Source organism: Manacus vitellinus, unplaced genomic scaffold, assembly GCF_001715985.3.
Source record: "Manacus vitellinus isolate BGI_N305 unplaced genomic scaffold, ASM171598v3 scaffold_39_pilon, whole genome shotgun sequence".
NCBI classification, from domain to species: Eukaryota; Metazoa; Chordata; class Aves; order Passeriformes; family Pipridae; genus Manacus; species Manacus vitellinus.
Genome location: NW_021940534.1, coordinates 2,311,541 through 2,383,629, shown reverse-complemented (window position 1 = coordinate 2,383,629; position 72,089 = coordinate 2,311,541).

Here is a 72,089-nt window from a genome sequence, read left to right as displayed (position 1 = left end):
TTAAGGTAAAGTAAGATAAGTCTCATAAAGGCCAAGTTAATTCTGAAGGAGAATATGTACTTGGAGATTTAATGCATTTTTAACTAATCCATTTTGGCAGTTAATTCTGATTAACTGTACTCGGTTTTCCTCTCTGGCAAAAATATTCAAGGGAACAAGACGTGGAAAACCAGCAGGCTGAGAAGTACAATGTTTTTAAACATCCAACACTGCCGATTACAAAGCACCCTATTAGTGCCATGGTACTCCTGAATTGAATGGCTGAATGCAAACCTACCTGTATTGGTGCTGTCAGAGGGGGCAGCAGTCCTCGGAAGGACTTGCCAAGAGCATTCTTTCTTCCAGGAAGGTGCTTTGGGAAATGGTGTAGCACACTGGTAAGGTCTTGGCTAACCTGCTACTGCAAGGAATTTTGGTTATTAATGAGATGTTTGTGCTAGTAAAACACATCCTCCTCACAATGAACATGGAGTCAGCTGGTACTTGTGCCTGCCCATTGTTTGTGTGCAAGAGAGGCAGGATGGAGTGTAAATTTTAATTGTTTCCCTCCTACCTAGAGTGATGTATTCTTGGGCCAAATCCTGTCTTCACTTTTATGTGTAAAAGTGAAACACTGCTTAGCCTTGCGCAGTCGCTAGTTTAAAAAGGCAAAACCTGGAGTTTAACCTTTATTATTGATTTTAAAAATATATTGCAAACAATAACTTAAGAGGAAATGGGAGATTATGAATAAATAATAAGGTGCATAGGTGTACAGGGAAAATACAACAGTTCATAAATATAGTTAAGAACTCAGTTGTACAGTAAAAAGAAAGGGTATAAAAGTGTAGACGACTAAAGCAATATGTGTGCAGAGAAATAATAATCTACCATGAATTAAAATATGAAAATATTGGGGACTAAATTGCTTCTACTACTCTATATATTTTTTTTAAAGTACTGAGAGGCCTTCAGATATGAGTGTTAAAATAAAAATATTATTATTATGGATTTTGGGGGGCAGATGAGTTGGAACTCAAGGATGTCCCCTGTGCCTTAGTTGTATTTCATACGGTTAAACACACTGGACCAAATTTATTCCCTTTCTGCTATATTTACTGTTGAAAGCACTTTGGAAAAGTGCATATTAAAGCCATATGTAAAAAAGCACTGAATTTTGAACAGGCATTTAAGGTAAGGTAATAAAATCAAAGAAGTTCTCTCAGGTCAGTTTAGTTTTGGGTGAAGGGAGCAATAGCTCAGTCATATTGATCCAGTGAATCTGAAACAACAGTGCGTGAAAAGATATGGTGGCAAAGTAATGTCTCCATGTGGGATAAATGCTAATGCTAATCACTGGCTAGGCTACTTCTCGGTTTTTACTCATGGAGTTTTTCACTGATTATTATTCTGCCTCAGTGATCACTAAGGTAACTTTCCTCCCCATTTCCCAGGGAAATTTGAGACCAATGTTTTTGCTGCAATATGAAGTTCATGTAAGAAAATTTTTCATACAATCATTTAGGTTGAAAAAGACCTCTAAGATCTCCAAGTCCAACCATTAACCTAACACTACCAAGCCCATCACTAAACCATGTCCCTCAATGCCACATCTATATGTCTTTTAAAGACCTCCAGGGTTGGTGACTCAACCATTTATCTCGACAGCCTGCTCAAGTGTTGGACAGCCCTTCCTGATAATTTTTTTTTCCCCTCAGATTCAACTCAAACCTCTCCTGGTACAATTTAAGGCCATTTGCTCTTGTCCTATCACTTGCACTGGGGAGACAAGACCACTCTCCACCTGGCTGCAACTGACAGAAAGGAGGTGGCACACTGGGGCTCAGTGTGGCGTTTGCTCAGCACTTGTGGAAGCAGCTTCTTTAGCATGTGCTGGCTACACTGTGTAGCGTGAACTTTCATACCTGAGAGGAATAAAATGTGGTGCAGGGGTGAGCTCAGCATGGCTGAGTACCCAGAGAGAAAAATGGTCAGGGACAGAGCTGGAAACAGGCTTCACCATAATGAAGCTATTGCATAAAAACTCTAGCAAAAGACTGAACTCGTCCATGGTAGGCCACAGAGTTGGAAGAGGTTGTGCTCCCAGCCTTCTTGCTCTCTGGTGGAACAGGGAGCCACACATGGACACTTTGAGGCTTCTTCCTATTTTTGTCCCCTTCATTTAAATGTTGTGCTCTGCAAAGTAGGAGAAGGGAGGGTTCAGTCTTGTCTGACCCTTGTTTGCATCTGTGCTACATCATGATTTGTGTGTGTGAGACTTAAAAGCTCTGTGGGGATTTAATGGGGGTACATATATGAAAAGATATCTGTCTTTTCTAGATTCTCTCAGATGCATTGACACATAGTACTTGCCTTTTGCCTTTTATTTCTGTTTCTGGTAGTTAAAAACATCCCACTAGTTGCTGTGCAGCTTGTACCTCATACAGCTTTCCTGTTGGAAGAGGCTCTTTACCTCTGTGCAGAGGCTGTGTTTTTATTGGCAGAATGGCTTCAGTGTGCAAACGGTGTGAGGGAAAGCTCGATTTTCTGTTTCCTTTACAGTATAGGGATCACCCAGGCTAAAAAGGGTGGAGGTGTTTTCAGAAGCGCACAGACATTTTTGTAGTGTCTGCTGTGCCTTCTAGGAGGTTTGAGTCCAGTGGATGATACCCTGCTGTGCTGCTTCAACACAAGATGCCTCCCAGAAATCAGTTCTCTCCTAGTGAGATCAAGGTAGAGCTGCCACTGATTTTTACGGCTGTATGGCTACAGACTAGAACAGGTGTTCGTATCATTCCTCTCAGAAAGCTTCTTTAAGCCCCTCTCATTCTTCAAGTGAAGCAAAGCCCTTTCTTACCATATCGGTTTTTTTACTTAGTGTTTCCTGAAAAGAGGAAGCTGAGTATGGGGGAGTGGGGCTGTCTGTATTTTGCCTATGTAGCAATGCAATTTTGCAAAAACTGTGAATCAGGCAATTGGAACAATAGAGGAAAAAATGACCTGAAGTTTCCATGCAAAACTCAATGACACAAGAAGGGCGACTCTCCATCAGCTCAGGGCCTGACCGTGTTCTCTTTCCAGTGAATCAAGCAATATCAGTACTTTGTCCCTGGTGAAAGAGTTCCCAAAACTGAGGAACAAACTGAAAGCGAACTACCCTGATGACTCAGTTTGAGACCTGGCATCATCTGCGCAGTGGTGCCGCACTGACTGGGGTCTTGGAGGAGCAGGTTGAAATGCGACATTGCTGCCCATGCTGAGGGTTCTTGGATGCTTCTGATCTGCTGTTCTCAGTGGTGGAGGAACCAGCGCTGACCCACTTCAGCACAGCAGGAGAAGGGCAGCTCAGATCCTCTGTGCTGCAGTAGGATTCCCAAAATATATCCCTGCAAATGGCATTTGGGGAACCCACTACCTGTTCAGAGGGACCGCAAGCCCTTCACTGCCATCCATCCTCATGTCCTCTAATGACACAGGCATCGTGAGCTCACGTCTGGGTTCAATAGATCTTTCCCTTTGGTTGCTCCTGGCATTGAAGCCTGTCTTTCTTCTCCCATTTTTGTTCCATATAAGGGTTAGTGTTATTTTGCCCATTCAGTGGGTGGGTTGTGAAGACAGGAAGATAAAGCACTTTGGAGGCGATAAGTCCTGCTGGTATCTTGTTTTGCAGAACCTTGTGCCTCATGCTGGATTTGAAGTACTGAGATCTGCCAGCCACTTTTCCAAATCAGGGGCCCGAAACATCTGCGTGGAGTGGGACTGACATATCTTGGGCACGGTGCTAGGGAGGTAAATGTGGGGAAGAGAGAAGAAAAAGTAATACCCCCTCACTTTTACCCATCTCCTGTATTTCAGGTGGTAAGTTTTGCTACCTTCCCTGTTACAAAGATAATGGAGGGCAGCACTGTTGTGCCCAGTCTGCCCTCCAGGGTCACAGCAGCTGCTGCGACTAACGGGGAGCATGGAGGGCTGGCTGGATCAGGGAGTGTACTTGCAGAAGGCAGTAAAAGTTTACATTTGTGAGAGCAAAGTGAAGAAGCATGAGATTGGAGAACACTGGGTGCTGCCACATAAGCGCCACAGCCCCAAGTCTAATGGGTAATAGAGTCATTAATTCTGCTGATTAACTTGGCCTTGGGGTTCATGGAAATGACATCCACCTCCTTTCTTTTTTTCTTTTTTCTTTTTTTTTTTTTTTTAAGCTCAAACTGTGGAACGAGGGAGCACAAAAAAACAAGCTAATTAGAGAGAAATCAGGAGAAAAGAAGCAGGGAGAAAAGAGAAGACAGTCTGAGCATTAATGAGACTGATTTGGGAAGAGGATGTGACAAGCTCTTCAAAAGCATTATTGTCAAATGTGTCACTGTTTCATAGATGGCTAGCACTACCTTTGAGCTTCATGCTGATAGTTAATGATTTGAAACTATAAAAAGATTGAAAAGGTAAAAGGAAAAATGGCAGACTCGACCGGATTTTAATGAGAGTCCCCCCCTTCCCACTTTTCTCTTTTTCCGTATGAAGCAGCCTTGGAAAGTATAAAAAAAGTTAACTTTCCCCCTTCTGCTTGCCTCTCTCAAGGCAAAAATTGTTTACAAAGGATAAGGGGGAGTGCAGAGGTCCATCCGTTTCACTCTGACCACCATCCATCTTCCGTTCTGCAAACCCTCAGCTCTCCCTTTCACTGTCAAGCAGTGGCGGGGTTGTGGCTGTACAGGCAGAGGACTGACAAAAATAAGCTGAGATTGATGGAAGAGACAGCTATAGCTCTTGTTTGTTTTTTTGTGACGTGCTGAGCAGAAGCAGTCTTCACACTGTGAAATGTAACAAAGAAATCTAAAGTGATTACACAGGTTCATTTGTCAGTATCACTGCTCCAGCTATTGCTGTGTGCAACAATGAGATGACAAGGCATTTATTGCTGATGGTTGGTTATTAGCTGCATTATAAGAAACATTAGCACAGTCTAGGATACATAGACCAGGGAGACAATAGCTTTCTGGGCTCCAAACTCAGCAGGGTAGCCTTGTCATTAAATTTGGTGGCACCAATTTAGTTTTTTTTGCAATAAATTGAAAGGAAACTTTGAAAACTAAATCTGTAACCCTGCATTTACCTTAAGACTGATCAGCATGTTCTCTTTGGATATTACATCTCGTATCAGAAAAGCTATGCAGCCCAGCAGGCCAGCAAACCTACAAAGAAAGATGCATTGGAAAAGCCTTATGATACATGGGCTCTTGGCTGGTCCCATCACTACCTTCCAGCCCTGACATCCAAAGTGCCTCTCTCCCACTGGGATGGGCCAGGCTCTTCTCAGCCAAGTCACATGCAAACATACTATGAGAAAAAGTAAGAGGTTTCTGTAAACTTTTTTATTACCTTTGTCTTGCTTTTCTTATCTTTCCCAGAACTATTCATTTTTTCATGTCTTACCTGGATCCTTTAGGGATGGATTTTGGTAGCTCTCCCATCCTTGCAAATGGCCCTGTAGAAGTCACCTGAAGTCACAGAGTCATAAAATGGTCTGGATTGGAAGGGATCTTATAGATCTTGTAGTCCCAACCCCCTCGCCAGGGGCAGGGACACTTTTCACTAGATCAGGTTACTCAGAGCTCTATCCTGGCTTTAAACAGCTGTCCTTGAACCCTTCCAGGGATGGGGCATCCACAACTACTCTGGACAACCTGTTTCAGTGCCTCACCTAAATTAGGTACCTTCAGTGTCTAATTAGATATTAGATTCCTAATGTCTAATCTAAACTTAATCTCTTTCAGTTTGAAGTCATTTCACCTTACCCTATCACTACATGCTCTTGTAAATAGTCCCTCTCCATCTTCCTTGTAGTCTCCCTTCAGGTACTGAAAGGGTGCAATTAGGTCATCCTGAAGCCTTCTCTTCTCCAGGCCGAAAAATATCAATTCTCTTAGGCTTTTTCTCAGGCTAGAGGTGCTCCAACCCTCTGGTCAACTTGGTGTCACTTCTCTGGACTTGTTTCAACAGGTTGATATCCTTCCTGTGCTGGGGACCCCAGAACTGGATGCAGTTCAAGGTGGGGTCTCCACAGAGAAAAAGTCTTTGACAGTGAGGGCTGACTGGAGAAAGCGAAGGTTTGGCATCCATGGGACGTGACTGGATGACTGCCATGTTTACTAAGCTGTAAAAGAACATGCCTGTTCTATGGTAAAAGCTGTGTTTGCACAGTGGTGAGAAGCCAGCCCTCAGTTCTGGGGTGACATGCCTACTTTTTTGCAGTCTTTCAGTATTCAGTTTTGTAGTAAAACCAGAAATTCTGGTGGTGGCCCCCTCTTTTCAAAGAAGGTTTTTCATTATATAATTCATTTTCTTATTAACAGCTCAGTCAGTGAGCAATATAGTCCCTGTTCCATTTTTTCTGTCACTCGGCTTCAGTTTATTTTGTGCTACCATCAAATTTTCAGAATGCCCCAGATTTTGGCACTGACAGCACTTAAATAAACTGAAACAGTTGTCCTGGGAAAGTTGGAGGTTTTGACAGCTGCATGAGGGATTGTAGGACTTCAGCCCATAAAATACCAGTGTAAGGGGAATTACAGTGTTTTAAAAACCACTATCACTTGATAACACTGTAAATAGCAACAGGAGCTGGAGTTAAAGAGATTCAGGCCAAAGTTGTGTATCTTTGAATGTAAAAGTGAAATTTTGCTGGAATCTCTTCATCACCAGCTTTGTGTGAATCAGATGGGATTTTTTTTTCATGTTAAGAAACTTGTCAGATTCTGTGCCTTATATGCTGTCTGCCTAGCAGTGAATTTAATCTAAACTGTTTGTTCTAGATTCATTGACAAGAGTGGTAACCCAAAAAGATTCTGTTAGACTCAGACCTTTAAGATTCATAAGCTGTATTGTAAATTTTATAGCATTTTTGAGGTTGAAAAAGGTAATTTTCTTTCTAAACTGCATTTACTAAATGTGTGAGAAAATTAGTACTGTCAGCTCTCTTACATTTATGGAAAAGATGATTTTGCCCCCTACTAGACATACTTTAACGTACATCATTTGTCTCTTCCCAGCAATTAATTTTGCCCTGAACTACCCAAATGATACTGTTTCCTCCAGTTTCTGCATCACTATGCCCTTCTCTCACTATTTCTGCTCTAGAGTTAATTTTGTCTCAAATTCCAACTTTCTGCTCAAATCCTGTGATTTCAGTGAAACTGAAAAATTAAGAGAGATGATAGCACCATAAATCAGTTTCAATCAAAGAATGTGTGCCTGCTGAGCTAGGGTTCCTTAGGAAAAAAATATCCCCCACAAAATGGACAGATAGAAACACTTGGGATCCAACTTTCATAGGAGGATATTTTGTAAAAAAATGGAGCAAATAATTTAATTCAACAAAAAATAAAATAATAAAATAAAATAATAAAATATGATTATAATAATAACAGTAGTTATTAAAATAATATAATAATGTCATGCCACTCTAGCCATAAGAAGGTTTAAAAGGACAGCAAATAGGTCTAAATCTATGGTGGCAATCCAGAACCAAATAAGGATGAAATATCTCATGAGACCATAAAGCTTGAAACTCGTCACAGCAGAGGCATCTAAACTCTCAGAAAAGAAAACAATCTCTATTTGAGAGCACACAGGCGTTTCTGACAAGTAGGGTCTGATGAGTCAGCATTTCAGCAAGTGAGTTAATGCAGCATTTGGCAGCTAACAAAAAAAATTATAAAAAAGCCCTTTGGCATGAACTTTGCTTCTGAGATACATGCAGTGTATCTTTGAGAAGTAGGAAGGTTTTTGAAGTTATAACAGAGGCTGTTTTAATTTGTTGTTTAATTTAAAAACATAGATTTTGTTCCCTCTGGCTGTACACTGTGCTTCACACTAAACTTGGCAAAGACAAAATACAATCCAAGAGAAGGTATCTGTATTGTAAGATAAAATGAGTCAAAGACTGCCTGCTTTGTGGCTGGCTCAGATCAGATAAGGGCTGCATCTATCATGCCCACCTCACTGTGTAAACTAGAGCTAGAGGTATTAAGGGGTATGCCAGGATGATGTGTCCAAATGTAATTTAAATCCTACTGAAATCAAAAAGGCTAAACCTTTCAAATCATCAGATGTTAAAAAGCAGTTGGGCCCAATGGAGTTCTGTTGTCTAAAATTGAAATGGTGGAAAACAACATAGAGAAACAGCAACCCTGCGTATTGGTCCCATCTTTTATCACAGCTGTTTTACTCAGGCAGAGACATATCTTGGTCTTCGTAAAGACTGAGCGGTGTTTCTGCTCGCTATTGTCACGGTTTTCATATGGAATGATAAGTCTGGCTTTCAATATACAACTTATGCAGGAAAGGCAATGTCTGCATTTTAACTGAGACTGAAATGTTAGACTAAAACTTAGGCTTCAGGTTTACAAGAATTTCTACACAAGAGAGCAGCAAGTAGCTGATGACATACTGATAGAAAATGGGTTTAAAAAAAAGTAAATTGTTCTTTCCCCTGGAGGATGTTAAATTTGCAGAGTAAAGTATTGACCAGCTACCCACTACAACTGAGACACAGGTATTTCAGAAAAAAGTTTTTCTTGTTAGGATTAATCATTTGTGTCATGACTGAGCCTCCGAAGGCCTAGTGAAACCAGATCACTGATGAACCAGCATGACAAATACTAAGAATTCGTAGCTTAAATGCACAAAAGAGCCATGAGAAAGAGCTGTCTTATAAAAGAAACACTGTGGAGAACACACATCCTCAAAACTGCAGCAAAGTCCTTGTGGCAGACCCTGTCTGAGCACCATGGATGCTGCCCCAAGCCAAGCCCTGTTGAGGCTGAAGGACCCAAGTTAACTTCTCTGCCCAGCACTGGGCTGGAAAACACGGTTGAGTGGCTTGGAGGTGCTACAGCAGTCTTTAGCACAGTACCATGTATTTGTGCACCCATAGCACATCCACACATGCAACCAATGGGCTATGTAGGGGGTGTCTTCTTCCCTTGGGCTGTGTTGGCTTTCCTGTATGCATGTACAAAAAACACCAATGGAGAAAATCAAAGTAGCGAACAAACATTCAAAGCTGACCCTGAATGTTTGTGGCTGGTAGATTAAAACAAAACTCATTGCAGCAGAGTTGCTCAGGATGACCCTTGGAATTTCGCTTTTAAAGGTCACATGGTAAAAAACACGGCTTTGCTGCTTGTAGGAAGGAAAGTTTAGCTGTAAGGTCACTTTGTTTTCACAGTCTCGGAAATGTTACCTCCACCCTTCACAGGGAATGTAAATCAAGTGAAAAACCACCCAGCAGGGTTATCAGGGTAACACTAAATCAACACCAGCTGCAGCTGCTAGGGGTGAATGTAGAATTTACAGTGAGGCAAATGTCTATTGCTACTGAGCGATTAACACTATTTCCAATTAAAACATGCAAAGACCAAGATGATTTTCATTTTATTGATCTAAAGAAAAGCAAACTTAGAGGCCAAACTAATCCAGGTTTTCTATTCTGTGTTCATGGTGTCTCTAAATCAAGACCATATTGCAAGCTGGAAGAGGATAAGGAGGAGGGCAAACTTTCCTTTCAATAGTTTCAAAAAACTGCTGACTAAAATCTGCATCTATCATCTTGTTATTGAAAAGTATAAGGAAAAGGTGAGAGAAAATTGTGTCTGATATGGGATGTTTAGTTGACAGACAGCTCATTGTAACAGATGTGGCTCCTTTTAAATAGCACCGTAAATGAGATCCCAGAAAGACAAGGACAAAGGCTAGGAGAGAGCACTTAGTCTAATTAGACAGAGAAATCCATTTCCTTTTTAACTGAATGCTCTTCTGAATGTGCAGAGATTTCCAAGTTATGAAGCACAAGCAAAGGATGGAGACTACAGTTATCAGTTCATAATCTGCAAGCCATGGAATAATAATGGTCCTCATTTTTCAAGCACTGATCTTCAGTAGTTTGTTAAACCTGCACATCATCTCCTCACTAAAGCACCTGCAGATTAATGGCATGGCTAGAAAGCTTTTCATCTGGTGTGTATGTGGGGAGAAATTGTAAAGAAAGACAAAGAATGGCCTGAAATTTGTTCTATTAAAAAAATTCATGAAGGATGGGTAGTCTAGAATTTTACTTATCCCAAACTTACAGGAGAAATAAAAATCGAGGTAAAAAACACAGAAATGGTACTATAGTTTCTATAGCAATCAGCAAACCAGGCTTGATGTGCCTTTCTGTGTGTGCTTTATGCTAGCCTCAAGATATTAAAGGCAGCAACCCACCCACCTGGCTTCAGCTCTTTCACTGCCAGTCATTCATATATTACTACCCTTATCAATGTACATGAACTAAAGCTTTCCAGGATCCTCCTACAGTTAACTTTGAGAGACAGAGGCATCTCCAAACTTTCTTTTATCTTGTCCAAGTTAGGTATCCGAGTCTGGCACCTCTAGAGGGTAGATCTGTCAACCTATTGCCCCCCACTGACTACAGAGGACAAATGTTTCAGGTCAGCAGATGTGACTCTAGACACATAGAGTTAAGTCACTATTTTACAAGAAGGGATTTTGCATTTTTCACTAGAAAACTTTGAAAAAAAAATTTCAACAGAGATCTGTCCACTTGCTTATTTCAGTTCTTTCTCTGTTCTACCCAGGACCAAAGGGGAAGAATCAAGAAAGGGAAACTCAAGGAAATGGAGAACATGACTAATTTTTATTGATCATTTTTGAGCTGAGCAGGCAGCCAAAATTTAGTACCTTGGACATTATGTGGAATAACTAGTAATTGAGTCGGGTATCTTTGGTGCAATTTTTGTGTACATTTTTCTAAATAAGTAGTTCTGCTTTTTTGGAAGCTGGGGGAATCAAATGAATGGAAAATGTTTCTCAGCTCTCACCTCTATAGCTCTTCTGCCAGCATTTCCCTGGCCTCCCTGAGAGCCCTTATTTGCAGTCCTGTTCCAGTGCTTATGCAGATTATGTCTTTGCCAGTGGTTTTTGATACGTTTTTCTGCACTCCAGCAGTAAGTAGCATGTGTTAGCAGGGTAGTAGCAATGAAGACAGAGCAATGTGGTTTTCAGAGAGCCACAGGAACCACACTGTGGACCAAGAGTCTGTGGATCATCTTTAATCTGATTGCTGTCATGTAATGTAGCATGGGCTACAATATAAAACTGCATTTTCACTGCTGTTGCCCATGGCTGCATGGACTAGGATGGATATACTAATATCAGGGAAAGACTAACTAAAAAGTCTGGCAAAACAGTTAAGTGAGGAGAAATAGAAAGTAATCGCTGTCTACAAGGGGAAAAGCCTGGACTGTTCCTCTTCTCCTTTTCCACAGCCAGCTCTTCTATAGAAGAGTAGGAGTGGGAGCAGGGAACAATGAACCCTGCTCCTTCCTATGTCTTCAAATACAGGAAGAACATCTAGGATAGGAATGTTGGTTTAGGAAGGATTTGGTACCTCTGGGCTGTGCTCCTTGTGTGTGAAGGAACGTTTCATTCACTTGAAGGGGAAAGCAAAACCTTTTGCCAGTATGTCAACAGCAGCTTTCTAGATGGTCTGAAGAATAGTGCAGTGTCTTAATAACGTCTGAGCCAAACAAATGCAAGGTTTTTTTGAGCATAATATCTGCCAGACTCTTGCCAGTGGTGTTTAACAGGCAAATTGCTTAACAATTACAGGAGGAGTTCTGCAACTGGGATCTGTGCAGGTGCAGACTCCTGGTTATAGGCCAAGCAGATTTTGCAATGCCACTGGCTGAAATTATTTTTAAAGAAAAAAGATGATGAAACTATGTTTGTGTTGTTTCTGTGTGTGTGTGTACACCCATATATTTATATACACACACCTTAAAGTGTGTGTGGGCATGTGTGAACATAGATACGGGTGTGTTTGAACAGTATATTCGGGGTATTTGGAGCAGCATAAAAATCCTGCCAGCATTGCTGGTGACGAATTAACCCCAGTGGACTGGAGTTTAGTTTGGTGACTGAAACAAAACAAAGTCCTCTTCAGCACTGAAGATTAACAGCCCATAGAATGATGAAATAATGGATGTTAGAAACTCAACAGAGTTGTTCTGTATTTTGAAATAGCATGGGATAACCTGAGCACAAAAGCGTATTGCAAGCACAAGCTGGGCATGGGTCAAGACAACAATCTCAGCTGGATTTCTCTGTGCGTCTTGACAGGTTGTCAAGCACACAGAGCAGTATTTTCCAGACTTAGTAGCTTGTGGATGTAACTTGCTTACAAAGGTAGAGAACAGGAAATGTAAAGAGTTATTTATCTATGATTGTGATCAGAGACTGTTTTAATTGAGATATTAAGAGAACTAGCTGTGGGACAGATTTTGGTGACAGATGTCCTGTGCTCTACTGTTATGTAAAAAGCCACCTTACCTTCTCCGTCAGCTGTAATATCTGGATATAATTAGAAGAAGTAATATCTGTCAAATAATTGGTTATGCACATTTTGATTAATTTCCTGAGACAATTCCACTCCTGTACCACTTCTCAATCTCCCTGTGATTTCTTAATTTTCTCATCTGGGGAGAACTTTTGGTTAATTAGACTCCTTGCAAGCAACTCTGTAAATATATGTCGTAAGATTTATTTCCTTACATTTGTGAGATACTGGTATAAGCAACGTAGAAGTATATCAATATCAATATATATAGTAGATAAGCAATGCATGTTATTCTTCAAATGTGTCTGTAAGTTATATAACACCATTGCTACTGAAAGTGGGGAAAAAAATATGGTAGAGCATCTTTTTTGAAAGTTTGAAATGATATATAGAAGGACTGTACTAGTTTAGGATTGCTGTAACTCTGCTTTGCTGGTTGGTCATGCTTCACCAGTTAAGATTGTGAAAGGTTTTTTGGTGAGATGAAATGTTTTAAAATGTGAGACTTGTTCATCTCATCATGGATTTGTCAAATACATTTAATTTTATTGTAAAGAAATTAACCTGAAGAATTCTCAGAATTGTGAATTTTGAATACCTGCCAGAGACTGATGATTATCCTCTTCAAAACATAAAATCAAAACAAACAAAAAGAGAACCAACACTTTAAAAAAAGATGTTGTCCCAGGCATGGGACCAGCTGAAAAACCAGAAAATGATGTGGAGAAAACCAAGGAAATCAGTTCCCAGTCTTTCCTAGGGCTACTGCTTCGATAGCATCTGCACGTGTTGCGTTGGCAGGAGAGCTGCCAGAGGGGCTGCAGTCGTCTCCAGCGGATCCACAGGTGTGTGAGCGTGAGGCTCACTCCGGATCCATGCCAGGCGCCCCTGTGCCTTGCCTGGCTGTGCCGCCCGCGGGCCCTGCTTGGGCAGGGGAGCGCGGTGGCAGCTGCAGTGCCAGCCCTGTCCCTCCCGTGCCTGCTGCTAGCAACAGGCACCAGCGTGCTGGCATGGTGGTGGCCTAAAGAGCCTCCAGGCTCAGGGCAGAGTTTAGGATGAAGATGTGATTTTCTGTGGCTTTGCATAGATAAGAAAATATTAAACATCCAGTACTTCTCTGGAATAAGGGTAAGAGAAAAAAAAAAAGATTTTTTTTTTTTATCTCTTTCTTTCAGCATTCCCTTTCTGGCACGCAGTAGTGACTGCAACTTATCCCAAATGTGCTTCATATTCAAGCACTAATGCGATATCTTCATGGAGCATATACTGCTGATAATTATTCCTTATAAAAATTTTGAATTAGATCCACCTGCAATTTGGGGAAGATACAGTAGACTCTGATGCAGGGCAAATATCATAAAAATTAGATCAAAACTCAAGATGTATTCTAGGGCCTTTTGAAACACTTTGGAGATTTTTACTGGTTTGAAAGAGGCCAAGATTTTTCCATAATATGTTGTAAAAATGGGTCAGACTTGACTTTGATCTCACCATTTGATGCTGAGCCTCTTCTCAATCCAGTCTCTACTTATTGTCTATGTGAGTTCATCCTCCTCTAAGGACAAGGCAGAATTTTTACTGCAGAGCTGATCTGGGCATGGATTTACTGTAAACAAATCTTGTTGGCCTAGGAATTTCCCTGCCAACCTGACTGTTGTTCAGGAGATGGAGTCTGTAGAGGAACCCTGGGATCACCTCAGAGGGCAGTGACAGGTTTTTCCTGGGGTTCTGCTGTTCCTGGGGTGATCAATCAGCAGTGTGCATATGTGCACAGGAGGGAATTGCACCAGGGTGATCTCTTATGTGGACTGCCTCCTGTCTGGAAGGTCTGGCAGGCATTACGTTCATCAGTGCTCTTCCTATTCACATCCTGCTTTGGGGAGCGTAGATCTGTGGTGTTGCATTTCTTAGTCACTTTTCAGTTGTTGAAAGCAGAGCACCAAGAACAAAATGCACCCCACCTTGCTCCTCCAGACCATTTCCCACCCCTCACTAAGGTGTTTTGAGCCATGCAGTACTGAGCACTTCTCCACGCTTCATATACCTTTCCTCTCTGCACTTTTCCTCCATGGCCCTGCATGTTGGTCTGTGCCTTGCATTCCTTGCAATCTGTGATGATCCACTTCTTACTTAGGCTCAAATCCCACTGGCTGCATAATCAGCTTCTCACCTTCCTGCATATCTCCCACTCCGTCTTTGCTGTCCCATCCAAGGGTGTTGGTGCCTCACCTGGAGAGTCCCTGATGCCTTAATGGCAACATGAGACAGCACAAGGAGCAAGGAGCAAGACCAGTCCCTCTGAGTGTTCAGAAAGTGGAATGGACAGTGCCTCCTGCTGTGCTGTGAAGTGCCATGAAGTGGATGTGATGTGGTTATTAGGCTGTGATTCAGTTCATACTGAGCGGTATTGATTGGTGATGGTTCAGCGCTTGTTACGTATTTAATCAATTGACCTTTGAGATTGTATTCCTGCTCTGCTTCTTTTACTTCTAATTCTCTTTACCTCCAGTTTCTGTAACTCCTAATCTTTCAGTGTTTGATTTCTCATAGTATTTCTTTACTATTCTGTTACAGAAAGGCTTTTTTAGTGAAGCTGTACTTTCCTTCCTTTGCTTCTCTTCCCTTTGTTTACTTTTTAATTTTTTTTTTTTTTAAGAAATCCACCTGCTCTTCTTGATACATCAATTCCATTAAGAGATTCAGCTTCTAAAATATTTTTGCCCTCAGCAGAGGAAAGAAGTATAAATGCAGGTGTTTCGCAATAAAGCTCAGGGGTGCAGAAACTGGTTTTATAGCAGATCTTGTCAAATAGGATTTACAGAACCCAATAACATAATAGAGTTCGATAACATAATGCCTTCATGAACAGTTCTCCTGGCCATCTGTGTAGCCTCACGGTTACACCAGCTGAAGATCTGGTAGCCTGTTTCCAAGATGTTGTTTGTAAATATGCACTGAAAACCTGAAAGAATAATTGTCGCTAAGTGTATTTAGCTGGTGCAATTCACTGCGGGTATTAATTTTGGACTTTTACTGAAAACAAGGGATACCAATGTTGTCTGCTGGGTTGTTTTAGCACTGACTGGTAGTAAAACAAGGTAGGGAGCTAAAATATCTGCCTAGATCTATGCAGCTGCCTATATGGCAAAATCAGCGTTGAAACTATAGAGTTTCTGACTCACAGCTCTGCTCAGACCAGGCATGTCCTACCTCTGTGTCACAGACCTCTAACATACAAATCTGCCTTATCAAAAAAAGTGACTCAGATTGCAAGAAACACAACAGAGGAAAAAAAGCAAGTTTGTGTCTGTCAAAAAAGCAAAAAAATAATATGTTGTTAAGCCAAAATGTGTGCAAAACTTACCTTCAGCAAGGAGATGCAGAGCATCAGAAAGGAGGCCACAGGATTTTCAAACCATTTTGTTAGTTGGAAGGGATATAAAACATCTAGTAGTAAATGTGATTCCCCAGATATGAATAAGGATAATTTGAAGATCTCAGATTTATATTTCTGGCTGAAGTTCAGAGTTATCAATTAGAAAATGCTTTCTAGGATCTTATCACAGCCTTTGTGTAGGAGTGAATTTGAAACTCACAGCCCAGAAGAGTGGTGGTTGATAGCAAAAGGGGGAAAGGAATGTCAAAATATATATTAGGGAATTGTGATGAAGTGCCAATTTTTAGAAATCTCGCCTTGTGGATAGGTCACAAGTGCCTGTTCTCCATACAGTTTCATGATTTGGATCACAGGAGACTTAGTAAGCTTGAAGCTAAAACCAATCTGAGAAAGACTGCAGGTACAATAGAGAAAGAGTTAAAATTAAAAGTGATTCTGAAAAACTGAAGATTTTTACTAAAAATAGGATGAAATTCCAGAGTGCCTGGTGAAAGGTAAAAAAAAGTAAAGTAGATCATTCAATAAATAAGAGATGAGAAACTGTTGGTTTCTTCCAGAAAGAATCTCAGAAGCCAAGCAGGTGTGAACAATGTCAGCCTCCTGTGAAAAATCCATCCTGTAAACAACAAAGACATGAAATAATCCGTCCACTCCTAAAGCTATTTCATGTCCAGTGTCAAGCACTGTGCTTCAAGAAAACTATTGATCACTTGGAGAGGATGAAGTGAAGATTAAGATATTCAGTAAATGGGATCTAAACACATAGCCTAAGAAGAAAAAAGGCAAAGATTTGGGTTATTCAGTCTAAGAGAGAGTAGACTGATGGGGGAAATTGAACAGGATAACAGTATTCAAGTGGAAAGAGAGGAGACTGATCTGTTCTCTACATCTATTGCAGACAAAGCAAGAGGTAGTGGTCATGAGCTGCAGAGAGAAGGACTTCAGAGAGAAAGCAAGAAAAAAATATGAGGCTATTGAGGAACTGGCCAAGAACATCTCTGGAGGTAGGGAGCCATCCTCCTTGATGGGTTGTTTTTCAGACCAGGGGAGACAAACATCCACTAGGAATGGCACTGAGATATAGCTTGTCCCACCCTGGGACATCTCAAGGTGTATTCCAGCTCTGCCTCCTGTGATTCTACTATGTCTATTCTGGTGAAACCTGCAGAAATAATGCCATACTCGCAGAAAGCATGGGACAATTAGATGATAAACTGGTTGTACAACACTACTATGTCTGCATTAATGCTAGTGAGAATTTCTCCCCTGATAACCAGCAAGTACAGCACTCTAACATTTACCTTAGGAATACAGAAGTTCACTTTGGTGTTGTGCTTTGTGGTGATAGAAAAAAAAATTTGCAGTCATAAGGATGCCCTTGAGTCTGCTGGGGTTTTCCAGAGCTTTCTTGCACAGGCATTGTTCTGAGGAGCCACCATCCTTGTGCTGCTGTCTCTGAGTAGGTAAATTGTAAGAATATTTATGCTGCATCTAATACTGTTGTTTTTATTTGCTTGATGGCCCTATAATGTTTGGTGTAGACACACTTTTCCATTATAGCTTTCCTTTATAGCTTTCCCTTGCAGCTATCCTACAGTCAATGTTGCTCCTGCGCCTTTACTTCCACCACCCCCATTAGATGAACCAACATGAGTGACCTGTCTTTGAGAGCAACTGGGTACACATCAGCCAAGGTTCCCATCACTGGCCTATCCCTGTCATTTGGTAGATGTTGTTATGCCAATAGGAAGAAGTGTTTTAAATAATGCGGTTTATACTGGGAAGCAAACATTGCTAATGACGCCCCCATGGCAACAGGTAGCCTGGATGCATTTTGAAAAGATTCAATTGCATGGACACAGGCTATTCTCTTCCAGTTGGTCTTACTGCCCTAGGATGATCCTGGTTATCCTTCTTTTACATCCTTGATGTAACCTCTCTTGCCAGCAAATTCCTCTAAAGCAGTAGCTGCTATTGTAGGGAGATATGCCATGAGAACAGTGATTCTGCAAGCTCAATCCAACAATCAGCATGACTTCAGTTAGAAAAAGGCAGTCTTAAAAAGCTTCCATTTAATTCCCAGAACAGCAATTCATCTCTTCAACAATACATGGTGATAGTAATGAATTACCCAAGTTCCGTCAGCTTCAGCAGATTCTCAGCAACTTTCCAACCTGTATGGCCATTTCCAGACTATCTGACCGAGATGAAGCCAAAAACTAACAGACAAAAGAAGATAAATCCCTTTTGGTCTAAGCTCTGAATACAATGTGGAAGTGTGATGTCAGGTCTTTGCCCCAGCATGGCATATGGGGCATGCAATGTGCCTTTTCAAACCCATGTTTCCAACACTAGAAGGAAATAACATACACTTTGGAAATTGCCTCTCATTCACTCTGGTAATATTTGAGTGTGTCTGCAAAACCACTTCAGAATTACACTTAAACAAAAGGAAAAAAATTCTTACTTCAATTCTGCCTGAACAGACCAGCCTACCTGATAATGTTACAGTATGAGGGCAGTGAGAGAAGTATTTTCACAGCCAAATCTCTTACCAGGAAAGTGATATGGTCCATTTTCTTAAAACTACTCTAATTCAATAAGACATATATACTCCTTTTATCATTTCCCAATGCATTAGAAACAAGCTGGCCATTGCCATTAATATCTTTGAGATTTTAAAGGGAATCATAATGGTCACCCCAGGGGGTTGTGGTTTTTTTTATTTAATCCACTTCATTAATTGAAACAATTTTCACACTTGTGTTATCTTGTACTGCCATGACTGCAAATGTTTGACCAATTTTGGAGTCCAACCGGAATCCTTTCTCAGTTTAGATCTTTGTGTGTCTCAATGATAATAATTAAAGTTGGAAAGACAGTGAGGACTTAGTGAGACTTCTAACAAAGACAATTTTATTAAATACAAAGAATGATGTGGAATATATCTACCTTGGCATCCCTCTAGGATGCTCTCCCTCCCAAATTTTGCAGCTCAGCTCTTTTACTACCTCAGAAACTGCAAGGGTTTCCTGAGGGGGTCAGAAAGATACCATGAATTTCAAAATATTCTGTAAGCCCCACAAAGTCCAGAGAGTCTCTGGAGAGGCAGGACAGCTGAAGAGGGTCTGACCAGGGAGGCTGATGTCTGAGAGAGTATCTTTTAAGACTGTTTGAGGCAGACAGAGAAAATTTATAAGGTGATAATGAGAAGGAGTTCACATGCACCAGAGAGATAAAACAGCTCGTGGGAGGAAAGGAAGAATGAGAGATGCAGTAAAAGCATTTTCCAGAGCAAGAGGAGAAAGAGGATGTTGGGGTAAAGGAAGAGAAAAATAACCTCACTGGTTTTATTTTTGGGGCAATGATTCTGGATCTGGAGTCTCATGATACTTTAAGTAATTTGTTTTGAAATTATTTATCATTGCAACTTTGCTTCCATTCAACTTGAAAAAGATGGATGGTAGATAGCCAAAGACCATTTCTATCATCTGCCATGTTTGATCACTGGCCACCAGGGTAGTGAAAAGTAAATAAGAGAAATTCTGCATTTTTTTTTCTCCCAAGAGCCACAAATAGCAGAAAACCATATGCCTTCAGTCTTAAAATCTGAGGGAAAGTTCCCAAGTGGAGTGACTCCAGGACTGACCGCATTGCTGGATCAAGAGACAAACCAGTCCGTAATTGTGTGGCCCTTTGTTCTTTGAACCCATCACAGCACCTCCACACACTAGCACTTAGTAACCTTGAGTACTGATGCAGCAAGGATTGGGTTTTGCTCTTTTTTTTAATGATCCTTTTGAACACTGATAAATTTCATTCAATCTTCTGCAATGTGAACAGGGTGTGAAATCCTACATTGCTGCACAGTGGAAAGGGAACAGCACTATCTTGTAATGGACTTATTTGTCTCCATGAGGGATTGCTGCCAAGCTTCTGTGAATAGACTGTTTTTGGCCGCCCTCCCTTAAATGAGCAAAAATGCTGAAAATTTATTCCCACAAACCCCAAAACTTCTCTCTGGTATTTCATGACATTGAAATATGCATACAAACATGTATACACACATGAAAAACTTTACCAGGATTAAAACCACTTTTTTTTTTTTTTTTTTTTTCTACTACCGCAACATCATCTTTACCAAAGCCTCAGAAAATACTTGAAGGTATCTAAATTATCAGCTTAGTCAAGCCTTCAGGATTTTTTATATCTCTGTAACTCTAAAATTATTGCCATTCTGACAGACAAAAATCAAGCATAAGAAATATGATGCATATTCTTTGCAGCTTTATGAAGGCTGTTTCTGAGATGGAGGAAAAAAGAAGAAGGGAGAATAGTTAATTCCGACATTTAAGAAGTAGGCAAAAGTTTACATTCCATAGCTGCAGTAGTTTTTTATTAAAAGAAAAGTAAATAAAAATGACTGATTAAATGTTTCTAGCATCTTTATAAATCTGCTGCTCTCCAAAGAAGGCCAGGCAGTTGCTGGGAGTCTGCGCACATGAGTAAGTGTGTGTGTGCGTGTTGTATCTTTTTCTATGTACAGGACATATTTCCAGCAGCGGCAGGTAGTAGAACTGATGAGTACAAGATGGGAAAAGGCCTTGGTGATAAATGATCAAATTTTCAGAAACATCTCACCTCATTTGATTTGTTCATAAAATCCATTACAAGAACAAATAGTATTTTCCTACCTCAGGCATTCTGTGGTCCTTGGTCACAGGATGATGGTTTTCCGCTGTATCTGAAGTTGGAGTTTTGTTGTCTTTTGTTAAATGGTATGTCATCAGAAAAAATACCTGCATTTTTTTTCTGGAAAAAAACAACCCATTTTGGCATTGGGATGGTGACAGCATCATCAAACAATCAGCAGTAGTGTAAGGTAAGGAATTTGTATGAGTAACTTCCTAGCTAGACTGATCTATTTTACAGCCGGGGTTGGGAGAAGGAGGGCAAAAGAGCCAAAGGAATGATTGTGCTGATATAAATGTTTCTCCTATAATTTTTCTTTCTCTAGAAACAAGAGCTTCTTGAATAGCTGGTGCTGTCCATTTCCATTAGCTTTGGTGAGGTGGAGGTGGAAGCTGATCTCCAACAGAAGGCATTTTTTGCGAGTCCACCTTTCTGTGTGGGCTTGTAGGGCAGTTGGTAAGGTTTTCTGCATATTACTTGTGCATATAAATATAGCATATTTCTGAATCCAGCAGCCCTTCTGGGTTCCTGAGCCTGAGGACATGTTTTCTTAGGATGAAACTCTAGTGCACACTAATCTCTGCAAGGGAAACCCAGGCCCAGTGAGAGTAGAGTACACCACAATCCCCCAGGTCCCCCAGACTCTGTGGTAGATAGCTCACAGCAGGTAAGGTAGGTGCAACCACAGTGACTGACATTTGCATTAATTATGGAATGTTAATGATTAGGCTCCAGAGACTCACAAATAATTAAGCTTATTAATATATGGAGGGCTTTACAATACTGGAAGCCTTTATCAGGGGCTAAAATACAGCTTTTAGGACATTACAGTAAGGAAGTTTGTGTGGCTCTTGCATCATTCAGGTGCTGTGGCTTTTCCTTCTCAGTCTTGGCAAAATTAGCAATAAGCAACCTCTTCAGTGCTCTGACACAAGAATTTCCACGCAGCACAACTGGTGCGTAGGTTCCTGTAAAATCTTCACAAAGACATGCTTGTGCATGTCTCCCTCGCCAGGGCCAACAGGACAAGGGCAATTCTCAGCCAAGCATCATCCATAGAGACTCAGAGATGCTCTCTGCCATGCTATGGCTCTGAGGGTGCCCCAGCAGATGATACAGCATCCCATCTGAAGCATGAGACTTCAAGTCATGTTGGAGTTCAGGTTGCTCTCTCCCACGTGAGATTGCAGCAGGGACAATAGGCATGGGCCAGACTCTGCCTCCCTCCCACAAGTATTTTGGACAAATGTGACCTTGAGATACTCTGACTGGTGACTTAAGCTTGCCTCTGGAAACCACACTGTGGATGCAAACCTTTCTCCCCCTCTGGTTACTTATGGTGGTGTGGTCATGAAATGGCAAGAACTGCCCAGCCCTCTGCACTGACTGAGATGGAGTTAAAAAGAAGAGGGGAGCTCTGAACTCTGTATTTCTGCTCCCCATTAGGTGCATTGAGCTTTTTACATTGCTGGAGGAGTGTAAGCTCTGGTCCAGACTGGGCAATTTTCTTTGCTTGGCAAACTCTTACTGTGGCCTCAAGAGTTTGTTCCCCCAGTAGGCTCTAGCTGGAGGTTTTGCTGCTGTTACTGATCACTCTCTACTCCCTTGACAAGGAAAGTTTAACTCTCTCAATATTTGGTGATCAACTCCTCTACCTTATGTACATAAGAAATTCTTCTACAATCTCAGTTTCTTCATGTTCTCATCTGCTTTAAAACAAAATTATCTTCTGTTTGTTTTCCAATTTGCAGTGAAACATTGTTCTAGACCCTTTCCACTTACTCACAGGTTTCCAGAGAGTTTAATCTCTATTGCAGGTTTTACTGCTTCATTATCTTTGTAGATACATGTTTAATTCTTCCGGTAGTTAGAACCATATGCTGTGCGGTAGTCACTGAGATAGTGAGTCTGAGAGAGGTTAAAAGTGCATGTTAAAAATACAATTTTTCACAGGTCTCATTGGGAAAAACACTATTGATCTTTTGTTGGCCATTTGGGCTTTTTATGAGTAGTTGTTTAAAACACCTTCAAGGAAGTCCTCTGAGAATGAAATTTTAGGTCATGAAAGACTGAAAGCCCAACAACTCAAAAAAATAAACTCCTTTGTTTTTTTAAGAGTACTGCATATCTCTTGCACTGGGTTGGTAGCAATATCCATTTCCTCCTGCCCTCCCATCAAGGTACTGAACTGGAAGGAGCTGTGGGCTGCTCAGAAGACATCGTGTCAAAGGTGGATCAGGCCCTCTCCTCTGTAGTGAGCCTACGAGAAGGAGAAGAGGGGAGGGCTGGTCAGGCAGGACTGGGCTGCAGGATCAAGTTGTTCAGTAGCCTAAACCACCCAGTTTATTTGGAGGAGGAAGCAACAAACTCCTCAAACAAAACCTATTTCTGCAGCTTCTCAGGCTTGGCCCAGGGTTTGTCTTCTAGCAGTTCTCATGGATCACTTGTAGGTGACAGGCAAAGGTACACTTCAGGAAGGCTGAACTCTGCTGCCACTATTTGGGTGTCATGCTGTTGGCAAGATTAAAAATAAACAGCTCCAGTGTCAGCTGACTGAGTTAAATACTTTAAATTTTATTGCAAGTGGGTTGACTTGAAGTATTTGGACACCAGGCTCTCCATGCAGAAGGAACTGAACTTACCTCTTCACTTCTCCTTTCTTAACTTATTTTTTGGCAGTAGTTTGCAGAAAAGAACATCTGCTACCCTTGGCAATTAAAGGTACCTTTGTTTTCAGATAAATTCTGTGTAAATACCAAACAAAACGCATATTATAGTTGCTTGGTTTGGATCTAGTATAAAATTTGCCTCCTAAGCTACCTTTTTCTCCTCTGATTTATGCAGACATAAAGGCATTTCTGCAGCTATGTATGATTTTCCATCTACATGCTATTTTCATATCTAATTGAGGTCTAGTGGCCACCATCCAGCTGCCCTTCCTATGTGCAAACACATAATCTGAGTGAGCACCACTGCTGCTCATTTGCCACAGAAACAGAAAGGAATAAACCCCATTTCACCTCAACCTCGGTGGAGCTGTGTCAGGCCCTGACTGTACTTCCTCATTCCAGCAAATGTGATGGGCACACTGAGCAAATAATTGCCAGGAGTTGCTTGCTTCATACATTTTGTCCTTCCTCTCTTTTGGGTTTTGGTCTGCTCACAAGCAAGTTGGTATTTTATCAGCTATCCCCCTGTCCTTCGGGGTACCTCGCTGAAGGATTCTTTGTCTGCAGAGCTGCTGGGCACCTGTCCGGCTGGCTGGAGGCAGAGGTTGCGTAGTATGTTTCTGTCTTGTGAGTGGACTTCTAGAATCCTTTTTCTGTGATAAATATTTGGGTTTGCAGTTTTGAAAATGGCTTACCACAAATATTTGCCTAAAATTTGCCAGTGCAGGGAATGTTTCTTCAGTAAACACATTTACCAGCATGTTTTCAGTCAGTAAACACCACCGAGGTGTGAACACAGTCTAAGTGAATTAATTTTTAATGCAAATTTTTATTAATATAAAATAATTTGGAGAAGGCTGGAATGAGCTTTTTGTCTTCTATTTTGGGGTGCACTCTTCAATCCAAACCCAGACACACTCCATGCAAGCCCGTACCTTTGGGGTTGGGGCTGAAAAGAGGAGTGTGCTTTTAGAGAGTGGGTGGTGTATCTCTGTGCACTATGAACCAGCCCATTTAACTTGCCTGGGCATGAATGATGAATCAACTGTGAGGGTCCTCACAGCTGTCCTTGTGACGAGCCTTTTTTGTGGGAATGAAGCGGAGTTAGGAAAGGTGAGGTCTTGCTGCACTGAGCCCCACTGGAGGTGGGGTTGGGAACCAAAGAGCTGGTGGGACTCAACCCGATCCTGTGGTGATCTAGCCCAGGAAGATGAGCAAGATGAAAAAAGAAAGACCTAGTCTCCTTCCTGCTGAGGTGGCAGCCCCTGGCTAGGCCAGCAAGATCGACCACTTGTGTTTTGAGCTGCCTCCTTGGTGTCCTTCCCTCCCCATTCAAGTCGTCTCCCATTTGGTGGCGGGGCACCTTATCCTGTGATCTGTTTTCCCTTGCAGGTTCTCCTGCCCTCCTTGGTGGAGGACAAGTGCTTCACTGGTGCTGGTTGTCTGAGATGGTATAACTTTGGAAGGAGACAACAGGTTGTGTCTGCTCTCTGCCTCTGTCTCTCTCACTGGGGTCATCTTGTGATGGAACACACCGACTTACCCTAGTGTGGGGTCTTCTCCTGGCCTGTGACTGGTAAGAGGAGAGTTTGCCCAAGGGGCTGGTATGTGCAGTGGTGTGGCCTGTGGCAAGGATGTGGCTTGATAGTTATGGATTCCCAATCCAGTATTAGAGATAATTTGCAAGCTCTAGAGAAGTGATGAGTTGGCAGAGGGGAGTTGTCGTTATTCTTGTTAGCACCAGTAGTTTTAGACCAAACTCTCTGTCCTCACTCCCTCTGAGCGTCTGAAGATTTTCAATAAAGAAACATATGACCAAAGTTGGGTAAAACATTTATTTCTAGGTAGGGCAAAATCCTCTCTGAGTGACATGGCCTGGAACACGAGCAAGAAATCTTATTTTCATTCCATGGCTGTCGGAAGGTTGTCAGGATTTCTGAAGGTAATCAAACCCCTGTCTTATTAAAGGTCCTTTTCTTCATGAGTATGTTGTCCACTAGCAAAGTGGAAGGCTCGGTCACTGATGTCAGAGCAGACTCAGGGCTTCTCATAGAGAAGCTAATTATATTTTGCCTTTTTTTTTTCTTTTTTCATTTTAGAAATACAAAATAGTTGTGAATAAATTGGAAAAGGGAGGGGTGAGGAGAACCGAGAGTTCATTAATATTCATATTTAGCCACAAGTACATAGAAAAGGTGACAAGGAACTGGCTGCCCGGAAACCTATGCACCTTGGCAGTAGATATAAATTGAATTTAATTATAGTTACCTTTAGCTCAGCATCTAATGAGCTTGTTTGAAATCATGCAGGGGTGCCATATAGCAGAGGAAGATCTAAGATTCAAACAGAAAATGCAAACCTTCCCTCCTTCTTCCCTTTGCTCTGCAGAATTTAAAATAATTCTGTGAAGACCCAGAAGACCAAGTGGACCTTTATTCTTGTTTTTTTTTCAGTAATTATCACAGAAACTCATCTAGTAAAGAAAAAAAAATAATCAAATAAGATGGTCAGTAGGGGGGAACAAGCACATTTTAATGGGAAGTAAAAGAATAGAGACTTATTCCATTCTCACTTTCCCTAGTGAGCACTGCTAGAGTCTTGAGGTCTTTGTTTTCTCTTTTTTTCCCTCTAATTTCCTGCTGGTTTATCTATTCTTTGATAGCTCTTAATGTTTTTTTTCCTCTTTATTTTATTTTTTTGGAGACTACTGTCCGTGAATTTTACTACCTTGTTGCTAGGGAAGAAAGAAGGCAAGGACATTTCTTACACACAGTTTTCCTAAGGTTGCTTTAGCATGTTGGTTCCCATGAGCAGTTTTAAATCCATAAAGCCAAATCCTTCTTTACAGAGCACAGGCATGGGCAGAGATGTTAGTGGAGATGCTCCATACTAATTTATGTGAGTTTAGGGAAAAGCAGAGTGTGGTCTATACTTGTCTGTTAGTCTAGTATCTTTACCTTACTGAAATATGAGTTGAACAAAACATTTGAAGTTGCTTTTAACCTTACAGCAAGGAACCAATGTTTGTAGCATAAGCCCTGCAGAAATTTTGGTGGCCGAGGAAGAAAAGTGATTGTCACAAATTATCTCTTATATTTTCAATACTTGCTGAAATCTGGCTTTTCACAGTCTAGCCCTGAACTGTAGCTAAAGACCTAACAAAACACTGAATTTGTCTTTAAGGGGAAACTTCTTCCAATGTGACAAAACCTTAAAAGGTCTGGCAAGTGAAATTCCGTGTTGACACAGGACTGCATTTGAGCTCTGCAGTTACTGGGCTGCTGATTAATGTCGTTACTGCTGAGGGCAGATGGAGCACGTGTTGCAGTCAGGGGTGCTGCTGGTTTGTTTTCATCTTGACCCGTGGAAGCCTGGTCAGCTTTGGCTCATCCCATGAGGTGTGCCAGGACTGTGGTGCAGGAGAAAGGAGAAGCTGAGGAAGAGCCACGGCATGCAGCTGGGAGCCTGGAGGTGAAACCACACAGGCTGGCAGGATGGAGGGCAGCTGGCATGGGCACCAAGCTATGAAATGATGGTCACAATCTGTCCCTCAATCTCTCAAGTTTAGGCGAGATGCTTCTCTGCTTCTATTTTTCCTTTAAGAAAGCACCGTGTTTTCTTCTTTCCCAGCTCTGTTCCTGAGGGAATTTGGTAAACCTTGGGAAAACCAGAAAATCATGCAGGTTTCCATTTGGTCTCTCTTCTCTTTCGTTCTTTGTTTGGAGAGACCTTGCTAACAGTTCATGATACTTAAATATCTGTATACTACTAGCAGACAGATAACACTGGAACTTCTCTTATGGACATACAGCAGTTACTACACCATGTGTTTTCTCCCTCCTGCTTCTTTGGCATGCATTTAGTGATTTGTTTGTTTGCAATAATTACTTTCAGCTTCAAAACATATCCATGTCTTTTATTTCTTATTTCCTCACCTGTGAATGTTTTCTTCTGCTCCTGCTCTTTTAGGATTCATATTGTTTTATTAGCAATGTTACAGTCTATTTTGGGAGATTTAGAACAGGACAGAGAGAAATGCAACAAATATTATTCCCTGGCAAATAAGCAACCCTAGATATGCCTCAAACACATTTTAAAATATTTTAAACTCTTATTCGCAAGCAGTTTAGGTAGCTGACTACTGGGTAAACATAAATCCCTAAATCCTTCTTTTCCTTTATTTTGATCAGCATTGCTTTGTCTTTCTTCTGCTTTTCTTGTCAGCTTATTTCTAAGGGGCGGTAGGTGCCAACATGCTTTAAAAAATCCTTTTATTTTACTTTTTTAGACACCTGCATACTACAGCAAATTTTTACCTCAGTTGCCGCTTGTCTTTTGACTGAAAACAGCCTTTAATTATGATCAAGAGGGAAACCTTCTATGCATGTCTGTCTTTAAAGACACGATAGTTAGCTTGGCTGGATGCTGCTGCCACTGTGCTGTCTTCTGTTTATTAGAGTCCAGACCCTTACTAAACTGTCTGCTGAGCAGAGGAGATGTAGAGTGACAGGCATTTCTGAGTAGACTTCATGGATGTGCCAGAGTCCCAAAGTGAGTCATGGAGTGTAATGGGCATCCATAATTTTTCACCTATATGTGGAGTTTGAAAAGCTGCAAGATGGTTTTCTTTGGGCAAAATAGCTGCTGTCTGGAGGAGAGTTCTGCCTGTCGGTGCTGCAGGGAATTAGATGCTGTTGTGCAGGCTGGTACAGCCCTGTTAAAAGAGAGTTATGGGAAAATTTCCTCTGACTTCTTGGTCTTTCATGTGTAACTGTCATGGCCATTTTGACACCTTGTGATGCATAGTGAGCATCACTTTATTGTGCTTGGGGAATGAGAAAGGATGTCGTTTGCCCACTATCTGGCTTGTGAGTAAATGTGGTCTGAGGAAGTGTGGGGACAGGGAAAAATACAGAGGCTGTGCAAATGTGAGTGGCTTGTTTTTTTCTACACTCTTTTTGTGCAGACTCCTTGTGGAAAAGGGAGTCAATGAATTAGCACGTCTCTTGAGGGACTGCAGCTATATTACTAGTCAAAAAATTTTGGTTTTCAATGAAATGTGTGTCAGAAATATTTTGTATTTTTACTTTCATTGCAGTATGTGGCAAAAATATTCTTGGTTTTGAATTTTTATTTTTTTCCTGGTGAAAATGCAGCAATTTTGTGGGGAAATGAGTAGGCTTAGCTCTATTTGTGATACTATTTTCTGTCAAGAAATTAATTCATCCTAATGGAAAAACTATAATCAAGCGTGGGAAAAGAAGCACTTTTCTAGGCAGCGATCCTGTCACCTGTAGAGAAGAGATTTGGGACCTGGAGTGCTTTGCTTCTATTTTGAGCTTTAAAGCTTATATTTTCAGGCTCCTCAAGTCAGCCTTATGCTGTGCGGGCATGCACAGCTGGAGCATTACGAAAAATAAATAAAAATGTATTTTTAATAGAGTAGCCAGAGTTGGTAAAAGTGGTTTCACCTGCTCCACTGAGATGTTTGTGAAGCAATACTCCCCCGTGGCAACCGGCATGCACCCATTCTTGCCATCATCTGTACAACTTCATGCATTTCCTTTGAAATACAAATCCTTTATGTCAGCTATATCTTTATCAAAGAGGGTTGAATGATAAAGCGCTAACACTGAGATGATAAAGTGAATTTAGATTGCAGTTACCACTGATACCCACCGACTGATCCCGAACCAGTGTGTAAGAGCCTGTAGGAGGATGCAGGGAGGTGTCCCTGCAATAGCATAGATGGAGTATCAGATTGCATCAGGCACGAGAATAACTGTATGTACAGAATGTATTCAACCCTCAGGCACATATCCATATGTTTGGATGCTGGTGGGTGTTTTTTAAAGTTACTGTTTTAAAGATATCCACACAGGTGGCTAACAAGCGTTTCTTAGATGGCACAGCACAAATGCTGAAGCAATCTGACTACTCGTGGGTGAGGAATAGAAGGAGAAGCAGCTCTGGCTGTCCAGGCTTTTCTGGATAATGGCTATTTGCCTTAAGAAAGACAGGACTAGTGTTTTCCAGTTAGCTCTGGGGAAGTGCACAGGGCTGTGTGGAGGCTGACAGCAGACTCTTCTGGTGATGTGATTTTTTTTTTACAAATGATATTTCATGCCTGTATGCAAAGTGGTTTTTTTTTTGGTCCTTCAAGGGAAATTAAAGCAAATGGGTGTAAGGTGTATGGGGAAGGCAGTGTTTTGGTTTTGAGGTGTTTTTTGGTTTTTTGGTTTGCCTTTTTTTTTTGATAATTGAAACATATGCTGAGGCCAGAGTGTGCCATTGCAGAACAACTCTGTGATGAGCAGAAGGTTGAAGTTGCACAGCCTCAGAGGTTGGGCAGTTGGTTTGCAAAGGCCAAAGGCTCACCAGAGAGACACAGTCCTGCACCACTTCCGTACAGGATGATGAGAGCTTTCTCCTGTGCCCAGGCAGCTTCCCTGGGTTTCATTTCTTCCCTCCATGTCACAGTCATGGGAGCATCCCCTCCACAAGGACTGTTTTGTTGTACAGGCAGTCACTTAGAGGACAGCAGATGTTGCTGGTGCATGTTTGGAAAAAGCTGAGGATTTTGAAGCCACTTTCAAATCCACAGCCTTCTTTAGACCTGAATTTGCTCAATGCAGAGAAATCAGTAAACACCAAATTAAGTTGGGTCACTAATTGGAGAGAAGATTTCCCAGGCACAAATTGTTTTGAGGAACCTTTCCTTCTAAAGCAGTAAAAGCAGCTGCTGAACTGAAGGAGACACATCCTTTATTTCTGGACAGTGTCTGAGAATAAAATGATTGTCAGAAAAAAACCCAGCCTAATTCATTTTCCACCTCTTATCCAAAACCTGTTGAAGCCATGTAGAAAACAGAATTTCTTCAGACCATCCCATGACTTTTCCATCACGTCTCCAGCATGCATGCTCTCTTCACAACTTTTTGTGGCATTTACAAGACTAGTGTCAGCGCTCACAGAGGAAAACAATCCCAGCATAGGTTCGTTGGCTCATTAGCTGCAAGTCTATAAGGACATGAGTGATGTATGAGGGAAGTTAATTAAAAGAGCTATTGTTGTGAGGATGGAGTGAATGCTGGTGGTCATACAGGGTGGGACTGGGACTCGGGTAATATTCCTATTGAACTATAACTGGGAAATATAGATGTCTGAGCCAAGTATTAGCAGCAGAACCACCCATATGCTGAGGGAATTGTCAGTTGATGAAGCCGGGAAAACAGAACAGGACCAAGACTTTGACTCAAAATGTCAACATGAATCCCTCAGCAAGCTGACCTGCACCAAGCACATCTGTGCATTGTGAAGGGAGAGCCGTACAGACCCTAATATTTTAACCTGAAGCTATTTGTAAGTGGTTCTGGCCAGCACTTGGCTGTAAAGACAGCAATTGTCTACCACAATTTTCTTCAAATATAATTGCAACTCAAGGAAACTAGAACAGCTAGACTGATACTATTAAAATGACTGCAAAAAAGGTTAAAAAGACAGTAAAACCCCCCTCGCAAACACCTGGCTTTCTGTTGACATGAGCTGCTCCATGGGAAATCTTGGAAATGACTGAGTGACGCTCTGAGTCCTTCGTCTGTCAACTCTCACGGCTGGTGTATGGCTGCTTCTGCATGGACTGTGCAAAGCAGAGGCGGTGTCCCTTGGGGAGACTCACTGTTTCCAAACGTGACCCCAGGCTATTGAGCTGTAGTGTATGTGAGTGGTCTTTAAAAATCCTTTCTGAAATGAAACCTTATGCAAGCACACACATGTTCACCTGCACGCATCATGGACTGTGCATCGTTTTTCCATCCCGTGTTCTTGCTCATTTTGGGAATACCTTCTCTTGTGTGCTCCAAATCATTCTATTCTTTTGCCATCTCTGACTGATGTTTATGCTGTGTTATGCTGAGAAGCCCTTTAAATCTTCATATGCACCCTCATGCGCGCATGCAGACAGTCCGGCATTATCAAACTCCATGGCGAGGGTGTTTGCATCTCTTCTCATTAGTAATGTGCAATGTAAAAGGCTCGCCTTGAGTTCCTTGAAGACAGCAGTAATGAAGCTCTGAAGAAATAGTCAGGGGAACGGAGCTAATTAAAATGCAGCAGGGTGTAGAAGTAAAGGTAGCAGCAGCTCTCTATGCCATGTCTCTGGCAATCAGCAGTCCCTAGTTTACCCACACTAATTGACAGGAGACACAGTGCTACTGAGTGTGCACACAGCCAGCATTAATGGAGTCAGCACACGCTGCTCTTCCTGCCTGACTTGTCTCATTATCGACCTTGAACTGGCAAAGGTCAGTTGATGGTGCTGCTTTCATCAAGATGACAGGTGTCTGAAGATCTTCTCTTTGTAGTATAATATTTTGGCAGTTGTCTTATCCTGTACGTGAATTAGTGATCTGATCCTGAAGAGATGACAGATAAAAAGACTGGCTTACCATGGTGAGGAGCTGGGCTGTTGTGTGTTTAAAAAAGTAGCAAGTACTGAAAGTCTTGGAGGAAGGAAATAAAGGTATATTGCATAATTTCCCTTGGAGAAGATAGTGCCTGAAGAAGCAAACAGGCAAATTTTCACAAGTGATAATGCAGTCAGTCCACTGTTAAAAATCGGCAGCTTGTTTGAGTTGATGATGAGCACCAGGTGCACTGCTGGCACTCAGTAAATATCTAATAATAATAATAACAGTAGTTGGGGCACCTGACACCTGCAGTAAGCTGTGAGTGACAGTGTTCTTGGGGAGATGTCTCGTCTGAAGGCAATGCTGTCTCCAGGAGATGCATCATTATAACATGCCGCACCCAGGCTGCATCTCATGTGCCCTCCCTTTTTTTACTCTATTACAGATGGTCTTAGCAAAGACACTGGAGACTAACAGAAATTCTCTGCCATCTTCTCCTTCAAATCTGCAAAACCAGAATTTTTGAGCATTTTTAACCAATGCTTTGGCTTTTCTAAGGGATGATCAGCAGCCTTCTGTGTCCAGTAGCTTCTCTGACTGGAAGGTTGCTGGAGCCTGGGCTTGCTTCTTGTTTCCTCTCCCACCTTCCCTTGTGCAATGTGTATGTTAAGGTATGGCACGCTGCCATATTGGCCACTTGCTTGTGGGTGGAAATGGGATAATTCAAGGCCTAGACCTGGGAGGGGTCCGTATTACCCAGTAGCGCAGACAGAAAAACGCTCGTTGCTGAAGAGCTGAGGGGAAGTCTTCATGGCAACTGACTTGCTGACTTGCTGGCAGCACCAGCCTTTACTGGCTTGAATAGGGAGAATGAAAGTCAGTGTGAGCTCAGATATACAAAGCAGCACCTGAAAAGGGACTTCTTTGAAGAAGTTCCTGCTCCCTCATCTCAGTGTGGGGGCTTTGGCCCTGCTGGCTGACTCACGGGCATCCCTTGTGCCCAGTCCTGCTCTGGCTCCACTGAAGACAATAGGAGGTGCTGGTCCCCATCCTGCAGTGCGTTTCTTGAGGAAGATCATAAAATCATAGAATGGCTTGGGTTGGAAGGAACCTTAAAGACCATCTAGTTCCAACCCTCCTGCCATGAGCAGGGACAACTTCCACTAGATCAAGATACTCAAAGCTCCATCAAACCTTGTCTTGAACACTTCCAGGGATGGGGCATCCATAGCTTCTCTGGGCAACCTGTGCCAGAGCCTCACCATCCTCACAGAATAAGAATTTCTTCCTAATATCTAAGCTAAACCTAATCTCTTTCAGTTTGAAGCATCTCCCTTGTCCTATCACTACATGCCCTTGTAAATAGTCTCTCTCCATCTTCCTCCATCCCTGGAGGTTTTTAAGATGAGGCTGGATGTGGCACTTAGTGCCATGGTCTAGCAACTGTGGTGGTAGTGGATCAAGGGTTGGACTTGATGATCTCAGAGGTCCTTTCCAACTCGTCTGATTCTACAATTCTATGATTCTATGATTCTTGTAGACTCCCTTCACATACTGGAAGGCTGCGATTAGGTCACCCTGAAGCCTTCTCTTCTCCAGGCTAAACAATCCCAATTCTCTTAGTCTTCCCTCATAGAAGAGGTTCTCCATTCCTCTAATCATCTTTTTTTCCCTCCTCTGGACACTCTCCAACAAGGTGATGTCCTTCCTGTGCCGGGGACCCCAGAGCTGTACACAGCACTCCAGGTGGGGTCTCACCAGAGCAGAATAGAAGAGCAGATTCACCTCCCTCAGCCTGCTACCCAGGCTTCTTTTAATGCAGCCTAGGATACAGTTGGCTTTTGGGGCTATTGCAACCCTCACCAGAGCTGGGGAGGGGAGAGCAAACCAAGCACAGCTTCTCTTTTCTTCACCTGCAATTTCCCAGAATATTTTTGTATCTATCTCTGAAAGTGAATGCTCTTTGCTAGTATAATTGCCAGAATATTTCTTCATTTATCTGTGATTATAGGAAATGGAAGTATTATCTGGGGAGCAAAATACTCTGTAACTTGAAAACAGTTTAAAGCAGCTCTCTTTTTAAAGATGTGTGAAAATAAAATGCTGGGACAAAATGCACATGATGTCTGTATGGCTGCAGTCCAACTACAGAGGTAGAAGACCAACAGATTTTTACCAGAGCAAGCCTCAGGTCACTACTGGGATCATTCTTTAAATAGAAAAATGTTTTTGTTTCTGAGCCTTCCCAATCTGACAGTACCTTCCCAGTACCTGCTCTGATGTTGGAAAACCCACCCAGACTTCCCGCTGTCCCCTGGCATGCAGAAGGGCTGTTTGCCTTCTTTCCTCAGCACTACATCCACTCTACCATGTCAGAATGCCCTCTGCTTTGGGGACACAAGAGCAAGCCTCTACCTTTGTGCCAGGCTGAGAAAGCAATTGTAAAATAAATGTTAAATGAAAAAAAAATAAGTGTTGCCTAAGTGCATACTGAGATCAATAAAATATGCAGGAATGGACTCCTGTTGTTCAGGGCTACAACAGTGTCTAACCTAGAGCCACAAGTCTTGGAGGAGCACGTTGGGGCTATTCTAAGTGACAGCTGATAGGAATCTTACATTAATGTAACAGGTAGTGCTCATATGTTTGCACCCAGAGGTCTCAGGTTCAGGTGCCAGCTCTGAGGGTACCCTCAGGAGGTCACTGTCTGAAAAGACAGTGATAAAGGAAAGAAGTAGTGATAAAGAAAATTCTGCCAATTAAGGTTTTATACCTGGGTTAAGTTCTTCCAGCAACAGGTCATTTCTTGTTTTGCAGAAAAGGTTCTATCCCTTTCTTTCCCCAGCAAGGAGACAATCGATAATAGAAGTGAAAAATAAGGATAGTGACCATTTTATTTCTGCTGTGAAAAGACAGATGCTCCCATTCAAGCCAAGGACAAATGAGACAGATTCGTGAATCATTTCTTCTTATAATGAAAAGCTCAGCTTATGCTGCTGAAAGCAATAACAACAGTTAGTGGGACAACAGTTTGTCCATCCCATCCCTGAAAATGGTGGCAAGTGGAGCATTATTATGCATGTGGGAAATAAAACATGACAACTATGGCAAATATGTAGTTGTGTTTGCCTGTTGGATCAACCTCAGTTCCTGTTAGCTCCCAGGTTATCTCTTTCATCACAGAAAATAAATTAAAAAAAAAAAAGAAAAAAAGAAAAGAAGTATAGGAAAAAGCATCACATAAGTATTCTAGCTGCCTCCTTGTTGTCTTTGTTGAGAAGGATCGACTACATCCCAAACCCTGAATACTCTGTGAATGGCAGCTTGCAGTGTTCCAGAATTAAGGGACCTCTAGAAGTCTCTAAGGATGAAAGTATTTGATTTAAAGCATATTAATCTGGGGATATTTGTGGCTCACAGAAGTTATTTGTGTTAAGAACATTTGTAGCAGTGATTTAAAATCTGAACTGTTTTGTCCCTGTCCTTCCTCTGTGTGTTCATGTGCAGAGAGGGAAGTCAGGACTGAAAAGCAAAGTGGCCTTTGATATGACAGCTTTCCTTAAGTGTGTTGGGTAAGGTGTTGTGAGAGATCTGGTATCAGTTTGTCTTGTTTGAGGAGGGAGGAACAGGAGCCATGAACACTAAAGCAATTTGTGCAAAAGGAATCAGAGTTTTTGGGAGACAAAAATACAACGGCTCTTCCACTGAGGCCAGGTGTCTCGAGGTTGTAGTTTGGATGGTGCTTCCACTTTCATTGGCAGCTAAGTCCTTTTGTTTTACAGCATCTCTTAGCTCCAATTTACATAATATCAATGAAAAGTTTTACTCTGAAAGCCTGTTACTTCTATTTCACAGCTACTCCAACATGACCAGATGTGATCTGCCACTGCCATGCTATTAATGGTGTTATTAACTGTTAACGTCTAGGAAATTACATTTTGTCCAGGTGCACTGCCTTGGGATGTGAATCAATCTCTGTCTTTAGACCCCTTCAGAAAGCCAGTTATCCCTATTCCAGAAGGATGAGTCTTTTTCCAGCTCTTTCTGATACTTTTCGCAAGAATATCTTGAGTGTGTACTTAATTTTGCACTGATTCATAGCAGCATGAAAGCTTTGAATTTTCACACTGTCCTTCAAAAGAAGTGGTTGTGTCTTCACACTCTCCTGTTAGGCAAGAAAGTCTCTTTTGCCTTTAATCATAGCTTGAAAATCCCTGTGTCTTCAGACATATCAATATTTCTTAATAATATGATTCATAATAATCTTGATTCTACAACTGGAAATACCTACGTCCTGAAAAACAATTTATTTTCTAATCTGGAAAGAGCTTATAGAAAATTATGCTGAGAGAAGGACAGTGAGTACCATTCTTATATCTTGTTTGTTTTGGTGTCAAGTCCTCTATTAATCATCATCAACACAGCATAGTAGAAATGTTTACCACAGCAGAAGACTATGAATTTAGTGTAAAATGTCTAAAATTTTATGCCTCACTTTACTCTGAGATTTTTGTTTGATATGCACATTTTCTATCATGTTGTGTATGTCATAGGAATGCCAAGGAATGTGTAAGGAAAAAAAATAAATAAAAGGAGATAAATGAAGCAACCTGCAATGTGCTTCAGCAGTGTTTATGCTGTTTAGATCTGTGCACAGATCCAGGAGCATCATTGCTTGTGGCCTCATCAGTGCAGTGGGTGAGTGCTCAGCATTTACAGGGGAAATTTACAGAAAAGCCGTGATGAACACCAGGTTGCAGCAGGGGAGTTGGTGAGGGAACAGCACTGATGTTTTCCCTAAGTGGGTTGTTTTTTTGATCATCCCTCACACTTAAACAAAGTGAGGGGAAATATTAATATTAGAAGAGAATGGATTTGCCTGACTCTGTGCAAACCTGAATTCACAAGATGCCAACACAGCTTTGCAAATCCAAATACTTTAGGCATTCTTATCTTCAGATAAGAATTAGAGAGATATTTTTTTTCTCTTTGCCCACTGCTGCCTAAAAGCTAATACCAAGAAAGTAATTTTAGCAATTGATTTTTTTATCATTCCTGAACATATGCTTTTTGTGGTCTGGATTTTCTTCTGCATTTCCCATTTTCATGAGTTTTGGTCTGTTTTATAATGGTATCATCAAGCCAAGGAAAAAGGCAATGTTTCTTTTCTGTGTGCTGTATTTAAATAAAATTAAGGTCATGACAGACAAGTAGATGAGACCTAGGGAATATATAGATCATCTGAAAAACTTAAGAAAATTAATCACTGCAAGTATTTGCAGCATGAAAAGTCATTGAATATTTTTATATGGATGGCTTATTTGTTTTCCAGATTCCAGTTTTCTGGTTCTTGTGGCTAGCCTTTGTGCTTGTGTCAAAATTTTGTGCTTATGTCAAAATCATCTTTGCTTTGGATATGTATGTATAGTGACCCATTTGGCTGATCCAAAGCCAAATGAAGTCAACAGGGGTATGTATTTCCATTAATTTTAATATGTAAAAGGCTGTACTTACATCATATTCAGCAGTTTGGAATATGATCTCCCACATTTGCAATGTAGAAAAAGTGCTTCTGTGCCTACACTGCATTTATTCTTCAGGAAACTCTTTTAGTTGTATTAGGATTTGAAAAAAAAAAAGAAAAAAGGAACTGCCTTTTGGTGTAATATATCTTGTCTGAGGAAATCACTGTTACACCTGAATGTCAAGAAAACTTTGAACATATTTTCTGTGATAAAAGCTCAAAAAAAATAAAGATAAGCATTAAAAGTGGACTAAATAATTACAAGGAGTGTCAATAATTTTCCCCAGCATACAGTTGATCCAATTTTTCAGATGCAAAGCAGATCACTGGGTTTCAAAATAAGATAGTTTCTGGTTTTTCCCAGTTCTTCCCATGCTTGCTGCTAGAACTATATGCAGAGGGATGGAAATACTGGGAAGGGTAAAGGTACCTCTGGGAAGCACTTCTCGACTAAGTTCCAGGAAAATGTACTTTTAAGATTACATCCTGGGGGATTTGCACACGTAATCAATTTAAATTACAAAAGAATATTGAGACTTTAATGGAGATCATCGTTTCTCAGCCTATGAATTTCCCATATTCCCATTGCTACCAATAATCACATATGCAGACTGTAGTTTTATTATGACTACAGTCTGATCCTAAGTTCGTATATGGGCTTCGCTCTTCATTTGCAAATTAGCAACCTGAGGCATCCTCCATACTTTCCTGTAAGATGCCTGAAATGAGTCCATTTTTTTCTGTTTAAGAGGCAGAGAGGAGGAGAAGATACAGGAAGAGATGTTCAGTTTCTCTTCATTACCTTCTGGGAAACATTTGTATTTAGAAGTTTGGGTCCTTCCCCTATTTCTCAGAAGGGGAGCTACCAGGAAGGGAAAGAAGAGACACTTGTTCAGTCTGGTCTATGTCCTATGAAAATGTGTGACTGGATTCGTTCTTCCTTACTATAGTGAAAGCAGGAATACAGATGCTTTCCTTTCTAACCCGTCAAACTGGACACAGTTCGCTTTCAACAGAAATACAGCTTCTGCTTTGCCATAAGGGAAATTAATTGCAAAACACTGTTAAAAATATTGCAGAGTTAGCTTAAAGCAGCCCTTATTAAAAAGATTACCTATTCCAAAATGGCAGTTTCCTCGTCATTGTGGCAGACAGCACATGGTTGCTTCCTTTAACTAAACCAGAACCATAGCTTGACCTTCTGGACCATGCTGGCCTAGCAAAACTAGCTAGCTAGATGTGATGTGACCTTACCTCTGTGTGTTTTAGCATGCACCTGCTTAGAGTTTAATTTGTTTCTGTCTGTTGGAGCTTCTCGTACAGCAATCCAGAGGAAAACAAGTCATATCACAAGAGTTCATTTCTTGAAGCTCTTCCTGAAACCAGTGAGAACTGAAAGTAGATTTATGCCTCCAAAATCCAGTCATAAAAAAGCTACTCTTTAGCACCCAGTTCTGCCAACCTGATCCTATGTTATCTTCCTTTGCTGAGCCTTCTCGTTAATTCCTGAAAGCCTAGTGTCTAATATGCACTCAGTACAAGTAATGATGGCAGAACTAACTTAAAGAAAAGAGGATTGCAAATAAAGGAGTGAGAGAGACAAGGAGAGGAAAATAGGGGAGAAATATAGTTCTGCTGTGAGCCTTGAGGCAGTCTCTCTGCTGCAGTAATGAAAACCCAAGGGTCTTACCACTGCCACTGTTCAGACAAGACCCCAGAGATGAGCAGTAGCTCTTCTAGCTCTTCAGGGGTGAACTGTGAGTGGATTAACCCTTCCCATCTAATCTTTATTCTCTGTATGGGATGGTTTAGGCAAAGAAGCCAAATAGAATGGGTTTTGCTGGTATCGCTTTCGTGCCCAGATGAGGGGTAACGCAGCTACTCCAGACAGGTTGGACCTGTGCAGGGCTGAACCTTGTGCCTGTTTGTCTCCTGCTTGTCCGAATTCCCTGGGCTGCTGAAAGCTTGTCTCTGGTCTGTCGAGATCCTTTCTGAAAGCTGTTTCTCTGGCTGCTGAAACATCCTCATGCAGGATTTTGTGTCAGGACATGTCCTGAGGCCAGTGAGATATTGCTGGTGAAGGCCTCAGATTTCAACCTCTTTCCTGTGTTATGAATGCAACTTATTTTCTGCAGAAGAATTTGGAAAGTAGATCAGACTGTTCTTTAAAAAGAACTATTACAAGGCTAAAATAGTTCCAGCAAGGAAGATAGTAACATCACTCAGTGAAAAGGGATCCTTACCAGACTCTCAATTGCAATCTGCAGCTTCACTAAAAGCAATGAAGCAGTGTAGGCATAAGAAATGAACAGCGCTGTCCATTTAGCTTCTGAGGATGGCAGGAGCCGAGGCAAAGATTTACAGTTGTTAATATAAAGTGTCAAGGGTTTGGATTAGACCCCTTGCTTTTTTTTTCCATTGGGATGCTGAGGAAGCTGGTCATGAGTTTCCTATGCTCAATGATACTTCATCCGAAAAAGACTGAAGATACAGCCAATGTCAGATCAGCTGTGAGCTGCATGGAGCTAGGCAGATATTCTGCCCCTTTATCTTAACCTTTATCCATCTGGGGACTTTCCTCTTTGAAGAAGAATATCTTGCTTTTCCACTTGCTATATGCTGATAAAGCTATGAATTTACTCCTTTGCTCCGCATTTTCAACAGTTCTGTTCTTTTAAAGATCATCTTTCTTCTTTCCCTTCTGCTCCCACTTCCCCCAAAGTCCTCCAGCCATAATGAAATAGCACTGGGCATGACCCAGGCAGAAAGGAGTGGTGTTGAAATGTGTGTGCTTGGTGGCTTTCCTGTCCTTTCCTTGGGTATTGAACTATCCATGCAAGAAGGGAATTAAAATGTTGCGAACATTCTTTTTTCTCCTCAAAGTTTCCCTTCCTGAACTCCACATAACAACTTTAGTTTTTTTGCCGGAATAATCTCCCTCAGGACAAAGCCTATGGGCCCTATAAGATCAAGCGTTGCAGAACTGCAGCATGTGATGAAAATCATCCTAGCACACACTTGGGGGCAGTTGTGTTTTCCTGTGATTCAGTCAAGCAGCTCTCTAAACTACAAATCATTATCTTTTATTCTAATGGCTAGCAGCATGGCTAACATGACGATTTGGGTGACAGTTACCTCTTGTGTCCTCATGCGGATGCTGGATAGTCACCATACGTGTGTATCTGCAAGTGCAATTGCTTGGGTTTTTTTCCCTCTAATTTTCATGTACAGCTGTGAGAGACAGGGAAACAAATTCACTGGAAAAACAAAATGTGTGAAGTTTGAATGTGGTGAAAGTGCTTACAGTTTCGTGCAAGCTGAAAACAATATCAGCCCATGACCTAGAAGAAAAGAATGAATTCTAATACAAAGCAAGTATGTTTGCTAATAGCAAAAATAGAAAGCCATCAAAGGAAAAAAATAAACAAAGAGCCAAAAGAAACTCAGAAGAGGCAAAGAGGTCAAAAAATTGGCTTCACAAGCCTCATTCCTGCTGCTGCTAGCCCTGTTAGGAGCTGCTGTCTGGCGGGACACTCTTGGCTGCCCGCTCTTCCTGAGTATGGTTGCGACCTGCTCAGTGCTGCCCTCCTCAGCAGTGGTAGTAATGGAAGGAAACTTTACGGGTAGAGGCTCGCTTTAGGCGAGAGCTGATCCAGGCTGCCAGCTTGCCTCCACCGCATCAGCCGGTGCTTTGTGAAGAGCAGAGCTACCCTGAGTGTGGTACGAAATGTCCTGCAGGCTGTTTCTATGCTAAATCACACCTCCTCGTACTTTTTTGAATTCAGCAGAGGGGTAAGGGTTATAAACTAGAAAAAAGCATTGGCCCCTTGTGTCTGTGCCTAGGCTGCTCAAGTTAATTCATTTTTTGGCTCATTACATTTTCTGCCCCATTACAAATTGCCTCTTGGGCTCTACTCATTGCCAGGGTTTTCTGACCATCAAAACATTACTAAACAAATGAACTAAATAAAATAAGCCTTCTTTAAGAGCCTTCCCCCAGCCCTCCCCTTGTGTTAATATTCCAACAGCGCCCAACAGGTAGGCGTCTGCACTCATGTTATCTGTATTAATTAGACTGTAATACCCTTGGCACAAGACAAGGACAGGGAGGCAAGAGAGTCTCTCCTGCAGCTCTCTGATAATTTATACCAACTGAAAGCCTGCTGCAATGTCTTTCTGTAGTGCCACATGTACCAATACTGATGTATAAATAAGATTAATTTTATTAGTTGTTTTCCCTTCCTTCCAACTAATTAGCCCCTTCTCCGCAATATCCAAGCCCTACACAATACTTAATGAGCATTTTGTTCCTGAGGCAGAAGTACTTTCATCCCCAGACAGATCAGCTGGGTCACCCACGGTCATAGGAGAAGTCTCTGATCGAGTGAAACATGAACTCAACTTTCCCAAGGTCTAGATTAATGCTCAAACCACCAAATTCTCCCACCCAGCGCCTACCTCTAATAGTTGTTTACTGATACCTGACTTTGCTTCAGCTATCAGGTTTTATACCTGAAGGATTTGGTCATGTTCAGCATAAGATACAAGTGTGCTATCTGTCCTTTGTATTGGGTTTCTGATCTTTGCCACATCAGCATTTCTTAAAATCAGAGGGAACAAGAGGGTAAACACGACTGACTCAAGGGATAAGCTTTCCATGTTTTTCATTATGGCTGATTATTAATATAATCAGTTCAGTAGCAAAAGTACTACAGTGAATTACTTAACCTTGGGCCCTGCTTGACCAGGCTTTGAAGGATCCTCATCTTGTGTTCATGGTGCTGGAACAGCGTGGCAGGTTTCATTATTCAGCCAGTAATACCACGGTAATAAAAGAAGCACCAAAAGCAGGTTTGTTCATTACTGCCTGAATCCATGTTTTCTGCCCAGGGTTGCACTGCACACTGATAAACATCTTCTCTTAGCAAGATAGCTTAGCACCCTGCTGCTCATCTCTCTCTCCTCCTCACACTCACCCTGGTGGTCTACCTCCTGCAGCCCTTGAAGAGCCATATCCCTCTTCCTCAGCAGAAGGAACAGCTGGTAGGCTCAGGCATCCCTTTGGCAAAACGGTCATTGCCCATCTTACGTCTCTTGCAAAGGAGAAGGTGGCACCTACATGCTGCATCACACTTTTTGAAGCACCTGCTACTGCACATCCAGAGTGGGAGTGAGGGATCATGCTGGAGCCCTGTTGTCCCAAGAGCCAAGGATGGGTGGGCAGTATTCAACAGGAGGGCAGCATACACTAGAGCCAAGGGGTCTTGGAGCCCTGAGGCTCTGCACAGAAGGCCCGAGGTTTACCTCATGATGTAGGTTTCTTCAGAGCAATGTTTCTTCAGAGCAGGGCTTTGTTTCCCCACTGTACTGTTGACATCATGGTTTGAGCCACTTCGGTAGCTTGAACAGTTGCCAAGGTCTTTGTTTTACCACATTCTTTTGGTTAAATAGAAATATTTAGCTGAAGCATGAAGGTATTGTATTTCCAAAAGGAAAACACAGAGAAAAAGGTCCGATCTTTTTTTTTCTTTTTTTTTTCTTTGGGCCTGATTGTCTCTGCTTGTTTATGGCTGCCACTAATTTGCTCGTTTGCTTGCTGGAAAATAGCTAATTAAAACCCACTTCAGCTAACAAGCTGACTGGGACCATGCAAATGTCACTCTCTGCTGTCTGCTATTTTCGTTTATACTTTACATTATTAGTGTTGTTTTTCCTCCCTCCATAGTAATAAACGCGAGGATAGATTTAGTACCCTCTTCACAGGTGTGTGCTTGTACATCAGCACATCAACCCGAGAAAAGTGCTGCTGTTTTACTGCACTTCAGTACTTTGAGTGTTATTACCCCTGACAGTTAATGGTTTCAGACTACACTGCTTGTTAGCACTAGATTCTGAACAGCTTCATCTATCTTTTTGTTTTTACACTGACTGGTCACATTAAGTATATGTGTCTGAGCTATTAGTCCCGTCTGTTCATTGCATGCATTTCATTTGGTGCATTTTTTCGCTAAAATTAGTATGTATTGTCATCCATATACTTCAACACATCGACTTTTGTTATAATTATGCTGTCATCATTTTGCTTCCACACACTTGCTAATTTATTGTAGCTAAATTAGACCTAATATTAGCAATTTTGCAGCTGTTCCCATAGACCACGCTCAACCATATATTTGTACATTGTTTGGTAATTGGATTTGAGGGCTCAGGAATGGACGATGTCACTCTTTAGAAACAAGGGAAAGATTTGAGGAAATGGGAGGAAAATAAAAAATACAGGCCCCAGAAGAGGCTTCAGGGGTGAATTTCCAGAGCCAGCTTAAAAGGTCTTCATAAGGCCAAACAAATCAGAGAGTTAGTGTACCAGATCACAAACTTTCCAAATAACGTGTTGCACACAGGCAAGGACTTAGTCATTCCCTCTGAATATGCTTTTTATTTTAACCGACACTGGACTATGAAAAATCCCTGGGGACTTATGGAGGGTCTTGGAAAATGGTTTTTACTGCAGTATATTAGAAATCTCCAGGGAAGAATCTCAACATCAGGGTAGATTGCTCTGAGATGATTTTTTGAATTGAACCATGGGGACAGAAAAAGGAGAAAAAATTATTTTGTTTCAGGCTGTGAGCTCTCCATCCCTGCATTTTGACACTCACCTCTTGTTGCTTACCCAGCCTCAGATTACTTCAGATATCTATAGAAGCAGAGAATGTTAGGGAAAATTAAAAAAGAAAGAGAGATCAAATGCAAAAGGCAGAATAAAACTGCATATCTCTGACTTATCCTTTCCTGACATGAGTTATTTTATTGTCAAGGGGGGATTCAACTCCAGCAAAAGAAGTTGTGAGAGCCCACCTCATATTGAATACTATATGGGGTTTTTGTAAATAACTTTCTGACATGGTAGAAAATAAATTTATGAGGGAGACTGTTCAGACTGATTCCATAGAATCAATTTAACTCCCAATTCAGCAGAAGATATAGAAGAAGCTTAATCACTGAAGAGCATACCCTTAACCAAAATGGAATTAAATTCTCACTGCTCACGATTCATCCACCTGCTTAATAGGAATATTATAACAAGATGCAGTGCTGCTGGCAGATGCACATGCAAGTTTAAAAATAAGACATTGAAATTAACAAAAAAAAAAAGAAGGTTATTTGATCGGCTCTCATCTATAACACAGAGTTCTTTCCAACTCACTACAAGCTGTTGCAGCAGGCTGCATTCTGCTCTGCTTCTCCCTTGGCCAAAGTTTAATTTCTGTTTGGAGAAGAATAGAGCAAAGTGACCTGCCAAAAAGTAAGACAGAATAGGCCAAGTCATGTAAGAATTCAGGCCCTACAAATGTCTTGTGCGGGAAAGGAAAGTGAAGGCAAAAAGCCAGGCCATTTAACACATTTTTAAATTATTAAAACTTCTGCAAAATATTTAAAATAACCAATCCAATTTAAAAAAACTCACTCCCTCCAAAAACCCAACTATTAATAACCAAATGATTGCCAGATGATACTCTCTTGTCCTGACAAAGCCTTCATTATGTTTTCTTTCTTCACAAATGCCAGCAAAATATATAGATAGGTCTTGCAGAAGCCTGCAGTTACTGGATGCAATTGTGGAGAAGTTGGTCTCTTGGCAGTTGTTTCCAGTAGATGCTGTAACCATGATCAGCATATCCTGCAGTGAACAAGGAGGTATGTACTTTGCTTATTTTCTCTGCTTTGGGTTTTTTGGGATTCATTTGTTTTCATTTCATGTCAAACTTTCCTCTGGCCAGTCATCTCTTGGAGTCCTCAACATAGAGACCCTACTAGGTCAACCTCTTGTTTGTGTTTGTTGTGAGCACATGTTGCACATTCCTAGTTTTGGTGTTGTTTTTCTCATTGTTTTTTATTTTCACTCTGCTTGAGATCATCTCTGAAGTGAAGGTGGACAATTGCAGTTATTCCTAGTTATGAGGAATATTGCTGAGCAGAGTAGAAATATGCATGCAAAGAGCACTTGCAGCAGCGAATGGATGTAACATATCATACATTTCAAGGTGAGCATTAAAGAGGGGGCTTGCACATACTCTTTATGTTCTTGTTTTTTCTAGCATAATCTCTTCCATCAAGCTGCTAAAGACCTACTAAAAGAGTACAAAATGAAATCATTAGCAGAAACTTGTTTAAGGTCTCCACACACATATGTGCTCTTCAGGTAGCTGGCTGGGCAGTGCTGTGAGGCTCTTGCTTGGAAACTGGAGCAATAAATGTCATGTCGGGGGCCAACTGTCTGTAATCACAGTTAGCAGGTTGAACAGACTTGTGAAAATATTTTCTTTATGTGAAGGGAGACACTGCACACTTTGCCACAGCAGAAGTTGCTAAACCTAATGTAATATGACAAGTCCTTTGGCAGCAAAAGCCACATTTAATAGACATGCTGCCTGTGAAATGGGAAAGAAATAAAAGCAGTTTTTCTGCAGAAATGCCACATCCTCTTTTTTACAGTATCTCTCACCTTGTTCTGCTCCCATACTCTGTTTTCCAGTTGACATTGGCCATGCATCATGGTCTCCTTCCATATCACCCCCAGCCATTTTCTCCTTCAGGTTCCTGGGGCCCTGACTCTTCTCTATCCATAGCCCTGCTAGCAATGCCCACTTTGTACCTAGAAATCCAGCTGGTGAGAAGTGCCTTGCTCTGCTGGGAGAAGGCTTGGGCACAGAGGGAGATCTGGCACACCCCAGTAATTCTGCAGGGCTGCAGCAGGGAAAAAACAGCATAGGAAGGGTACATCTCTCATGTGCTGCTGTCTGTAGCAGCCTCACATTACAAAACAGTGCCTTGTGAGATTCAGGAAACTTCATGGGACTGCTGTGAGGCAGGTAGGAGCCTGCCTGTTCTCTCAGTTTGCCAATGGCATCAAGCAAAAAGGTGAATCCCATTTGTTTTGTGCACAAAAAAGTGATGTGTGTGTGTACCCTCAGACCCTCCCTGATGCTTTTCAACCTCATCTTCCATTGCCCTGTCTGGTGGAACGCAGCCTGAGTTGGATCTCCCCGCATGCAAATGTGTGATAGTATTTTGCACTTGCTTTGCACTGTTGTAAATGATTACATGAGGTGTGAGGTAGTGGAGAATCAGGCTCCTGAGGGCTTCTTACAAGATGCCAAATAATTAAAGATGGTGTGCAATGCAAATGCAATAGCAGGAAGAGTGAAATCAAGGCTTTTACTTGTTGTCTGTCAATTAAGCAACAAACCATTGGTGTAAAACAGATATTCCAGTACCATCCATGGTAATTTCTGCAGTGGCTTTCCACAGAATCCAAAGTCAATCTTTGGAGCCAGAACATCTTCGGTTCTGAGACATGTTCAAGGAAAGGATAAAAGGAGCCCATCAAGAAATGGGTTCTGAGATTTCCCTTTCCTAAGAATTATTGGCAAGCTTCATGAATTGGCATCAATACTTAAGGGCCTACAGGGAAGCACAGTGCTGGTCCACCTGTCATCCACTTTGCTGTTTTTCCTCTGCAGAACTTCTCTTGTTGTAGCCATGATGGTTTTTCAGCTCAAAGGGGGCAAACATAGGGGCTCACAGTAAGTTTCTGATCTTTTTCCATTGAATGACCAAGGAGGAGATTAAAAAAACCCAAAAAAACCAAAGAAACAAGAATAAGTAAAACATTTTTAAGCTACTGATCCCTTTCACAGTTCTTTTCAGCAATTTGGCTTCTTAGTAAGATGATGCCATTAGGATGACAGAAACAAAGCATGTGTGAGGGTGTATGAAGGGAGGGAGGTCAAGAAATATGCTGCAGCAGGATGCCAGGCTCATATTTATTATTCTTGACTCATTCCCCAACATGTTACTCCACACAAAAGGATGCAGTGGCAGTGATTGGAAAAGCAAGTGTAGCACCCCTTGAACTGCAAATTGTTTCTAAGTTGTATTGAATATGACAGATAGATGAGATGATTTAGTGATGAGGGTATATATGCTGCATTTCTTGAAAGCTGTAGGGGGGAAAAGTAAGCAATAAGTTTGAAAAGACTCCAGGCACAAACATTACAGATGAGAAAAGTAACAGATTCGTACCTAAGGTAATAGTTTTTGACTTAAGAGAATGATTTAAGCCTACTAGGCATAAAATTGTAAGCAATGTATACTTTCCCTCAAGTTTTATCTGAGGTCAGCCTTTGCAGTCTTTGTTTTAAAACCAGTGTGCAGACCTTTCTGGATTCCACTTTTCTCTCCAGGAGTTCATCAGACTTTCAGGTTAATATCAGGCAGGATGACAGCATATTGGTTCCCCCATAGCCTTGCACCTATGCCACCATCTACATAGTTCATTAGAAGGCTAGTGTTCTACAGAGTTTGAGACTGGCACAGGGTAAGGTGACTATCGAGGACTCTGCAAGTAGTGTCTCCAGAGTCTCAGTACATCAGTGCAAACTGAAGCTAGAAAATGCTGAAAGAAATAAGTAAGTTTGAGCTGATCAATATTTAAATCACATCAGCCTACTTCATGGCATTATTTTCACCATCATGGCTTCTTAAGCAGCATTTAAACCTGTCCTCTTAGCCACAGCTGCATGTTGGAAATGCCATTTTCCAAGTCGCTTTCAATGTATATATAGATTTATAGCCTGTGCTGCAGAGGAAGTGTTTTTTGCTGACCCTGCTTTGCTTCTTAAACCTCAAGTGGACCCTGAAAGTATTTCACGTGCTGCACTGGCTGAAACAACAGCACTAACGTTGCCATCCTAATATTTTCGAGAGTTACAACTGTATTGTTTTTACCATAGGAGTGACATTCATTTTGGGTATAAATTCAGTACATAAATGTATAATAAATTGTTTAGAGATATTAGGGCAGTAACTTTTTTTTTCTCAAACAAACTACCCAAATGACTGAACCAGTGTAGTTAATTAGAATCGATCTCACTTTTTAGCACCAGGAAGTGCATAATGGAAGATAAGATTGATTATAACATTGGATCACTTCATTTAAAGACTGCTAATAGGCTAAAATGACAGAACCAATCTAAAATTATAATTTCAGAATCAATATAATTTTTATAACGTTGTCAAATCTAAAAAATTAATCTAAATTTATGCTGTGAAACTGGCAAATCCTTCCTAGCTATTATAATGAAATGAACCAACATTTTATTATATTACTTCTTTAAATAGAAAAAAGGCTTCTTTATTGGCATGGTGTTGCAGCAAGCTAGATAACCAGGCTTTCAGTTTGGGAGGTATTTGCTCTTTTCCTGCTTAGGACAAGAGTAAAAATGAATTTTAACCTTTCCTCTTTCCACCACAGACCCATTTTCCCACATTATTAAACCACCACTAAAAAGGGAAAGCAGGCATTATTTCAGAAGAAGAGATCAACACTGACAGGAGAGTAGCAGTTCATGAGGGAATTCAAGTTTGCTAACAAAGCTGTAGTAGAAGCGTGTGCTTATTAGTTTGCTGTTGTTGTCCCTACACCCTCAGAAGACATGTACACTCACCTTCTCCAGAAGAAAGAAAGGGACTGTGGTGGTAGCTTGAAGACAAATATTTTCCTTTCCAAAGAAATTTATTCTGGGAGGAGGGTCTGATGAAGAACACATTGCCAATTTTGATAATACCAAGGATTTTTGGCTGTTCTGCCCGTTCGTAAGCCAAAAAAAGACCCCTAGCATGGCTTCAGAGCACATTTATGCTTCTTTGGATGTCAAGTGTTCAGATTGATATCTATTTTTTTTCCCAATAATAAATTTTCTCCAGAACTTGTAATGACTCATTTGCTGTAAGCTCATAATCACTCTTGTATGCTGAACCATAATGGCATTGAGTGGGCAGAAGTGGTCCCCAGGTGCTTTCAACTGCAGAGTTCACCCAGGGCTGTGGATCATTTCATTCACTTGACTTCCTCTGCAGCAGCAGATGCCTCAGGAACTTTAGCAGCCACACGACAAAGCATCCTCACAGATGAGGGCTATTTGTACCCCTGAGCCCCTCCTGAAGCTCTTTATGTCCCTCCTATGGAGATCTGGAAGTACTGCTTGGGAATACCAGAGATACTGCTTTCCAATAACCTGTGAGTAATGAGTCTGATCACGCTCAGGGTAGTGTCTCACTGTGATTTATTTCTGTTTCCTTTCTGACTGATGTTAATGTGATTGGCCATAGCCTTATATTCTACTCTTTGCCCTAAGATGAGCCTGCCCAGCGATGATACCCCTATACAATCTTTCTTCCTGCTCGGGGTAAAAACCAAGCTAAGAGCAGTGTTTCCTTCTAAAAGCACAAATACTATCGAACTTCTCCCGGCACTGGCTGTCATCACTCGAAACTCCACAGGTGCGAGGGTGATGGTCTCACTGAAATCAGGGGAGCCTTGGCATAGGTGTCAATCAGGCCAGGGCTGAGATTTGATAGCTTTGCCTTTAGTAGAGGGAATTAAGACGTGTTCAGAGAAGTTTGTTGGAAGGTCACCATCCTTACTTCTCCAAAGAAGATGAAGAAACCCCTTTCTGCAAAAAGGGACTGAGCCTGGAAAAGTAGGGCAGGGCTTCCTTGCAGACAAGGCATTTCCCTTGTTTCTGCACAAAAAAGCAGAGGGGATGTGCAGACAAATCCCATCCCGAACTCATTTTTCAATAAGAGGAGGTGAGGCTGTGTGTCGGAGTGGGACCTACATGCAGGATCTGACCCTGGGATTGCAGTAATTATTTCAGGAAAGAGCAAGAGAACACATGTATGTAGACCCCAAAGAGCACTTTGGAGAGCTTTGTGTTTCTTGGAGGTTTAATGTATTATAATCTGATTCGGCACAAGCCAGTCTGGGAATAAAAGAGAAATGCAGAAAGACTAATGATTTGAAGCGCAGGGGGAAGTGGAAAGAAAACAGCACTTTCAAGTGCATTTTTTCCCTTTTATGCAAGATCTGACTGGAGCCAGGCAGAGAGCAAAAAGCTTCTGTGAGTTAACACAAAAGTGGAACAGTACTTTAAAGAGACTTTATTTGCTCCTTAGAGTCTTCTTTTGATTTTTAATATCTCTGAGACTTGTCAGGGAGAAAACAGAAAAAGACATTATATTCTGGGTCTTGAGCAAAGCTCAGGGACTTGAGACTTCTACAAAATGAAAGAAATTACATCCTGGAAAAGTTAATGACCTTACCCTAAGTGCTGTGCAACGTTGAACAGAAGCAAGCTGGTCCACCCACTGTGGAATTCTCTTGCACTGGCTGGAGGAGTGCTTTAGGCTAATGCCATCATACCCCCAAATTTCCAGATGAACAGTTTCAGCTGGATTGAGAAGGATAGGGAGTTGGGGAGAAGCCTGGCATCATACCAGAGCTTCTGCCTCCATTAACTCCAGCAGGCAGGAGCTGTCCCAGTGGTAAGCACAGACAGATTACATTGGCTTTCCCAAACTCACTTTCATACTGCCTGCTTGGGCCTATGGTCTGCATCCATCAAGCCTTTTTGTCCAAACCCTGTTAGGGAAAGAGAATATTGAGGGATATTGTGTCTTCATTAGGTGTTACAAAGGATGTGCTTTTGGTTTAGTATGCTCATAGCTGAAGTTGTGAAGCCACTTGAGCTTGTGAGCCAAGAAATCAAGCTTGGTTTTCACTCAAGGTCAACATGATTTTATTATTTCAGTCTGTTTTAGCAGTACAAAAGAAAAAAATTCAGTTTCATTGTGTATCTGTCTGCTTTCTGAAAGTTTCACACCTTTGTGACACTTGCCTGCCTACCTTTGGTTTCAACCAGAAGAAAATAAACTAACAGTAAAGATGCTATAAAAGATAGAGCCTGAGGTAAATTTTGCCAAATGCCAATTAGAGATCTGAACAACAGATTTTTCAGGCCAACTTGAAGCTTATCAAATTGAGCTTCTGGTGGTTCCAAAAGAGTGTAGAGACTGACCTGACTTTGAAACAGCCAGCAGATGCAGCCAGAGAGATGTGCAACTGGTTGAGATTGTCTGCTGAGAGAGCATCAGGGTCTGCAAGAAACCCAGAAAGGTCAGTGGCTGCAATGGGGCATAAAGAAAGTAATTTCTTTGTGAAAGGAGTCCCTGACTATGGAGAAATCTGGCAGTCTTGGTCATCACTATAAGCTTTGTTTGAAAGCAGCCAGTGACCACTGCAGAATATTTAAAAGACATCTATTTTCTGAACCATGTGGAGTTTTCCAGTGTTGGCTTCATGAAGAATAAGCTGCACTACTCCAGCCTAGGGACTGCAAAAATGTTGGCATAGGCCTTGATTTTGACTCAGGGATGGGAAATCTTGGGTTTTCATAATCGTGCATGGAATTAATTTGTGATAAAACATAAAAGCATCTTGTATTTCTAGAATATGTCACTAGAGCAAGTTGTGAATTTGTCCATATTTATTTCCTGATTTAGGATAAGGAAGTGACTGCCATGAAAAGAATGCACAGGGAATATGTTGAGAGGGTTAGCTATTTTTAAGCCATTGGTTTCTGCTGAGTGTAAGTCCTATGGCCATTACCTAATCTGCAGGACTGCCACCATGTGTCCCAGCAAGGACTCCCACATATATCCTGTTTTTCACATTTCTGCAAGAACATCTGTTTGCGGTTCCTCCAATGGATTTTGAAAATACAAAAGTCACTCATGATGAAACTTTCCACCATGACCTAAAAGCTACAACTATCCATTCCAGAAGACTGAGTGACTTTGACCATCCAGAGAACTTGGATGTATCTACTAGAACTTACCTTTCTGAAAGTGGAAACTGAGATAAAGATGAGGAAGAATTGACCCTTTGTTAGTAGTGAAAGAAAAGTAAGGACTTTTGAGACATCATGAGAAGTATGTCATCTTTTCCAGCAAATCCATCTGAGGGAGAAAACATGAAAGATGATGGTCTACTCCAGCCCATTCAGCCTGCTACTAGTGTGTTTCGGACTTCTTCTCATGGCTTACTGCTCACTCACAGATATGTACGCTAGGACTATCAAGAAAAGAAGCCAAAGTTTAAAAAAGGTTTTGGTTTTTTTTTTCCCTGCAGGAATGTCCATGTTTTCCTTTAAAATATGAGTATATGTGCATTGGAAGGACAAGCCAGGTTTGTCAACAGTTATCACAAAACAGCACTAGTCCTCCTCCTCCTTTGTGCCAGTGCATCAACCCTAGCTTGGAAGATGATGCAGGGTTAAAAAGCATCATAGTCCCGAAGTTTTACAGTGTAGAGTTGATCTAATCAACCCTTCTCTGTTGCATCTGTGGAAGAAAAAGATTTGCTCTCTAGACCACCCACTTCAGGGAAAAAACCCCCATGCTTCTTGCTCCTGCATTCAGTAAGAAGTCATTAAGCATTTGTTCCTCCAGTCTGACTGCTAGACCGAACAATACTGTCAAGGTAAGAGATGGGCCTAGCCCATGCATCCAAATTAGGGGTTCTCAACATCTGCTTTACAGCTATCCTCTGTTGTGAGAGAAATAGTTACAGGATGCTATGAAACCCCTAAGCAAGCAAGAGTGCTCATGGCCAGGAGTCTTCTCTAACAAAGTATTTAATTAGTGTGAAAAAATATTTTTAAAACATCAAACCTCCTGCGAGTGTATATGTTTCATTTTCAACGTGGGTAGACCTTATACAAACTAGAAAGAGAACTTCTTTCACCCCTAATAATAGCTTGGGGTGTTCACTCAAAGTGGTGACGTGAATCTCACTCTTATATTTTGGAAATACATGTCTGAAGCACCAAATGGCTCATTATTCTCAAGCGGATATTTCCCCTCCTCTTCTGTGCATCCTAGATAACAGTTCTTCAATTCTGAATATTTTGAAATGGTAGGAGAGTCTCTAGCTGTCACACATGAAAGCTTTTACAAGGCGTGGGTTGATTCCCCTGTGGAAGGACCCCGTCTTCTTTTATTCTGTTTGTGTGGGTTTTTTTTAAATCTCAAAATATTTTTTTGGGGAGGATGGCTACGCTGTTCTCCCACAGATCTTGTTTTGATAGCTTGAAATCTATTCATAATTTTCAAAGTGATAACTTGTTTCCTGAGCGCTTTCATTAACCATAAGAGTGCAACAAGAACAAGTGGTTGGACATGAAGGCCAAGTGTATTCCCTCTAGAAGTGAGACATATACTTTTAATAGTGCTAGTGACTAGTAGAGACCTTCGCCAGTAGACATGACTTTCTCAAACCTTGATATTGTCTGTCACAGACAGACACAGGCTAAGTATCTAGTAGGAATATATATTTAGTCAATCTGGTATGACCACAATAATGCAAAAACTCTCTGTTCTGTAACACCCAGAAGATGGGACCGGAGACATCTGCATCCCCCAGCCTAGTCTTTGGGGAGGCAAGACTCTTCTCTGTGCATATCTGGCAGGAAAAGGCAGATGCCCCACACCGATGATCTGTGAATGTAGGGTGTACCCGAGGCTGTGGGCCCACGACTGCACAGATCCATGTGCATCAGCTGGACTGTGTGCTTGTGTGCACACTGAGTAATAGCACAGCAGCTGTGCACTGCAGGACTACATGATCAAACACACACCTTAAAATCTATACAAAGATACAAGTACATGTATGTGCTACACAGGTACGTCTTGAGCTAATTTTTTCCTCTCTGCCTTCTCCTCTGAATGCTACCACAAGGAGCTTCTTATTTGTATCATAGGGAAACAGAAGTGGAACACAAAACCTGAAGGATGTTCCTGGGTTGGTAAGGCTATAGCTTTGTTCTCTCATCACATTCATAAATTTGCACAGGAAAGAGTTAAGCTATCCTGAAAATACTGCCAGGGATAGGTACTTGCAGAACCTGAATGCTGTTTAAGGAGGCAGGGGGTAATTAGGGCAGTTGGTTTTTAATTATCACTGAAGTCAGTCCTTGCAAGGCCCCCCAGCCATATCCAGGTTAATGGTCACCTGTGTATGCTGAGTCAGCAAAATACTTGCTCTCACTTTCACCAGGGGCTCCCAATTGGCTGAGGCCAGCTCTTTTTGCTGCATGTGCTGAACCTCACTCTGAAGCCAGGATGATTAAAAGAGAAAAGCAATCTGTGGCTTTAATCAAGCTTGCAGGAACACACCTTCCAGATTTTGCGAGATGAGGTATTTGTTACCTCCTGTCCTCTGGCATGGTAACAGTTTAATGAAAGGCTGCATATTTTTCTGTTAGCAGCTCAACCACTTAATTCTTAAGTTCCTTCAGAGCTCTCAGATGTATGCCATCTGGTCATGGTGACTTGTTGCTCTTTAATTTGTGAATTGGTTCCAGCACTTCCAGTTTTGACACCTCAATCTCTGACAGAGTCTCATCTTCATTACTTGAAAAGAATAGCTTGGAAGGCTGTCTCTCTCTCTCGTGTTCATCTTGTAGCTTTAATTTCATTAATACAATTTTAAAAAAGTAGAATCTTAAAGCAGAATTTATAGCTTTTCCCAAATATGCCATCATTCCACCTCCTACTCATCCTGCAATATTTTATTATGCTATATTTTTATTCAACAAAAACACATCTGAAAACTGCGTGGAACCTGTGCACTCAGGTAACCAATACCTTTGCTATCTTTTAAAAAGGCCTTAAAGTGAGTTTGAAGATATATCTATCACATCCACTAAAGGGATATTATTAGTTCTCAGAAAACAGGGAAAATTGGACAGCCTATTTAAACACAACTAAATGCATCTTCATGGCCCAATGTTATTTATGTATCATAAATAATATCTATTATTTACAGTCTATTTGCATTTCAGGTTTTCAGGGAAGTTGAGTCCCCATTGTAACAGACACTCTACAAGCACATCATTAGAGGCAATTCCTCTTCTGAGGAATTTACAAATAGAGAAGACAAATGGCTAAGAACAGACAGCATGCAAAGAAGTTGTCAAAGATGATGTCTTATATTTGCATATTTAATTGATTTTCTTTTTATATATAGGGTCCTTCACTTTCCCTCCCTAGCATTTCTCCAGGCATCTATCCCCACCTAGTCTCACCAGGATTTCCTAAAATGTTTTATTTCCATCATTTTCCTTCTGCAGGAAGATGCGACAACAAAAACCTTGCCAGTGTAGCACACCAGACCATGCCAGACATTTTTCCCTCTTCCTGGGAGACCAAAATGGTTTGCCAGAGGCATCTATGTTTGTAGGGTTTGGGGCAGGAGGCTCACCTGACTTGCCACTTCCTTTCTCACCCACAAGGCATGGCTGGCACAGCACCTGCACTGCCCTAGCAGGCCACTGCTGAAAAGACTCCTTTGCCTTCAAAGCACAGAGGCAGAGAATCCAGGGCGACTCCACTGCCCCTCTCCATACTTTTAAAAGACATGAAACTTTTCTGCAGTGCCATCTGCAAACTTCGAAAAATGGGCTGTCTGGAAGGAAGGATTATGGATGGGCATGGAAAGGGCAGAAGCTCAAAACTGCTCTTCACTTTATTAAATCCAGGAGACAACAGAAGCACTCTCCCCTTCTGACAAAGTCTGAGGGTCTCTAGTGACATTTATGTCACTGGAAAGGCATATAATATGTACACTGTGGTTTAATTTTATCTTAATGAAACAATATACATATAAAACTATCCATTAAATATAAAACAGTGAAGTAATTTGCAAATTTTCCTACGGCATAATAAATTAAGCATGGAGAGCACTAAGGAATGCAATTTGCAGTCATTTATAATGCAGTGTTTTATGTTAATAATTCAAAATCACATGCTATTTGGAGACACTTCTAATTAATGTATTTATGAAATTGTGAACTGTGACTGTTTTGGTTCCATTTAGCTAAACATTTCAACAGAATGCGCTTACTGTTGTTTTGTGTTTGCTTAATGGCACCAGCAAGCATCAAATGTACAACTGGGGAAAGTTGGGGGTGGTATCTGTTGCTGCTTTTTTTATGGGTATGTGTTTTTGTCTATGTACTGTATACATGCATGTGAGTACACTCCTGATCTCGCTGAGGAGAAGAATGTTCTGCAGTAATTTGAGGAGGAAATAAGGAAAGTTTTATGGATGAATAATTAATTGCAAGAAAAGTTCAGTACCTTCCTAAAGAATTGCTAAAATATTCAATACGTTTCACATAGCAGATCCTTATACACTGCCATTTCTCCTGACTGGTTACTTATTACTAATACAGCTTGTAAATTTATATTCATATTTTTATTTTGATATCTTTCAGGTTTTTTCATCATACTAGGTATTTGTCATGCTGCTTCTGTACTGGAACACGTCATGATTCCCCAGGAAGTTAGTCTCCTGAGAGGAGATTTGTAGGGATTTGGGGGTATTTTGAAATTCCAAATACATTTTAGGAAAAAACCCATACCTATCAGAATTTGTACTGAATTATTACAGGTCAAGGCCCTGATTCTGAAAGTAGCTTGAAATGAATGGGCTTCTAAGCATATGCAGAGCCAGATGCTAATAGTACTCTGTGATAGCTCTGCACAGAAAAGTGAAGGAAAAACTTGAAATTTTATATGAACAATCTGTTTCACATAGGAAAAAAGAAAAAAAAGAAAGAAACCTGAAACTCCTCAAACCAACAGTAAAGAGATTTAAGATACTATATGCAGCCCCTGCCACTTTCCAAAATAGTTCTGAGAATTCAGTGAGATGTTGAATTAAAAATCTTCATGTCTCCTTGTAATTTCAAAGCTCACTTGCAGAGCAATAACTCTTTGTTGAATGTTTTATTTCACAACTGTGCTTTCTGTGTGGTTGCTGCTCTTTTTCTTTCTTGGTTGCTTGCCTTTTTTTTTTTTTAATTCTTGGGACAATTTGCATATGGGTGGGAAAATATTTTAAAAGTTCTCATGGCCTTTAGCTGTGGTCTTGGAAATTGACCAATGTAATCATTAGACTGAGAATTAAAGCTGGATTTTGACCACTTTGTGTGATTTATATTTTAAACAATGTAGGAACTGTTATGATTTAGGAGGCAATATGGCAGCATAGGACCTAGCTCCCTATTTCTTGTCATCATCTGGGTTGCTCTGTTGAGTCTTTTTATTTCCTTGGTATCAAATAACAAATATTGGCAACACATTAGATTAACTGAATGACAGTCTTCAATAAACTGCTTCTTCCTAAAATGAAAAATATGACTATAACTTCTTTGTCTTTGTCCAGGATGAACGCATTCTGTAAAAGTCCATGTATTTGTATATTTGTCTACTTCTGTTTTCAGTCCCAAACTAAACTGGAATTGCCAGGAACTGGTGAACATGAAGACTGAGATTTTGTCATATTTTGGGTGAGTTGCTCTATTTAAATGTCCTTTCTTGATGGATTTTTAACTAGAATCTGTCTTTCACTAAATGAGATGGATTTGTAGGAGATTCCATAAATAAGACTCAAATTTTTGGTGAAAATTTTTATCTAAGCTCTGTACTTTAAGAATATCTCTTGGTGGGAGGGGTGTTGTTTGCTGGTTTGGTTTTTTGTTTTGGAGATTTTTGTGTGTTTGCTTTTTGTTTTGTTTTGTTTTGGTTTTTTAATTATATCTGTCACAGGATTTAAGGAGTTAGAAACATCTGTGGTGCATCAATACAGGACATAAGATGATTAGTGTATCAGGAAATATACTGTGAGATAGGGGACTTTGCTGACAAATCAGTTATTACCTGTTTGCCAGCAACTGTGGTGATCTGGATACATTACCCAGCTTCATTTCAAGCTGTATGCTCCCAGGTTTTTGTCTAAATCTGAGTTTTATGGTTTGTGCCCATCTCAAAAACTATTTTACAGTAACATAGAAGGAAAGTGCCTTTGCTATTTTGTTGGGTTTTTTTTTCTTCCCATTTGAATGGAATATTTTCACTTTATTTTGAGGCTTGGTGGCTGCTTACAACTTCTGTTTTGGCCCTGTGGTATTTGAGCATTCAAAAGTTCATGGAGGGCTTGTTTTAAAAATCCTTTCTCCAGTGGTGGGAAAATGACAAAACTTAGGAATGTGCACTTTTCTTTTCTCTTTTAATTATTTTGACATGATTTATAGGACTAGATCTACAGCTACTTGTGGTTAAATGGTATTCATAAAAAATATTGTAAAACAAAGAAAGCTCAAACACACAGATTCCAACTGCTCTGCTCAAAGTGATATTGCAGTTTTGATGGTAAATTTGTCAGAAAATTATGGTGTTCTTTTTCAATGTATACCAGTATAAATCAAGAGTAACCATATCAAAATCAGTTTAGTAGCAATGTCTGGGTGTGATTAGAAACAAGTTATAAATATTATGATGCCTTGTCTCACATCTTACTATCAGAGGGTAGAAATCATTGGAGTGCCTGCATGTGGGTACTTCAGCACATATCAAACAAAAGTTAAACTAACCACCATGTCCTGAAAAGAATAACAAACCAAAGCATATTTAATTTGGATGTCTTATGGAACACCACCACGTAATACAGGAAGTCTTTCCTATGAACACTAAGGATCTTTGGTGTGGATGTAATTATTACATTCAGAAGTGGAGCTGCCACTCTTTGGCATTCTAATTATCTTACAGAATTTTTATTTGGTGACTTATGTAGACTTCATCAATCAGAGTTATTTCTGTAGAAACAGCACTCTCCTTCTAGGGAACCCTGTTACTTTACCTTTTTTTCAATTTGATATAGTTTTTTGAAATAGAAGACTGTTTCTTTAAAAATCATCAAAGACACCGAACTAGTGGGTTTGAAGAAAGACAGGAAAACAAAGGCTGGCAGAGCTCCTTATGAAGGAAGAAATACCATATTTCTGTCTCTTTTTAATGAATGTCTACTACCTGATGTCCTGTACCTATTTATTAAACTGGAAATGGATGCTAGCTAAGGTAAATACACCACTTCTTTTTCAGCTTTCCAACAAAAACCTTGCCTGAAAAGCCCTTGTCCCTCCTCTTTCCCGCTTGGCCTGTCAGAGAGCATGGCTGTCCTTGTTTCTAGTCCTACCAAGAACTATGGTTTGGATGAGCAAGATATTCATGAGGAAGAATAAACATGCTCCAGAGATGAAGAATATTAAAAAAAAAAAAAAAAAAAAAGAAGTAAGAAATACTGCAAATCTCCTTGATTAGCACAGAGAGCTCTTTGGTGCAGGACAAATCCTGTGGAGGCTAAAGCTTTGTGGCTGTGAAACGGCTAAAAACTGGAGAAGGAACAGAAGGTCTGCGTCTCTTCAGTTGCAGGACCTCAGTAAAACCCTACATAAGGGAAGAAATGCAGAGGATTTCGGTACATTACAATCACAAAAAGATAAACTAACCAATCAGTAAAAGGAAATTCAGCACCTGCTGCAGCAGCAGCATGGTAAGAGGTAAAGGATTTTGCCAAGAGCTTAATCCAGCTCCCACTGAGGTCCTTGGGAACTGAATTCAGCCTTTTCAAGTCAAACCAAAGGAAGTTTTCCAAGATGTTTGGAATATTTTTTTTTGCCAAAGCTACTGGGTAAGGTGTAATCACGCAAACAAAAAACCAAAAATACAGTAATTACCAGTAGCGTATGGAGTTTGGAGTTATCTAGCAGTGGTAAACAAGAAAAATATCCAAACATCCTCTGCTGAATCATTAAACATTTGTCTCAGCCGTGTTTGTGTCCCTGTTGCATCTGTTTGCCACATACATTGTGGAAAGGTGCTTGCCTAGACCATATGTTTTGGGAAAACAGATATCAAGTGTCACGTTTCTAATATTCTTGGGCAGAGAAGTCAGGAAATCAGAGAAGGAGTTTTATGGGCCAAATTTTCTGAGATGAATCCTCATGGGCAACACTGAAGATGCTGGTACTTGTCCCGCAGTTACTCCTGCCAAAGAGCACAGGAAGAACTTAGCAAGACCCACTTTAAGGAGGCCACACCATTTGAAGAGAATAAACTCAAGTTAAATAACATTTTCCACATACCATTTAACCACCAGTGCACTTGGGAAAATCATATCTTTGAAACCATTAAGCAAACTGAAAAATTGAGGAAAATCTCTGAATCAATGACCTGATCTGTGTGACATCTCCAGTTCTTTCTCCATTGCTTGGTTAAACAGAACTTGGAGTACCTGTTTTTTGAAACACCTCTCTTCCTCTCTCCTGCCTGTGATTTCATGGCATTTGAGTCCAGCTTACTTGAGAATTAATAGCAATGCTGCCCAGCACTTCTGCAACCTGAATTCAAAAGGTATGGGAAAAGCCTTCTGGTGTTGGCACTTCTTAGGCAGCGTAGAGGGTTAACAGCCACAGGAGACACAAGTGAGATAATGGAATAAACTTGGGCAATCCTACAGTACTGGGAGAAATTAGACTGGAAAAAACCAAAAAAACCCCAAACAACCAACTTTCCTCTCTCTAGGGCATTTATGCTGCCAAGCAACTTATTTTACATCCATCTATGATGCAAGTGTGCTGTGAAAAGTGGCTTACTTGCTAAACATCGTTTTGATGTGCTGTTTGGGACACAGGGAAAGAGAAATGGACTGCATTCAATCTCTATTAAAGCAGAGAGAGGTCTTCTGCAGAATTTATTTTCAGAAGCTTTGTGTTAACTTAATTTTCTTATTAGCTGAAATTGTTGGTGAGACACTTTTAGCAATGATGCTAAATGCCTTCATAGAAAAGATGTATCTGTCCATGCTCAATGAATTGACTACTGTTGTGTCAGTTTGTAGAGAACAGATCTTTACTATGGGATTTGGGGATCTGGGATTAGGCCCTAGTGATAATTCACGTGGGAAAAATGTTTTAATTAATTACAGGAAGACAAGTATATGGAACGATAGCAAGAAAATGTTACAGGTAGTTAGAGTTGCAGGAGAAAAAAAGGAATTTAAAACCCACAGGAAAATCTGATATTAATGTTTGTGAATGTTGAAAATTATGGACAAAGAAAAGGGGAGAAATTGAGGTTTTTTGGGAATCAAAAGTCCAAAAGGATTGTCTTGGAAAAGTGCTTTTGGAGCTTTTTTTTGTATCATCATGCAACAAGCTGAGAGATAAATTAAACAAATCTGAAACACATTGGGTCACCAGAAAAACATGTCTTCTGATCATGGTACAGTGAAGCAGAAGATGAGGAGCATTATGATCCCAATTTTCCTGCAAGGGCCTTGTTCCCTATTCGGGCTACAGCTCTCATAATGCACCTGTAGGGACACAGTGTCCATGGAAAATACTCTCCCTGAAGGAGGAGGCTGCAGGGCATCACAGGAAGCATGAGCTCTTGGGAGGCCAATGTGCCACTAAAAGGCAGTTTGGTTTAAGCTGGAAGTGCTGCAGAATGATCAGAGTAGGTCCTAAGTGTTACCAAGCCAGCATTTTGACAGTCTTCAGGATGTTAAGCTACAACTTCCAGGAACTTGGCAGTGAGGCTTTAACTCTCATGGAGGTAGTCTTTACTCCCCCCTCACTCTTATGTGTGTATTATGCATTGCACAGGCTACAGAAAGCCGTACCTTTACCGGAGCACTTATTTGAAAGACTTGAGGAATACATGTAGGGAACCTGGGCATCACACCAACTGCACTATTTAGGCTGAAAAAAGTCCAGAGTTATATCCTATCTTATCTGGCAGCCTTATCTCTAACATTCTCCTCCTCCTCAGAGGTGAGGCATGAACTCTAACTAGCAGAGGGGGGCAAATAGTTACTGGTGGGTCATACAGGTACACAGTGTGGATTTCAGGTCAGCACCACTTCAGATTACCCTCAATCCATTTGAAGAGTCTGAGATCAGGTTAATTTGGAAGGTGTGGAAGGCTGTCTCAGCTGTAACCTAATGGAGAAAAACCTGCCATGTCTTGTGCTCCCTTTCAGAATGAGCTAAGAAAACAAGAATTACACAGGATGCTGAGCTCTCTCTAAAGGAAATGTTGGCATTAATCAAACTGTCACACTGAAGTGTATGGAAAGCTGCACTTGAGGCTGTCCAGCTGAATTTGTTTAACCAAGACAGTATCTTTCAGCAGCTCCACAAAAATACTGGCTTTATGCACTTTTGTGCATATATACACACAGAGTATATAGGACCATGTTCCATCTGTGTACCTGTCTGTGCATCCCTGCCTCCAATAACTTCTGCTCATTTCAAGTGAATTTGACATAGGCATTGAAGTTCCCAGGTATTTCTAGATATTTTCCAGTTTATTTGTTAGATGTGACAAATCAAACACAGAGCTACACAGAAGATGATGGCTGGACATGTTGTGATGGTTCATTTGCAAGATTGTGCTGTTGCTAGTCACTCAGCTTTACCCTCACTTTCCCATTCCTTACTGCTTTAAAAAGCAGCACGAAGAACAGGAACAGCTGCTGCCAGGAAAGGGAAACTACTGGAGGCAGAGGGACACACGTGAGGGAGTGCAAAGATCCAGGCTTTCACTGCTGATGACCTTGGTTTCTAGCATATCCCATGATTAGAGTAACTGCTTCTAGAGCTGGAAGGCATGGGGGCTGAAACTATGCATCATATTTAGGGCCCAGGGAAAGGAAAAAAAAATCTGTCCTAGTTAACAAAGTGAAAAAATTTGTGAATTTCTCCTTTTCTACTGCAACCTTTTGAGGGAAAACTACTTTCAGAAATTATTTTATTCCTTAAAAAAACCCTACTACTCTGTAGCTATTAGAGGAAAACAGATTAGTATTTTTTTTCTCCTTCTCCTCTCTGCTGTTTCACACTCTCTTGATAGCGTTTTGCTCATTCTTGTTACTGATGGAGCATTGCTCTTGTTTTTACCACTCTGAAAGTGCAGCCCTTTAACTCAGGAGCGATCATAGAAGCATCACAGAATGGTTTGGGTTGGAAGGGACCTTAAGGATCCAACCTCCTGTCATGGGATGCCACTCACTAGATCAGGTTGCTCAGAGTGATATGACAGAGTGGTTTACCTTGTTGCGGTTTCCTCTCCAGCCACCTCCTAGTCAAGAATAAGATCTATTTAGGTGACTGGGGCTTTTTCTGTTAGCTATTTAGTAGCATTAGCAACTATGGGCAAAAATTTCCAGCAGCCCTTTAGGAAACCTTACCCAGGGGGTGAAAGATATTGCCAAAAAATTGAGAGTTAAATTAAATTAAATTAATTAAGTCCTCAAAAAGTCCTCTCTGCCCTTCTGCAGTGATGTCCTTCATAGGGAATTTGCTCTTTGGTCCAGCTGTGTACAAACTGAGTTGGAAAACCACTAAATAAAAACGATGGGTATCAATTCTTTTGCTAACCATGTTATCAGGGGACTGTGTTAGCAGGGATCTATAGAAGAATTGTACCCCAGGAACATCCTTGAGATTTACTCATCTCTGAGGCCAGTACGTAAAATTCCATGTCATTTCATGGGATGCTCCCCTGTTGTTCCTTCTCTCCCCATTTACATTTTATCTGCTCATATCACCTTTCCATTTTTTTTTCTGTTTCTCTCCAGCCTATTTTTTTGTTTCCATTTTCACAGCTGTCATGAGAATCTGATACCTTCCAGTTTGAACACTTGCTCTATGATATTTGAATGCACTAGGAATTATAAAAATTAAGTATTTTCATTCCTTGATGTTTTAATTTGGGTTCTTTCCACACATCCCCAAAGACAAACAACACCAAATTCAGTATAGCCAAACTTAAATATTTAAGTTCACTAAGAAACAATCAGAAATTACCTAGAAAATTTGGAAATTTCTCTGAGGGAAAATTGTTGGGAAATGATGATTTTTTAATGTGATAGACATGTAACACGTACAAAATAAAGTACTGAATATATTTGTCCTCTTGATTTCAGAAAAGTACAATTCTTGCATGCTATTCTACAGTACTGAGTGAATATCAATGAATGTTGAATTGGCTTTATAGAGAAAATATGTAAAAACATGAAAGTGATAATGAGCTGATCTCTGCTCTGAGCTGAACTGTATGATTTAGGAAATGGTTCTTTCCAACTAAAATTTGATGTGAAATAATTAAGAGGCTATTTCCATACAAATTTGTGAGCTAAAAGGAAGAGGAAAAACTTAACATGCGTCAAGAAACATCTATTTTTAAAGTTTTTAATAATCTTTTACCAAGCCTAAAACTCTGCTTCTATTTCCATGGGCTGTATAAAGTCATGATAATCACAATTGTCTGCATTAGGGGTTCGAGTTTCAGTGAAAAAATTAAGGCAAGGCATTTTCTTTTTCCATCCTGGATTTTTTTTCCTAATCATTACCTCTTGATTCACTACCATGAATTTTTATGTATTGTGTTGTTAGGATTTAACCAGCTATAAAATTTTAGATAGTAAGTGTAAAGAGCAACTGCATCTCGCTTTCAGTTGCACATGGCCTGCAGTGTTTGCAGGCATGCTCTGGGGCCCTGTGCTGCCCAGCCTCCATTTACACACCCCACTTTCCTTTGGAAGGAAATTCACAGAATAAGCAGGGAAAAAACTGTGATACCCTCCAAGAGATCAGAGACCAGGTCTGAGGGGAATATGGCAGGTCATACCCCTCCCACAGTATGGACACAGATACTTAAGTGGAGTACATTCAGACTAAGTGTATTGATGCTGGCTGATCCCAGTACAGGATGCTAAAATAGCAACATCTTTGTTCCAACTAAAAAGCTGAACCAGGAAGAGACAAGAGGAACTCCTAGATGGAGTTCCTACCTTCTCTATTTAAAAATATATATTTCTTGATACACGTTAAGTTTTTCCTTCTCTCTAAGGGAAAAAGTGAAAAAAGCACTAAGAGAAATTAAAAAAATCAGCCTTTGCACAATGACTCATAACCTGGATTATGAGGAAGGTAAGTGAATGAGAGATTGAACTGTGTTCATTATCCTCAGAGTAAAACAAGCCTGGTATCTTTTGGTACCTGCTTCAGTGGGGAAAGGTTAGATCTATTCACTCTGTCTTGTTGCACACTGTACTCTTTTCAACTGTCTCCAGCTGAGGTAAGGCATTTGCGTTGTATGAATAGAGGCTCTTATCCTGTGAGCAATTATACCAGGGGTTAAAGTAGCTGTAAGGCTCTAATGGTCTTGCAAAAAGCTTTTCTCGGTATTCTGTGTTTATAACAGCTATTTTTAATAAGGATATTCTATATGTGCACAAGGTATAACCCCTTTTTCATACACACACAAGTGTTTTCAAGAATTCTTGTTAAATAATATTACATAGACTTGTTTCAGAATAAAAGCTTTGGCTTCTATCTGACTATGCATATTTTTTAAAGGAATAGGGGCTTTTTTCCCCTACTGTTCTTTTCCTTTGGCTTTAATTTCGTTGCTTTATTCAGACCTTAGGTCAAAGAATTTTTATATTTAATATATGTATCCTGATGGGGGCTCTGAGAACATTTTTGAATCTGGGAATTTAGAAGGGCACCTCTGTTTGATATGTGGAGATGTGCGCCTGCAAAGTCTCAGCCTGAATCATTCAAACCTGCGGGCCTTACACTTGTGATCACACACGTTTCCTAATTTGTGCACGTACCTATTGTTGCCTTTGACTTCAGAAGCCAAGGGAATTTAATGTCTGATTACGCAGCTCAGGGCCCAACTAGAGGAAACCCAGGCTTGGCAAACTCTGCCCTTGGTTCACAAAAAGTTATCAAATGGCGAAATGCAAGTGCCCTGTGCTTTTACTCTCTTGTAGGTGTCACAGTAACATAGCGATATCTTTCCCTTTTCTTACAACATCCATTCCATGCCTTTGAAAGAGCTGAAGTCTTTTAGGGCTGTGAGTCGTGTCTTTATAAATCCCAGGGAACAATAGCTCCTGTTCTTCAACCAAAAGCAAAACAAATTCCCCCTTGTAATTAAGGCTGAACACACAGTAATTATTTCCACCCCTTCTGTATTATAATATTATAATGCAAGACGTCACCGTGTGCTTCATAGTGTTTCCCAAGCACAAACAGTAGGGTTGCCCAGCTCGTCCTCGCTGAGCAGAAAAAGGCTAGGTTGTAGGCATCTCTCACTGGCTGCAACAGCGTTATGTCATGTGGTGTAAAACAGCTTCTGCCAGCAGTGCTGCTTTGTCTCACAGAGAAGCAATTTTTAAAGAGGTTTGATAAATTGTCTTGTCACACTTGGATTAAACTATTGATTTACCAACACTCTATGTATGTTGACCCAAGAAAACACAGTGGATGCTATTTAGAATATTAGAAACCCTCTGCCATATGCATGTTGTCTAGCCTACACTTCAACCCTATCACCTTTCAGCAGATTGCTTTAGACAAGAGATCTCATGGGCAGGGAATCTGCAATGCATATAAGCTTACTTGCTCATTTAATACAAGAGAGTCCTAGACACTGACCTTGTCTATAGCTTGCAGCTTGGCAGGGCTGTAACACTGCAAAGACCTGCAAATCCCTTTTTAACAAGGCTACCTGAACCCAATGGCCCAGATCCAAATAGATGAAAACATGAATATGTCCAGCAGATCAGTTGCCTATACTGCTTAGTAGAAAATTTCTGATGCTGCCCATACTGGTGTCTGCTTACATGGTTCAGCACCAACTCCTGCCATAATAGCATGTCTGTTGTCAGTTCCTAAAAGACTGTATATATTGTTATTTCATTAGTGAACTGTGGAAGGGTATTTTACATAGTAGATAAGGAAGTGAAAATTTTTATTCAAGATGTCTCTCAGTTTGAACCAAAAAACATATTCCATCAGAGTGGATTTTGTTTTCAATTGTTTGAAACAGACAACAGTTTGGCTTGGAGTTGGAGAGTCTAGAAAAGTCTCCAGGCAAATGAGAATGAATCTCTATCTTTGTGATTGCACCATGACATTAAAGGATGAAAAAGTGTGTGAGTTAGGAAGGTGTTTGGGGAGAGCATGAGGAAATCAAGGTGTGTGGCTTCTCATATTCCCTCAAGCTTGTTTCTGTAGCCCTTTCCATGAGCCTAGCAGAGGTAATCTGGATATGGAAGCACACATGGTAAGGATTGTAAGCACCTGGGCACAGCATGGCATGCTGATGACCTGCATGAATTTGTTGCTTCACAATAGTGACCTTCACTTGGCTAAGGTCAACATTTCCAGTAGCTTCAGTGAAAGAGGGCTTGTCCCATTGTGGTTGATATTTCTGGGCTCTTTAATTGTTTCCATAACCATTGTATGAGCTGTTTCATGGAAGTGTTATTGCATGTCTCGTATCAGCAAGCAATATTAAATTGGCAAAAAAATATTAAAGGCTTGTGTTGGCCCCAGGGTGAAAATACATAATGATAAAGCCTAAACTGCAGTTCAGCAAAACTATGTCAATTAGGTGTAGTTGTTTGACGGAAACAAAATCAAAGACCAGTCCTACTTCTAGTTTACCCAGATCTGAAAAGTTCAAGGTAGTGTCAGATATAAATACATGAGTAAAAAGGCTTCACCTTTGTCCTGTCTAGGAACAGCTTTTGTGTTACAAACTGTATCATGTTTTCTTTCATCTGTGATAAAGGAGGAATGACATGGCAAACTACAGAGTTGCTTTTTAAAGGAATAGCTGAGTAACTTGGTAAACTTATTAACCTATTGTCTATCATATACTTATTTTAATACTTATGGGACCAGTGAGTCCTGCACTGCTCAGAATTTCCCACATAATTTTTTGTGCTGGCTCATGGATAATGCCACAGCTTCCCCAGCTTCTATGACATTAGGTCAAATGATATAATACTGTAGGATGTGATATGTCCTGGTACACTGTGCAATGTACCAACCTCTTAAGCTTCTAAACAGAAAGAGACAAGCGCTCTTGAAACCTGGATATATTGCTGCACTGTTATTTAAAGATTTAGAGTGCCTGTTGACAGAGAAGTTAGTTGAATATAAATATTTCACATGAAAATAATGAAGTGCAAAAACTTGCTACGCACAATGGCTACAGTTAAAATACTCCCCCTTTTGTTTGCTTTACATTCAGATAAAATAAAACCTAAAAAACTTGAAATGCCTGCAGAATCATGGAAATTTAAACCAAATAAACTTCTCTTAAGTTGCCCTCTGAATCTCATGGAAGATGTGCATCGATAGGCATATCAAAGGGAGGACTTCCAGACAAAAGTCCTTGCCTAAGGAAGCACTGCCTCTGAGTCTGACAGCTCTAGGGACTGACAGCAAGAGCTACTCAGCTGCACTTATCTTGAAGGCTGGAGGGGGAAAGTGGCAGACATATAGACAAAGGTGGTGTCCTTCCTACAGCAGGCTCTGAAAAATTCAGGGTTATCACTGACATCTTGAGCAGTGATCAGCAAAGGACAGAAAGTGAGGGTGAGAGTGAAAAATATGATACCTGTGTTTGCAGGAAGCCCCTGGCAGACCGGAATGGTGGTCATATGCAGTTGCTGCTATCACTGCTGCTGACACAAAACCACTGTGTGCATCCCAGCAAAAGCACCCAGACAAGATATAATGAGTGAGGTTTCATTTGCAAATCCTGTTTCTCAGCTGTTTTGTAATATAACACATGCCCAGCATTATGGCCTCTAGACAAAAGAAATGAAACTCAAGGGTGAAGATCACAAATCTGTGATCACATGAGATTAGAAACACTGCACAGAACTTACACCAAATATTACCAAAAAAGAAATAAAATCAGTCAATCAAACTGTTGGTGAGCACCCAGTATAATTCCCTACAGAAGGGAATTATACCTCTCCTTTGTCCACAATTGCCATATAATAATCTTCAGGCAGGCTCCACGATGGCTTCAGCCCTGTAAATTCTTTTCATACACAAATATCCTGTTCACAAGGACAGATGGGGAGAGTACCAGTAATGAAAAACACTGTCTACTAAGTTTTCTGGAAACTAATGCAGAAGGATATTCAGGAAAGAAGTCTAATTAAAAGAGTTGCTTGTTGGCATGTAGATCTCTGGGTCCTTGCTGTTCCCTATTTAGGCAGAAAATAAAATATTTCCCAGTGTAAGGATGGAAAATGTTTCTCATGGAGAAGGCTGCTTTTTGTCTGGATTTCATTCTCTGCTGTTAAGAATAGGGCAGGGTGAAACAATTTGATCTTTGTAGGCTGACTGCCAAATAAGAAAAACTCCATCAAATTCTGAATACCCAGGCTATACTTCCCAGAATCATTTTTGTGAAATTTTTGGTAGTGATAATCTCTGTCTCTGACTGAATGGATGACATAAATATCCTTTGAAATGGAGAACACTATCTGGAGAAATAGGATTCCTTATCTCAAAATATTCTTTAGGCAGATGTTGAAGATATTTCCTGAAAGGCCAAAAACTATTCAAGCACACCCCAAGCATACTTTTCCACCAGCCTTGTTTTTTTCTGGTTGAGAGGTCCTTATAGGTAATGTTGGTTGTTCATCAACCTTTCCCTCCCTGAGGAGCTCATAGATTCTAATTAGTGTAAGTTCTTTTACTTCTGTATAATTTCTAGTGTTACTCAAAATAATTGCTTGTTACCATTAATTTCGTAGACAGTCCCTTTGTGTCCTCAAGTCACCTTTTTTGCTGGTTAGGTTTGAGTACTGGTTATGTTTATGAATATTTTATACCACTGGAATTTTTAGTGCATGCATTTTGAGGTTGTATTGTCTTACACTATCTTTCTAGAACTTGGTGTAAAAATAAGGACATGGTGTTTTCATTGTATTTTACCTCCTGTATCTCTGTGTGAGTGATGGTACCAGCATCTACTATCCAAGTGACATCAACGTTACTCTGAAAGCTGTATGACATCATTATTCATCCAAGTAGGAATGAAGTCAAGATTTGTGTGGTTGAAGGGAACAGACCATGCACTGGTGTTCTCGCAGAAGATCAATTCACATGTCCCTAGTGCAAATGCTGGTAGATTTTATACAGGTTGAGTTCTATTCCTCTAGGAGTTTTCCAGTTGTATTAGCAAATGGACCCTGCCACAAAGCCATTCGGGTCATGCTTGCATATCAGTTGTGACTGGTTTTGAACTTAAGCCTGGTTTTTGAACTTATTTGAGTGCTTCAACACTAATACAGTTTTCACTAAAAAAAAAGAAAAAAAGGAAAGAGAGAGAGAAAGATGCTATTTATTCATGATCATAATAAAAATTTAAGTTTTGCTGGCTCTAAGGGACGATCTGGCTCAGACAGATACAAACGCACCAGAGAAGGTTAGCAAAGATCCCACACTCCAGGTCCACTACTGCTGCCTTTTATTGTCACCTGCCACTACAGTTATCAGATCTTTAGGTACGAGTTAATGGGATAATTAGCCAAGCAGGATCAAACTTGTATGCTGTGGAGAAATGGATGGTTGCTGTCTCACAGCCACCTGTATGGCACTAGGGCAATCTGCCTTGCCTTTCAGTTGGAAATAAAGTAGGAGATGAACTAGATGTAGGTTGTTCTGCCTGTTCATGGTGGTTAGAACAGCTTCACTAGTTCTGCATTTTAAAGAGCAAATAATATTAATTAGCAATTGTGGTTTGAATCATATTGGCAGGGAGGTCTTCCGCTCATTGCTCTCCTGAGGCAGGCCAAGCACTCAAGTCTCAACAGCTTCCCTTTGAGGACTTTCCTAGGGCACAGCACTGCCAAGAGGACTGTCTGCTAAATTGTCCTCTTACAGAGGGCCCTGCAGACTCTTCATTTTTAGTAATTTTATAATAGAACTGAAATAGGCAGTTTCGATAGCCCGTGGAGGTTGCTTATAGACTTGTTCTTCTTCACAGCTCATAGCTGATGAGGATCTGACCCATTGCTTGCCTCCCGAGATTGAGAGGGAACAGGCACATGTTCAGACCTAAAAAATTCTGGGAATCTTTTTAGAGGAAAAGATTTAGCTTTTAATTTGGATTTTTAGGACTGTCACAAATGCTTTTCATTCAGGGATCAGGTTTTAGATCAGGTTTTAATGACAAAATTGAATTAATATTCTTATAAAAGTGTTGGCAGAGACTTTATTCACCCTACATTGATGGATGAGGAAGCCCACAGAGTAATTTTTAGCTAATGCCAGGAACATATTTTGTGGTGGAGTTAGGAATGCCATCCTAGTTTTCAGCCTTTTATTACTGACTCAAGAGGCCATCTTCTGCAAAGTCAGTGATTCATGCAGAGTGATTTGAAAGGAATGTGTTTGAATGAGTGTATTTGTCACAGTTTATGGCTTTTTAATAACAAATCATTATTACTGTGAATTTTTAAGCTCCAAATCCTCCATAAATCTTTTCAAACGCATCTCTATTTTTAATTTGGGGAGGAACTTGTTCACTGTTTTTGTTCATTCCACTGTTGTTGATTCATGAATTATTATTATTAAATAGGTTCTAAAAAGCTAAAATAGTGTAGGAGAGCAGATTTTGTTCACAAACTCATGTTTTTTACCTTTTTTTTCAGTTGTGACAGAGGGCCTGCTTGATTTACACTGCAGGCTCCACAAATGAGCAGAAAGACTTGCTAGAGATTGTAGACTTCCACCCAGAAGAACCAAGTCTGACATGCAGCAGACATTACTCCAGTGATGTGCATTCAACTGTAAATCAGGTGGAAGGGAGTAAACTCACTGACACCAAGTCCAGCACAGTTGCAGCCAGCCTGCCTCTCGAGCAAACAAACTTAAAAGTAGATGCAATATCTCCACTCTACACTACAGTTACCTTTGAGATTACAGTGGAGACACAAACTCTATTTCCTCCCCTTTTGCTGCTTTTAGAAGCAGTAGTTGTCAATGAAGCTAGAAATAATGTGATGTATATGCAGATAAACATCCTGAAGTTTAAGTCATTTTTAGCTCCAAACATATATTTGGACTTTTCTTCCTTGAAAATTTCCACAGCATTCCATTGCAAGATCAGTCATAACATGAGTATGTGAGGGTATATAGAAAGAAGGAATGAACTGAACCCTTATTTAAATTATTGGAAAACATATAAAAAATAAATTAAAAAAAATCATGATTGTGTTCACTTCCAGTAACGGACTGTGTTTTTTGCTCAGTTGGCACATTGGAGCCTTGGGGCTGGAAGCTGTTTTTTTCTTAACCAGTTCAGCCTTTCATATATGTGACCAGCATGGATCCTGAATCTGCAAGATACTGATAAATCTATAGGAGGGAAAGGCATTTAT